Source organism: Topomyia yanbarensis, chromosome 2 (assembly GCF_030247195.1).
Source record: "Topomyia yanbarensis strain Yona2022 chromosome 2, ASM3024719v1, whole genome shotgun sequence".
Lineage (NCBI taxonomy): Eukaryota > Metazoa > Arthropoda > Insecta > Diptera > Culicidae > Topomyia > Topomyia yanbarensis.
This window is the reverse complement of record NC_080671.1, coordinates 197,598,974-197,671,062: the sequence shown is the minus strand read 5'-3', so window position 1 is coordinate 197,671,062 and position 72,089 is coordinate 197,598,974. Positions and strand designations below refer to the sequence as shown.

General features: G+C 38.9%; 2 protein-coding genes across 5 annotated transcripts; one reads left to right on the top strand and one right to left on the bottom strand.

Annotated features, from left to right (window-relative positions):
• Positions 1-24,295: 24,295 nt before the first annotated feature.
• Positions 24,296-54,884, top strand: LOC131682599 (Bardet-Biedl syndrome 2 protein homolog). 4 transcript variants are annotated; one of them, XM_058964207.1, is made up of 12 exons: positions 24,296-24,330; positions 24,615-24,777; positions 24,899-25,082; positions 25,143-25,262; positions 30,087-30,196; positions 30,252-30,657; positions 30,724-31,275; positions 35,219-35,331; positions 35,394-35,606; positions 35,757-35,920; positions 51,496-51,644; positions 54,230-54,884. In XM_058964207.1, the coding sequence occupies exons 2-12, from the start codon at positions 24,652-24,654 to the stop codon at positions 54,328-54,330; spliced, it is 2,238 nt and encodes a 745-aa protein (XP_058820190.1). In that variant the 5' UTR covers positions 24,296-24,330; positions 24,615-24,651; the 3' UTR covers positions 54,331-54,884. The 4 variants fall into 4 exon arrangements, with proteins under 4 accessions (XP_058820190.1, XP_058820192.1, XP_058820189.1 ...); XM_058964209.1 differs by lacking the exons at positions 24,296-24,330; positions 54,230-54,884 and adding an exon at positions 54,003-54,198 and having other exon boundaries at positions 24,485-24,777; XM_058964206.1 differs by lacking the exon at positions 24,296-24,330 and having other exon boundaries at positions 24,490-24,777.
• A 6,550-nt stretch (positions 54,885-61,434) lies between these two features.
• LOC131682598 (uncharacterized) lies at positions 61,435-62,511 on the bottom strand. Its single transcript, XM_058964205.1, has 2 exons — positions 61,591-62,511; positions 61,435-61,513 (listed from the first exon to the last, which is right to left on the bottom strand). Exon 1 carries the CDS (start codon positions 62,486-62,488, stop codon positions 61,688-61,690), a length of 801 nt encoding a protein of 266 aa, XP_058820188.1. The 5' UTR covers positions 62,489-62,511; the 3' UTR covers positions 61,435-61,513; positions 61,591-61,687.
• Between the last annotated feature and the right edge of the window lie 9,578 nt (positions 62,512-72,089).

The following is a 72,089-nucleotide window of genomic DNA, read 5'->3' as shown; positions in this document are numbered from 1 at the left end:
TATCTACAATATGGCATTGCTTCACGAGTCTTCGGTGCATACCCTTCTTGATAACCGTCTACCCAGAACATCATGACATACCTCACATGCAGATGATATAGAGAACATCATGACAGTATCAGAGTGCCAATAATTATCCGAAATATCGACCCTCCCCTCGCCCCTGCGATTACAGGCTGGAAACTACAACACTACAACAAAGTGTGCATATCCGCACAATGATCAATCAGCAAACGACGATGTCAATTACACAATATGTATCCCACTTCCTACCTTTTTCCTTTACTTACATAAGAGGGGAGCAAACCGCCCCTAAATACGGCTTTCCTTTCCCCCACTAACGTGTGACATGTAATTAAAAAAAATGAATTATCGGCCTCGTTAAGCTAAAGCATTTGGGCCTAAATAAACGTATTTAAGATTAAAAAAAGTCCTAAATTTGCAGTTTTGTCAAATATGGCCTGCAGAGTTTCGTTTTCCCCAACGACTGGAAGTAAGACAGGGTGACCATATCAGACGAGTAAAAAACCAGGACAGTCGAAAGGGTATTGCTTTCCCCCGTTACAGCTCAATCAACATTGCCTTTTCCGCATGTTTTCGACAGTTAAAAAGTTCTGGGGTCTGGCAGGCAGAGCTTCGACAGTAAAAAAAGTTCTTGGACGTCTGGAAGGAAGAGCTCTTCAAGAAAGTCTTTCATCGGAATTCGATCACCAAGAACATTTTCGGATTTACACAAAGGCAGTTCCTGCTACACCACCATCAACAAACGTTTCATGCTGACATGGTCTGTGCAGGACCGGCGAGGAGTTTTCAGTACTAACAACACGACGTTGACGTAGGTCGTCAAACGGTAAGATAACATAGTCTTCACTAAGGGGATTGGAATGGCATGGATGCGCCATGTTCCGTTTGCAGTTTCAATTCAGCTGTAGAAACTTATATCTGAGTTCGGATTCAGGACGGAGCATATCGTTTCTTTGTTTTTTTAATCTCTAGTTCTCACAAGTCTCCTATCTCATGCCTCCACGCGAGTCTAAGTCTATTAATGACATTTGGTCCTTAGGCCGGCGACGACTGGGTGCTATCAGCCTTCTGCCGATAGTAGCAGAATGAGAGGGTGCGAACAGATCTAATCAAGATCTAATCAAGGGAAACACGACATTGACGTAAATCAGAAACATCAGCGAACCCAAGTAGCTTCCCTGTGCTATGCCTGGTAATCTCCAATGAAAACCATTACCCCTCGATTCGAGAGCTGCAAAATCTACCGTTGTTACCAAAAATTTCCCGGTTAAATCGATTGTTATTGGCGGATAGCTTGGTGTAAATAATATCAGTTTGTGCCCGAGCTTGAAAAAATTGACATCCCTGCGTGAACTTGAAAGAAAACAAAATTCAATTCATGCTCGTCGCGATGAATGAAATATTTGGTTCGTTTCCCTCGTCATTCGTTCTCCCGACAAAGCGCATTTAGGTTTGAACATGTTCGGTTTCAGAAGCAAACTGAATTTTGTTTCCATTCTACCTATGAGAGGGATTATTGTGCAAAAGTGCACCAGATATAGATCATGCAGTTCAATTATGCACGAAAATGTAGAAGATGCCAGCATCTGACTTCAAACTGTCCACATAACAACAAATAAATGCTTTGGTTGGTGAAGGAATTTATATTTCCTCTGCACTCAAGCATTCCATTCTGCATGAAGTTTCAGTCAGTCGGGAAGTTAATGAAAGAGGGAGGCAATGAATCTGAATTTTGGTTTCGGTAAATACAAGCAGAAATACGTAAGGGCCATACATATACCACGTGGACAATGTAGGGGAGGGTAGGGGTCACGAGAAAGTCCACGCTTGTCCATGGGAAGGGGGGTAGCGGGAAATGTCCACGTGGACTTTTCATTATATTGTTGACCTTTAATTTTTTGTTTATAACAGACTCACAGTCGAACATCGATGGTAACTATCATCAAAAAAATCAGAGCAAATTGAACGAAACAAAATCCGAAAAAAAATTCTCCCCGAATCACTTGATTCAATCTTCTGTAACTTGGTCAAATCCCATTAATTTTGGATTTGAAAGCTTGTGGTTCATCACGAGCCAATTCAAGAATCCAAAGGTTACTTCAATTATGTGTTATTATGATGAATGTTTAAAACGTAAATATAAAACATCATAATGATCGTTTTGAGTTCGTTGCCGCATCATAGTTATCATTTAAATCTGGCGTTCGAAACAGTGATTCATCCAAGGCTTGTTTATTTATAGCACGGGATTCAACAGTCAGATCCGATTTTTGACCGGTCACAACAGATGGCCTGAAAATTGAGGATAATATTAAATTTAGTATGCCTGTAGATGACTTGTTCAAGGCCTTTGTTCCGATACGTCCGTATCGTCTGAACTGATTTCAGTATGCTATAACAGACATAGTTGTGATCAATATTTGGTAGATAAAAAATTAACAAAATGCCTGCAAAATATTCCGATTGCTGTCATGCTCACAATAGCCGGTGAATCGGTCCACCAATACAGTATTCTGAAAAAAAAAAAACAGATTATTCATTAAATATTTCAAGATATATTATTAAATTAATACTCACGCCTTAAAACGGCTCGAATAGCCTTAGGAATAAGCAAAGTGTTGTGCTCAAATTGCGCGTTTATTTTGTAAAACTTTTAAATGGTGATGTTGGACAAACTCCAGAGGAAAAATATTGTGGTTATCACTGGAAATTAACAAAAACTGCAAAAAAAAAACAAGATAGCGATAAGATTGCGAAACGGCCATTTTTAAGATTTAATCTTAAATTCCGCAATTTGTAGGGAAGACCGGAGCTAGTTGGCGGTGTTTTCAGTTTTCATTTTTTACCGCTTTGATTTTGGTAGATCTTGCAAAATAGAACACGTTACATGAAAGGGCAGACTGTCGGCAACATCTCTGAATTTTATGAAAATGATTGATACGTTGTCTTCATTTCTAAAGAAGAAAAGATGTGACGCGGAAAAGCCCGGGTCTGGGGTAAGTTGGCGGAATGCCAGAAAATAAGCAATCAAATGGAAGTTCGATTACATCAGTGGTCCTTATGAAATGTGAAGATTATCTTTTCAATAAAACTGTATATTCGACACTTTTCATTATATTGCAGTCTCAATACCCTGTTATTTTGACTTCGATGCGTACTTCATATTCAAAGGCAAATTTTCGAAAATATTCAGGCGATTGTCCGAAATAATTGTCCTCTGCATTCACGAGAGACACAAGAAAAAGTTTCTCTTGCTTTGGAGTTAATTCCAGAAATGAAAATATTTGATGACTATTTTTGCACTGTAAATAGTACCGCCAACTTGCCCCGTGTGCGTCACCACCAACTTACCCCAACAGCATATTTTATGAAAAAGGATTTAAAAAATTACTTTTGTGTATAGATAGGTGTAATATGTATACGGATACTGAAAGCTCTTTTCACGCACTATCGACAAACATAATCATTCGAGCAGTAGATTAAAATCCACCTTAAATAACACAAAATGTTTAAAATTTAAAAAATTTACAAAATATGCTCAAAAACACAATATCGCCCACAGCTTCTACTAAACTAAATGTTTTGCAACAAAAACACATTGGATAATGCGTTTCATATTACTTGAGGTTCACAACGAGAGACAGCGCTTTATGTCTATTAGAAACGCAGAAAAGGGGATTCCACCAACTTACCGCAACCACCAACTAGCCCCGGGCTCCCCTAACATTGAAAAAAAATTGATCGATATATGAACAGTTTTCGAACGACTATTGGTCTTGAACCAAGAAAAAAGCTTAAAATGATGCAAAGGAATCATGTGGGGAATAAAAAAGATCATGATGATGATGATTGTCCCACCTCATACTTCCACAAAGGTGTGAGCTGAACGAGTTATCTAGAAGATAATTAATATTTTAAATCATGACAAGACCAGTTAACAAAAAAAAAACGGACTGGTTCAATTTACAGACATAGCCTTTCCTTCAAAAGAACGTAACCAGATATATTTCGAATATTCCATCAACAACCAGGGTCCATCAAGAAAATTTCCATTCCGGGAATATACTTGATAGAATCGGGAATTGAACCCAATAGCTTCCATTTCTGATAATTCTCTGTAAGACTCCTCCCGCCTGACCAAGACATCGGTACTACCACCTGATAAGGTGAGAAGTGACGAGCCTAGTGGCAGTGCAGAGTCTAATCCAGTTATATCATCCACATCAGGCCCCTTTATTGAAAGTTGCGTACCACTAACCCAAGGCAGTCCAGGGATATTCCTTTCCGGGAATACCCTGGATTGATCAGGAATTGAACCCGATATCTTGTTTTATCAGAAGAAATCACCAAGCCCCCCACTCAACGAACCAACTCCGTTATTGCCGCTATGGCAGCAATAACCGAGATTAACTCTATTGTCGAGCAAAGCCAGCAAAGCAACTCCATCATCAAATCAGACCCTGATCACAACAAAAGTCTAAAAGCTTCAATTCAACCCGATGAGCTCTTAGTACTGGTCACCATGTTCGATTTCAAGTTAGTCTCTATCTGTTTATCGCGCGCGTGGCTCAGACTTCTGTAGACATCTCATTATTTTTAAAAACTATAATAAACAATTAACAAAAATCCATCATCATCATAGCGAATATAATAACTTAGTGTGACTAAATGCAAATAATAGAAGAGAAAAAAAAATACAATCTTCGTGGTATTACATAGTTATTCAAATAACTCCAAAATATAAAAATTCAAAAAATCTGTCTACAAAGCAGATTTTACGTGTGAAATACATAGTGTTTTGAACTCCGCTAATGTTGCCGCACGTTTAATATGTCTAGGCATCGAATTGAAAAAACTTATTCCTTTGTACAACAAGGAGTTCTGTGATCTACTAAATAAAAAGTTAGGTGTTCTTGCATCAGACGCGTTTCTAGTGTTGTACCTATGCACATCACTTCCTCTTTCAATTCGATCACACAAATATCGAGGTAGCATTCCATTAATAATTTTAAAAATGAACACCATTGTTAAGTAATAAATTCTTTGCTTCACAGAGAGCCATTGTAATGCGCTTAGCATGAAACTAGAGGAAGTGTATCTGTTACATTTTAAAATTAATCGCATGATTCTATTTTGCAATCGCTGTAACCTCAATATTTGTGTTTGATTGGCAAGAAACAAAATGGACGGGCAGAAGTCAATATGTGGTGAAACAATAGATTTATATAATAATATTTTACTACTAATTGTTAAATCATTTTTCAGACGACACAATATACCATACTTTTTAGCAATCTTTTTGATGACATTGTCGATGTGAGACTTAAACGTTAACTAATCATCAATGATTATTCCAAGATATTTTAATTCACTAACGCGATCAATAGTCTCACCATTTATTTCAACGTTAACGTCAGGCCTAGTATTAGCCGAAGAGATAATCATATATTTAGTTTTAGCAACATTTAACTTTAATTGTTTAAATTTTAACCAACGAGCAAGGGAATGCAAATCTTCGTTCAAATGCGCCACGGCTTCATCTATATCCTTAGCTGCAATGAACAGAACAGTGTCGTCAGCAAACAAATTTAAGTCACAAAATCGTAAAACTCGCCTAATGTCATTTATATACATAATAAATAAAATAGGACCCAAGACACTACCTTGCGGCACTCCAAGAGGATTGTCGAGAGGACTAGATACAAAATCGTTAAAACTAGTTTTCTGAGTTCTATCACATAGATAGTTTTCAAACCACTTATGTGCTATCCCTCCGATACCAAATCGCTCTAAAGTTTTCAAAAGTAAAGGTCTCGAAATTGTCTCAAAAGCGCGTTTCAGATCCAAAAATACAGCAAATATAGTCTCTTTAACCTCGATTTTCTCTTTCCATTTTGCTAACACTAGATTCAAAGCGGTTTCGCAAGAGTGTCCCTCTCGGTATCCCGATTGCTCCGGAATTAGCAAATTATTATTATTCAAATAACTCATCAGCTGGCCCTTAACAACAAGTTCTAAAATTTTCTCTAATGTGTGCAACATGTTAATGGGGCGGTACTCTTCGGCTTTATCCGTCCCAGTAACTTTGGGAATAGGAATCACAAGTGACTCCTTCCAAACTGTCGGCACGTGCCCAGTTTGTAGCGATTCATTTACAAGATCCAGCAGATCGTGTCCGATGACATGAAAGCAATCCTGTATCACTTTTGCATTGACATTATCGATACCAGCCGATTTTCCCAAAGAAAAACAAATATCTTTCAATTGTTCAAAAGTGATTGGGTGAAATCCGTCAAATCTACAGTTAGTATTAATCGGCTGTGTTATTTCCACAGGTTCACTGACCAGCTCAATACTTTGATTGATCAGTTGGACACTGTTAACGAAATAACTGTTCAATTTTTCAGCTATTATTTGTTCAGATTGTTCTTCTATCCCGTTAAAAGTTATGGACTGCGAGGAACTACGTTTAGGTTTAATTAAATTCTTTAGGATTTTCCATAACTCTTTGCTGTTGTTTTGATGTTGATCGATCTTCCTTTGAATATATTCACATTTGGTCTTCTTCAAGGCCCGTGAATAAATATTTCGCGCGTGTGTGTACCCATTCCAAAGACGTTCACTATTAGTTCTGCAAAATTTCTTGTACTTTTTATCCCTTTTACGTTTAAGGCGCAAAAGATCTAAAGAGTACCAGCTGTTCGAGTTATTTGAATTAACAAACTTTTGAGAAACTAAACTATTTGTACACTCTTTTAACACGTTAGTTAGAACAGCTGCCTTGTTATCCAAATTTCCATTCAATTCCGTAAAATCCATGCTTCTCGAAACCAGTTGAGACATAGCTTGTTTCGAATATCTTTTCCAGCACTTGATTTTAACTTTATCCTCTTCACGGTTAGGTTCATTCTCCAGTAAAATTGAAATTGTCTCATGGTCTGAAATTTTACAATCGGCCTCTACATACGAATGAACCCCATCAAAATTGGAATACACGTGATCTATCAATGTTCTACTGTGTCTGGAAATTCTTGTAAACTCACTAACCGTTTGCTTGAAATTGAAAAACTCAGCCAACTGCTTCAACTGATTCGAATTTTGATCGTTGAGCCAATCAATATTGAAATCGCCCGAAATTACATTAAGTTTGCTTAAATCAACGAAATTCTCCCACCAGTTTTCAAAAATTTCTAAAAACCGTCGATCGCTTGAACTAGGAGAATGGTATACTACTACAAAATTTCCCATCTGCATGCCTCTTTCAACTGATATACCCAAGAACCAATTATTATCAACTGCTTCGTTTAACCAAACGTTGAATTTAATCGATTCTTTGGCGTAAATAGCAACTCCACCGGTATGTCTGGAATGAGATAGGCAAAAAGCAACTTTATAACCCGGAATGCTATACTGATCAAATGCATCAGCATCAACAATATGTGTTTCTGATATTAAAACCAACAATGGACGTTTGTTTTCTACAAGATGTCGCATTGCGACAAAGTTTGTAGATAACCCAGCTATATTTAAATACAATGTTTCAGACAACCTCTCGTTTGTTAGTTGCTATTCACTTGACCAAACGTTGCTTTTTTTCAATTCTAGCAGTCTCCGATATACTGAACACTGCTTACTAAATGCCGCATGATTTACGTCCAAATTCATTTTACGTTCATTATTCTTTTTAATACAATTAACGCATTTAAAATCCGTTGACGAGCATTCAGATGTTCTATGTGCTCCATTACATCTGGAGCATGTTTCTTTATTCACGCATCCCGTGCTCTTTTGACCATATTCTCCACAGTTGAAGCAGCGCAGCACGTTAAAGGCCTCAAAAACAGAACACCTATCCCAACCAATGTTTACCGCACGGGCTGACATCAGGCTGCTATAAGTGTCCTTATCAACTTCAATTATAACATTGTATTTGTTATATTTGAAGCGTGGATTTTGGAAATTGGCAACAACTTTAACATATTCAAACGGAATACCCTCATTCTGACTCTTCAATAAGTCAATGAAGACTTCTTCAGGGTATCGATCACTCATCCCCATTATTTTTATCTTCGGTTTACCGGGTATCGGTATAACAGCATTATACTTTTCACCCAGATTGCTTACAATGTTTTCTTTCACCGACTCAATATTATCCCGAGTTGCACACTCCACAATAATCGAGCCATCTTTACCGTTTTTAAAGTTGCTAATTTTGTGCACCTTTGGATCTAATTTATTTTTTAATTCATTCCTCGTGTCGTCACTCGATTGCAACGGCTCGACTGGTTTAATCACAATGACCGGGCGAGCCTTACGTTTCGTTTGACTTCTAGTTCTAATTTTATTCGTCCCTGTAGCTCCCGACAAAACATTCGCATAAGTAATTCTACTATTTTTATCAAAAACCTCGTCATTATTTCCATCATCGTCTATTTCAATTAACATCGGTTCATCTTCTTTATTCGTCAAAATTTTTCGTTTTCTACTGGGATTCCCGTCCGATTCAGAATGAACCTTCGTATTACTAAAATTTCTCTTTCTGTTCATTCCAACTAATTCAATTTCACGCTTAACATTTTCATTAAAACAACTTTTAAAATCTTCCAACTTTTTGGCAACACTGTTTTCCAAGCCAGCCAATTTACTCTCGAGAGAGTTGTTGAAAGACCTGATCAGCAGTGATGCCACAAGTACAGATTTATCTAGAAAGGTACAGATTTTTGAAGCGTTTTTGGTACAGATTCTGTACGGTACAGATTACAGATTTTTGTAAAAAAGTACAGATTGGTACAGATTTTTTTTGATGACAGAAGAGTAAAATAATTTAACCTTGCGATGCATCCCATAATGTGCACAAAGAGCGAAACACAAAAAAAGAGCGGCACAAGAACACTGCGATGTGGAGATTACCCGCCCAAAGAGAAACTTGAAAACGAAAAAGAGAAAGAGCTGTGCACCAAGAGATGCAAAATTTCGCACATTGAGTCACCTTGAAGAGCCACTTTTTTGTGCCTCCCCTCACTGGCAAACAGGGAGGAAGGGGAGTCAAACTATTCAGATTCAGATAAAGATTGATCGGAAGAACGTTTTTACAATTTTTTTGGTTGTCTTCTCTGCTTCCGTGCGCATGGGACCATGATGCACACTAAAGAGCCTCTTTATTTCTACTCTTTGAGGCGTGCGGCCATGGAGTAGAATGCACACATGGGAGCAAAACACATAGGAGTGAAGAGGTTTACTGTGAAAGAGAAGAGTCAAAATTTCTGGTTTGATTTCCCCAAATGAAAAATATGTATAAGAAAAATGATTTTTTCTAAACAACCTTGTTATTCATACTATGTTGCGTTTCGGCTTCGCCTTATCAGAAACCTACACTAACACATTGTCGGAATAGATTAGCGCCGGCTTGACGCAAATCCCTTAAAACTAAAACACACTATGTGTTTCAATCAAACGACTGATCAAACGTGATGTCCCGTTCGAGCAGAAGTTCTGTTTATGCCGATGAGACACAAGTGAAGCCGAAACTTGTCTTGGCTTAGCAGGCCTATGCGAAAGCACTATGCTATATTTTGGTTTTTACCAAATTTTCCCCCTTGGGGTGAAATATAGCATAAACCTTGTTATTGTTTCGGTACAGAATCCGGTACAGATTTTTCTATAGCAGAGTACAGGTAGGAAAGATTTTTCAACTCCCGGTACAGAATTAATTGTGGCAACACTGCTGATCAGTTTTTCTATTCCGTTTTCTACTGCGATGTTTATCTGTGCATCGATGTTTTTTCGGGCATCAGTGAGAGATTCAGAAATGGAAGCGAATTGTTCCATTTTCTTATCCAACTCAATGATTATCGAACTGACATCCTGCACACCAGAAGACTGGGTTGATAAACATTTTGCACATTTGTAGCAAAGACTTGCATTATCAGCCACCCAATTTACCATGGCCTTTGTTAACCCGGAACATTTTTGATGGTATTTATCGCCGCAAAAAAGGCATAGTACAAGACCTTCGGCGAGACTCACCGTGCCCGTACACTTTGCACACAGGCCACTCATTATAGGCAAATTAAACAACAGCTGGAGAAGCGGGACAAAACAAAAAAAATATAACACTGCGTCACCTCGCTGCTGGGAAACGTACAAAGCCAGCCGATGCAGCGAAATGAAATCCGAAAATCACAGAACAATAATAGTCTGTATGACTACACACTATACTTATCTGAATGATATTCCGATTAGCGATTAGCGCCCACAAAGTTTTCAACGAAAAAATAATGAGGTATCAATAAATTACATGGGTACTAAATAAATATTAATAAATTCTTTCCAATATTCGATCAGCAGCTAGCGAAGAGGTGAATAAATCCATGAACTGTCCATTCATAATAGTTCGATTTCCGACCAACAGGGCCTCTATTTTGACGGATGTTTGTTCTAAACTTTGCGGTTGGAATTAACAGTATATATTTTCAATTCTTTCTCTATTTTGGTTCGATTCCGTCGCGTGCTAATCTTCGATGAAAAGCACAATATAGAATTCAAATAATTAGGTCGCGAAAGTCACTGAGAAAAAAAACGAATATAATAAATAAAATTATAGAATTCATATACCAAACACGTCAAAGCTACTGAGAAAAATTTATGGTTATGATTCATATGTATTTCAAAAAATAATGATTGTTAATGTGGTTTTTTGCCTTTCTTATATAAAGAAAGGCTATGCAATCACTGTAAAAAACGGCTTTTTAACCGAGGCCCAAGTCTCAAATGGAAGGCAAAATATGCAGCTGAGTATTGCGTCGCCGCCCCTCCTCCCCCCCCCCCCCCGCCTTGGCCATACACCTCCCTCCTTCATCACTCCCCTTCCCTTGGACCACCCTCATGCCCGCATATCCTTCATCCACCCCGTATACCGAAATAAGATGAAGGATTTCTGACGCATCCTCCACTCCCACTTTACTAACCCCCCATTCCCTCCACTTTCAAACCCATTCCACCAACATTTCAAAATATAATCACATGAAGTTAACATTGAACTCATGAGCATGAGCATGAGCATGACGACTGCACAATTCGTAGTTGCTATTCCATGATTGACCAGAACAAGCGAAATTGCACAGAGAATCAACGAATGGAGCCTGGGAGTAGCTACCCATTCTCAATGTGCACGTTTCGAGGGTTCTACACTTTTAAATGCCAATAATGGCGCCGGCCACGTCCTTACAGTCATCTGGGAAGGAAAGGAATGTTAATGTGACAAACGTTGTTTTGAAGACCGTGTATACCTCTGCATCTTCACGTTTGCCACGGGAAGGAGCTTTTGTTAGTGGGATGGGGTAAAGAGTTACACAAATCTGGATTCACCTTGATAAGTGATACGTTCTATGCAACTCTCAGACGTTTTATCATGTGATTATTGCTCTGGGCAGCCGGCCGCCGAGAATTTGTAATAGATTTATCGTTTATTGAATTAATTCGGACATTGTAAGAGCTTGTAAGATTTAACTTCAACTCCGGACAACCGGTTGTCGGGAGTGTTACTTATGTTTAATTGAATCAGACGGCAAGTAAACGTTGATGCCTTGTGTTTTCCGGTTTAATTTGGCATGCCTAGAACAATACAATATAACGAAAGTTCTTTACTGTCTCGCGGAATTTTTCGGAATAGATATGTTAATAATTATATAATTTGAGATTTCGTTATATAAGTAATATTTATCATTTATATACTTTAGTATTATTATATGCAAAGAAACGACTACTATGTATCGTTTTCCTTCTCCACGAACGATTGGATTAAATCTCGAGTCGTATTCAATCAATATTCACGCGCGATGTTATGCTAAACGGTGGTATATGAACTAAGTCTGAATGACAAATAAAACACTAATTTGATGTAAAGGAGTAGACGAAAGAGGAAAACGAAACTACCGTCTTTGTCGTCTCTTATATGGAAGAAGGAACAAGTTAGTTGTTGCATCTGCGGCCTGGTGTCACACGTCACTCACATATCTAAAAGAACTGTGTTCAAACCTATTATCTATTCAACCCTAAAAGATTAAACCCATCTATCCCACATCAACATACAACAACCGATCACTCAAACATGCATGCATCTGGGCAATAAGTGTCAAGCCAATGAAGAACCACATCATTCTAGAATTAGACATACATTCCGACGTCTTAGGTACCGACCAGCGTCATAAATCAAATAGTTAATGAATTATTCACACCTCTTCGATCCCAGGGCCGTCGAGAGCCGCGCCGGGCCCCGGGGTTCGAAGTACTGACGGGCCGTACCATATATGACTTCTTATTTCAACATCGATTAGAGGAACTATACAAATGCAACCGTTTCAATTAAACTATTTTTTATGAAAATTGTTTATTTGATACGATTCAATGCGTTAGCTTACCAGAGTCGTCAGTATTTTTAATAAGTAATAAATGAAAAAAATAAAAATAATAAAGGAATATTTGTTTGTGGCTGGCCATTAGAATGACTTGCGTCCGATTTGCCATTGCAATTGGAAACCTTTTTTGCGACATTGCCATACAGTCCATATCGCCATCGTTCATGCTCCCTTGACGCACGTTAATGCTACCATCGTTAATGCTGCTCAGAATCCGAGCTTAGAAAAATTGACATCCCTTCATGAGCTTGAAAGAGAAAAAAAATTCTATTTATGCCCGCCGCGATGAATCGAAGGTTTGTTTGTTTTCCTCGTCCGTCCGCTCTGAGATCATCAAGCAAAAGTGCACCAGATATAGATTATGCAGTTCAGTTATGCTCGAAAATGTAAAAGAACTTCTGCCTTCAAACTGTCCACATAATAACAAATGAATGCTTTGGTTTGTGAATGAATTTATATTTCCTCTGCACTCAACCATTCGATTCTGCATAAAATTTCAGTCAGTTTGTAAGTGAATGAATGAGGGAAGCATTGAAACTGAATATTGAATTCAGCAAGATAATCAGAAATAGGTAACTGAATGTAAAATTTCGCACCACTGATGCTGCCTTGTTTCTTATTGTTGGTACATGTTGATGATTTTGAGGCACTGGATGCAGCTATTGCAGTTGTCACTATGACCTGAACGAATTTTCTTTATTGGTTTCTGAACATGGTAAAATCGGTTTTGGAATCAGTTGTTACATTTGCGCCAACATTCAGAGAGAAAACATTCCGAATGCGATGAATGGGATCCAACAGCGAAGTCTGCTGTTAGAAAGACTGAGACAGAGAGTTGTGAGAGAAAGAGTTTCAACTTTTGGTGAATACTAATAGGTAGAATAAGTATCTAGTTCAATTCCCACATTTTTCTGCATCAAATGTGTACACTGGAACCTCTATTTACGGACCAAGCCAAGGGTTCGTAAATTGAATTAGTTCGTTTTTTGGGATTTAGATCATAAAAAATTCGCTTCACATTCTTATCAAAATTCGTTGGTTGAGCAACATTATCGATAACCCTAACAATATGGGTATTTCCGGAACGGGCTTGACAAGTACATGATGAAAATGGATATTTGGCACCTTTTTGAAATCCAGGATGGAGACTTCCGATTGAACAATAATCTCGATAACCCTAACAATTTGTGAATTTTTGAAACGGGCTTAATGAGTTGATGATAGAAATGGTACCTTGGAGCTATTTCAAACAATATCTGTATAAACTATGAGGGTATTTTTAAGCGGGTTTGCCGAGTAGATGAGCGATGCCCTTTTGAAGGCCAATATAGCGTCTTCTGGTTCAGAGAAGTTTTCTATAATCATATCATCCGCATCACAAATCAATATACCTATATCTATTCTATGATTAACTTTTTTCGAAAATGTCAATATTTTAGGTTATAGAGATGTCTTAACTGGAATTCGCCATCTTGGTTTTCAAAGTGGCTTCATTAATTGATTTTCGTCATCTACTCGTCAACCCCATTCCGAAAATATCCAACTTTTATTAGTAACATTAGCTAAGAATATGATAAATTGTAAACAACTTCATACTGTACACTTTGACAAACACTTGCGATAAATGAAACCAGAATGGTTCTATTGCACTGTTGAATGAATCTAATTGGGTTACGTTCACGTACTTCAGAAAACCATTGGAACGATTGGAACGTAGTTATTATTATTGAGAGGGAAAAACCCGCGGGAGTGGATTTTCAAAAGCTCCTTCTCCCGTAGGCACAAAACCTCTATCTTTTAGGTATCAACATTTAACAAACAAACCAAATGATACAATGACTAACACTAAACACTGCTTAAAATAAACACTTCTTAAACTCTATCTTACATAGGTAAAGTATTAACATTAACATAAAAAATTGGCTAACACTATCAGGTTTGGGAAAGGGTGCGCGAAAACAATTTTTTTAAAGAAGTGCGAGACAAATTGAAGTCAAAGACATTGTAACATTGATTGAACACTCTACACATGCTACTGACGGGTTCATTTTTGCCATACTTAGTACGAGACACTGGAAGACGGACAAAAGAGTAGGAACGAAGGTTTCGGAGGCGAATATCAATGTTGAGAAGACGGAGTAAATCAGGGCAGTCAATGCGAGACCATAACAGATCAGAGATAAAAGACGCTTTGGTCACATTGCGGCGCAAAGACAGTGTTTCAAGACCAATGAGGTTGCAACGATCTTCGTATCTGGGCAGATTGTAGGGATCGCTGCAAGGCAGGTGGCGCAGCGCAAAACGCACAAATTTACGCTCAATACTCTCGATGCGTTGAATGCTGTTCTTGTAGAAAGGAGCCCAAACAACGGCGGCGTATTCCAATGTGGAACGAACGAGCGAGCAGTACAACGTTTTTAAGCACTGTACGTTAGTGAAATGCTTAGTAACCCTAAAAATAACTCCTAGATTACGCGAAGCCTTAGACGAGATAAAAGCAATGTGGTCCTTAAATGTAAGCTTTGAATCCACAAGAACCACTAAATCTTTCACTGTAGTTTCTCTTTTTAATTTGTTTTGCAAGATAGTGTAGTCGAATGTTACGATGGAGCGTTTTCGTGCAAACGTAATCACAGAACACTTCGAGGCATTCAAAACCATCCTGTTAGTCATGCACCAATTAGCGAAAATGTCTAACTGAGATTGCAAAAACAAAGCATCAGAGTAACTTTTAACTATATGGAATAACTTATAATCATCGGCATAAGACACCTTGAAGCACTTAATCAATGAATCCAGATCGTTTATGTATAGAAGGAAAATATAAGGACCGATATGGCTGCCTTGAGGTACGCCGGACGTTACGTCGAAGGATGAGGATAAATGATTCCCGATTTTAACAGACATTTAACGGCCTGACAAGTAAGATCGAAACCATTGGTTGATTTTATTGAAGGCGGCCGACAGATCGGTGTATATTGCATCAGCCTGCAATCGATCCTGTAGCGAGCGAGCGATAAATGAGGTGTAGGCTACTAAATTAGTGCAAGTAGATCGCCTGGGAATGAAACCGTGTTGAGTTTCTGAGATGTATCTAGAACAACAATGTGTCAAAAACTCGAGAACGATGAGCTCCAATAATTTCGATAGTGCACATAAAGATGCGATTCCTCGGTAATTGGGAACTTCGCTTTTGGATCCTTTTTTATAAACCGGAAAAACGTAAGATGATTTCCAGATGGTAGGAAACACTCCGGAACTTAACGATATATTGAAAACGACGGACAGAGGTAGGCAAAGCAACGACGAGCATTTTTAATGATAGATGATGGGATTCCGTCAGGTCTAGGAGTGTTAGAACACTTGAGTTTTGTGCAAGCTTTTTGTACAATATCGGAAGATATCGTGAAATGAGGTCCAATACTAGTCCTACGGGGAATGTTGTCGGCTGCTGCGGAGACTTGTTGATTATTAAGAGTATCATTGGTAAAAACACTGCTGAATTGTTGGCGAAATAACTCACAGATGTCCGGCAATGAAGTCGCTTCTAAATCACCCAGCGACATAGAAGTGGGTAAACCTGATTCACGCCTCTGTTCATTAACGTAATTCCAAAACTTTTTTGAATTGTTACGAAGGTGGCTCTGAATACGATGAAGGTAGGAATTGAAGAGAGACTTATTAAGTCTCTTGTAACAATGATTTAAAAAGATTCTGATTCTTTAGCCTATCGGTTCGGTATTTCGAAAACTTTTTTAGAGCTGACCTTTTGGCCAGTTTAAACTTTTTTAGTGTACGATTCGACCATGGAGGATATTCACAGCCATGATTGAGTTTTTTAGGAGTAAACTGGTCGATAGCATAAATCAGTAGGTTCGAAACAATTTCAGCCGCTGCGTTTGCATCAGATTGTGACAAAATTTCATTCCAATTGATACGAGACAAGAAAAGGTGAATTCCTCGAAAATCTGTCTTGCGATAGGCATATGTCAGTTTCTCAGTGGTATCTTCGAATGTACAAGGTACACATTTTCGGAGAAAACAATGAAGAGCAGGGTGGTGTTGGCATAGTTTAACGAGAGGAGCTGGAGCACGACAAACGGCAAAGTGATCGGAGAGCTCCTGGCTTCCAAAGCAAAGATCCAAAATACAGTTGTTGTCATTAGTGACGTCACATAGTTGAACTAGCCCCGCGGTGCTGTAACCGTCGAGTAGCTGAGTGATACACGTGTTAGTTGATGAGTGTGATGAGTCTGGGTACAGAAATGATGTATTATTGCGAACCCAATTAATGCCGCTAAAGTTGAAGTAGTTGATTGTAATATATTTGCAGTGTCGACAGAAACAATAAACTTCATCAATTAAATTAAAAAAATTTAATTCAGTTAAAAATGCGGGCCCCCAAAACAGACCCGGGCCCCAGGGTAGTTGCCCCCCCTGACCCCCCCTCTCGTCGGGCCTGTTCGATCCACCTCAGCCACGGCTCAGCCCCACGCACGGGCACCAATATATTTCCAATTCACTCCACATGCGACAACTCACACATGTCCGACACGGCGTTGTGCTGGACAAGTGCGAACGGTCGTCCCCAAAGTGTATGAAAGAATACCAGTACACACGCACGGCACTAAAACACAACTGAAACGGATTGGATACGAACTTACACACGTTCCACCCTCCAAATCACATCAATCATGCATGTCGTACAATCGCTTATGGAAAAGTGATTCCGAAATCAATTCATAACGGACTCTTGCACGTGTAATAAAAGTGTCATTACTAAGTAATGACATTACTAGAATTGTATGGGAATTCTGTCCTAACTCGCTTTACACGTTCATTAAATGAGATTTCCGCTCAGCAATGACATTACTAGCGCCTCATGTAAGGACCGTTATACACACATAGTCCCGTTAACTTGACCCCGCAATGAGCCTTTCCATTCCCATTAAAAAAGAAAAGGCTCCGAACCCTATCGCGAGGAAAACAAAACATCCTGCACTGTAAAAACCTGCCATTATGAAAAAAAAACCAAACTACCCCGGCTCGAACTCGCACCTTTTGTTGCAAATGAGCTGACAAAAACCTTAATATCCAACTGTGAACGCATTAGTGCTCGCACATCGCTGCCAAAAATAATTCAAAGTGCAGTAGGCTATAATTGACGTCTAGGGCACCAACACAACTGCAATGTGTATAGACATATAAGTACATATGGACAATATAGACTTATTTCACAGCTTTTTCACTACTCACTGCGACAAGGATTAAACAGTGGCAGCTAGTTATGAAACCACTAAGACCTTAAAAACGGGTAGTCGAAACGGACACAAAAATACTATCTACTTTCCATCAATGCTTTCACGACCAAACCCAAGTGATACAAATTCATTGTACGGAGAAAACGTCAAAAACTGCTTGTAAGGAACTCCCACCAATACACAAACATTCACCGCTCACACAAACATATAGACAAACAATACCCTTAACAAAGAACCTCCAACTCAACCATCACACAATGTTGGGGAAAAACACTTCCACACTGCTGGAGAAAGAAATGCTTCTAGAAATGGGAGCCCCCCCCCACCAAGGCAAGCGAAGACACCAGCCGACCTAAAGGTGCAATCAAACTAAATGAAACCCAGCTGAAGTCACCCAATCACGAAAACATGAACGATAGCTAAAAATACGCCCATTCATCATTCCTCAGCACGGGACCACGGCGTGACATCCCACCCGCACAGGCGGCATCTTTCCGAACTGACCCTCATTTCCGAAGTGTTCGTAGAAACTTGATTTCCACTTTCATAACAAAAACCACTTCCGTGCACTCAAGACACCTGTCGAAAAAGATAAATATGATTCCACCACCACTGCATGGCTCACCCCGATGCAGAACCGACTTCCAAAAATGTGCGGCATCTCCCCCGAAATCACCCCATTCCATACTTTAAAATGGATATTTTCTTCGAATTTCGAAGGTTAGGAGGATTCTTATAGGGATTTCCCAAGTTCTCCGATGGTTTTTACGGTACCTATAAAAGGAATTTAACTATTAAATAAGCATAACCAATCAAAGCTTACAAATGCTTCTATAATGCTAATAATTACACACAATATTTCTAAGGAAGGTTCCTCAGTTGAATAGAACACTCCGATATCAATGAAATTCTGAGCACAGTTAAAGAAAATAGTCATTAGTAGTAATAGTAAGGAACGCGCTCACCGATCGATTGCTATGTGCCTATTTCTATGTCCTTTTACAGTAGTACATCTATTGACCGCGCGGATCCTCCAAGTCGCAACTTTCATGCACAGGTAGATGGCGGTAGTCATTTATATCTTCAAATAGGTGGAGTTAGCATTATTTTTTCTAGGACACCAATCATCGATTCACTGTAGCCACAGTTTATCATTACGGACGATGGGTGTGTGAACTGGTATAATTTCTCTGTTGCTACACATACACATACACTTCACTCTATAATTTTTTTTTTCCGGATGGCGTAGCCCCTAGAACAAACGTTTGGCCAAATTTGCGTTCAATTAACTTTTTCACCGTCACACTTCGCGAAACACCATTTATTAATACACTCTGCTGCTGCTAAAAAAGTTGTGCCACTGGAGCAACCAACGAAAGATGTCGAATTGACACGTAACCCCGTTGTCGGCTGCCACAAAACACTATATATTTTCAACTAGCTCGGTACAACACTCCATCGAAACTCCTTTCAATACCGGCCTCTTATATAATTGTGCAAAAAGTACCTATTGTTTGATAATTTTTTTGAAGACGTAAAATGACTTGGATATGTTCGCTAAAGTGCCACATGAAGATAACATTGAACTCATGCTGATTAAGCTAATTAAATATTATTCTTTTGCCTTTCTCATATGGAAAGATTATGCAATTGCTCCAAAAACCGACTTTCTAACCGAGGCCCGGAGGGCCGAGTCTCATATAACATTCGACTCAGTTCGCCGAGATCGCAAAATATCTGTGTGTATGTATGTGTGTATGAATGTGTGTATGTATGTATGTATGTATGTGTGTGTATGTGCGGATTTGTTAACAAAATGTCCACATCGGTTTTTCAGAGATGGCTGAACCGATTTTTACAAACTAAGATTCAAATGAAAGGTATAATATTCCCATAGGTTGCTATTGAATTTCATTTTCAACCGACATCTTGTTCCGGATTACGAGTTGAAGAGTATGGTTACAAAACAAAATTTGTTGATTTGTCCACATCGGTTTCTCGGAATTTTCTGAACCGATTTTGACAAACTTGATTTTAAATGAAAGGTCCATCAGCTGCTATTGAATTTTGTGTGTATCCGAGTTCTGGTTCCTGAATTACAGGATGATACATACGATCACGCAGCAAATCCTGATTCTAACGATATCTGCGATGAATGGTGAATTTTTTTCCAAAATGTAAACAGAACTGTTGAATTTGTAAATCTAGGTCACCAACAGTCATTCAAAGTCTCTTTGGCCACACTGGCCACCATCGACGGATCCGGAAGCATCCAAATTCAGAATAACGTTTATATTGGTTTCTCGAAAATGGCTAGACCGATTTGATCAACTTAGTCTCAAATGAAAGGTGTTGTGTCCCCGGAAACTGATATTAAATTCCATCTCCATCCGACTTCCGGCTCCGGAGTTACGGGTTGTGGAGTGCGATCACATAGAAAACTCCGATTCAAACCGATACAGCGATGAATGCAAAAGGTGCTCTTATATATACTTACCAAGTGCAATAAGAATGAAAGACATTTCCATAATGTTATATTGTACGAACCAGCTATTAAATCATAGTTTGGAGAAATGAGAAAGGCACAATTGCACCTCTAGGTGGATTAAAACAGGTTTTTCACAATGTTTTCACTTCATGGTTACAACTAGAAGATGTAAATTTAAATGGCATATTATCGCATTTCAAGTGAAATACACGTATTATTGAAACTACCCAAGCAACCAGAAGTTCGGATAATACTTAAAAAGCACACTTTAAAGTTCACATAATGTTCTACGCGAACTTTCAAGCTGCTTAAGCTTTATTGGAACTTGAAAACTGCTTAAACCGCTATTAGATCATATAACGTATTGCAAAATTACTTAAAACGAGAAGCTTATGCAGTTCCCTTATACGAACTTTTGGTTGCTTGGGTAATTGCTCCATACAGGCTTGATGTGTTAAATCACATGAATTAATCGTGTAGATGAGTTGAATTTTGCGTTCAAACGAATGGAAATATGTATGGAGGTGAATTTTATACACGAAATCGTTCGTTAAGAGGCAAAAAACAAAAATCTACTAAGATCGAACCAGAATATTACAACATTACGATTTGAAAAAAATAAAAATTACTAAACAACTATTTTGGATTCGAAGGATTCACTAATATTTCCAAGTACTGTGCGTATAACGCTATGCGACACCTGTGAACACACAGACAGCGTCGTAACAGTCAACTGCTACCGATAAAAATGTTAATTGAATCAATATGCATATTAAACATTGCGAAGAGATTAATTACGCTCAAAACATGGAAGCAAACTGCCGTCGTTACTCTGCGAGATGCAACGGAGAGAGAATTTGTAGCGAAATGATTGTGGTCCGGCACGATGTTCGTAACCGACAAGTAAGGAAGTGCACTACAGATTACAAAACTTCCCTCCATTTATGGAACTGGATGCAACATACAGGATAGTTTTTATGACTACAGACGCATTATATGGCTCCAAAAAGGAACAGACGTCCATCTTCTGCATTTAACTTGTATAAAAATCTCTAACGTTTTTTAATGTAGTTGGGATATATTCACCAGGTGCGCTACTGTCGTTATATTTTTTAGTTGCTGAGTTCGACTGAATTAACAGCGGTTATACCCCTACCCAGTCAAACCATTTCGAAACCGGTTCGGAATTCTGAGTGAATTCAGTATCAACCGATTCAATCGTTTTCTTTGAGCCAGAATCCATTCAGGATTTCGAACAGGTTCCGGAATGGATTGGACGGATAGTTGGGATATGTAAGTCTGGCGGCGCTAGTGTTTTATCGTACATTAATTCAAATGTTTACACACGTTTTATTAATATATTTATTCGATCATGGATGTCTGTTCTCTGTGGTAATTCTATTCAAAGACTTCTTTCAGATTTGTGGGGGCCGTACTTCATCGGTTATTTGCAAGAAATAAATTATCCAGCATGCTTGCAATACCAATATGATAGTCATTTGTCCCTACGGATTATGGCAACAACTATTTCTACATACGTAGAAATGTAAGGGCACACTTTGAATTAAAGTTGTTTTAACTTATCACATTCCGCTCTTCAGCTGCTGTGACCGCCATGTAGACGTTAAGTCCAAAACAGCAAACATTACTTATGATCGCACAAAACGACTGGAAACGGTTGTCGTCCCGGTAGAACAGAAATTCTGATTGTGAGAACTTATAACGGAATCGAAACTTTGATTTAGCAGTATCAAGCGTTTAAATTCTTCAAACTAAATGTCGGGAATCTTGTCTGGGTTAGTTGAAAAAATGAACGGAGCAAAGCATCAGTTTTACCTTTTTTACCCTTGGTGGCTACGTAATCGATGAATTTGGCTCATGCGGAATAGTGATTTTTTCTTGTTATAAGGACATCGTGAAGATCGAATGTGAAACCGTTAAAAATGACAAAATTAAAAACCAAATTTACACCTTGCTGATCCTGTTCAATACCGTGCACGGACACCAATATTCTTGCATATATTTCAAAGGCGTGCATTACCACATGTCCGGCACGGTGCCGTACCGGTCTAGTGTTACACATATTTCAAGAAAAAGTGACTAATTATTATGAGCCCAATGAGATCCAACAAGTACCGAATGAGTCGATTTGACAGTTTCCCATGATTATGAGTCTTCAGAGTGAATGAAACAAAATGAATAACAACCATTGAACACTGAATGAGGAAACTTTGCCCACATAAAGTTTGCTTCAGTAACAGTACGATAAGAAATTTCCCTTTAATAAAATCATCGAAATAAAAAATACAATTTCCTGGAAAACTTCGGTGAAAGTACTTTGTATCTATACAGATAATTTTGGGTTCTTCGGGGACGTAACTATATTGTACAAGGAATTGCCTCAAGACATGCAATTTACGCTCGTTATTTCACTTTTCGATTCAATGATCAAACTTACCTCGAGAGCAAAGATTGTAAATTCAAAAACAAAATAAATAACCCAACAGTTTGAATCTAAGGGTATCAGTACCTGCTTTAAAAATACAAACAATTACAATATAATTGATATCATGAAAGTTATGCGAAAATCGTTTGAAAATGTGATCAATGTTGCCCCATTTTATGATAAGTCGAGTCGAACTACGGAACTCCGAACTAGGTACCTATAGGGCACAGTGAGGCAGGATGCCATATTCGTCTAACGAACTTTCTTGGGCACTGGGTTTGTATCATGCAAGTTTGGCGTTTTCGACAGAATACGTTTGATAAACAGAACTTTGAGAGCTTTGGTTCCGATTTAGATAAGTAAAAACTGACCTCTATCTCTATCTTTTGACAGAGGAATCCCAACGAAAAAAAAATCACATGCAAAAGTGTTTATAAGTATCACATGGGCAATATCATCGCTAATGTCCATGTGATCGGTGAAAGTATATTAATTGTTTGTATTGATCGGCGAATGGCCCTCTGGAGTAGTTGGGTGTTTCGGCTATTTTTCACTTTCCATGAATTCTTTTGTAAATTTGCCCATTTTTTCTTGGTACTGGTTTAAATACTCTAGTTGAAAATTGACATCTACTCGATTTATCTTTTAATCTAATTTTTAATGAATGTTGAAAGTGAAAATGGCTGTTAATTGATCGGTAGATGGACCTGGCACGGTATTGCACTTATGACAATGTTGTGTACCTCAATTAATGTGAAATACTTTCGAAAAGTATTCAAGTTGCAAAACTTTTTTGGAGAAGTTGTGGGCGATACTGTGTTTTCGAGCATGATAAGTAAATCTTCTGAATTTAGAACATTTGGTGTTATTTAAGGCGAATTTGATTCTTTTTCACAAATGATTATCACTTATCAATAGTGCTTGTATCCGTATTGATATTACATATAACCACACACAAAAGTTGTTTTTTAATGCTTTTTAATAGAACATGCGGATGAGTAAGTTGGTGGTGGCACACGCGGGGCAAGTTGGCGATGCTATTCACAATGCAAAAATAGCCATCAATTATTTCTATTTCTGAAATTCACTCCAAAGCAATAGAACTTATTCTTGTGTATCTCGCCAAAGCAGGGGACGTTTACTTTTGACAATCGCCCGAAGAATTTTAAAAATTTGCTTTTGAATATGGAGTACGCGTCGAAGTTAAATGGGTATTGAGACGGAAATATAATGGCAAGTGTCAATTAATATACAGTTTCATTGAAAAGACTTTCAGCACGTTCCGTAAGGACTCCTGAAGTAATTGAATTTCTATTTGATTGTCCGTTTACTGGCGTACCGCCAACGTACCGTATACCTACCACTAAATTAACCCGGTGTAAGTTTATGTCTAGAAAAATGAAGACAATGCATAAAACCCTTTGATACAATTCAGAGATGTTGCCAACAATCTGTCTTTTAATGCAAACTTTTCTATTTTGTACGTGATATCTAAATCAAAGCGGTAAAAATGATTTTTTTTTAAATATCACCAACTAGCCCCGGTTTCCACTTCAACTGTAGAAAAAAATATTAGTCACTTGTCAGTTCGATGAGTAAATCTTGCTCATAAAAACAGATTTATCATACACATTCTCTGATTCAGTATATAATTCTCTAGAACCACACTCTTAAGCTCACTTTAGAATATAGCCGGTATGTAACTGTAAACAACATCTGCTTAAAGGAATGTCAATGGTTGTTTAATAGGAGAACAAAATGTAAATAAGACACGTTGCAGCACACGGCCGGTAACATTGGCGACTCGAATTATTCCAGTTGAATTGAAACGTGCTTCAACCGGAATACGCATGAGCCGTTACTCAAAATCTGTTTCTATGGCACGGAGTAACTTGCAAACACATATCTTCAGTGGTTTGATTATTTGTATTGATTCCTTAACTATCAAACTTAGCTAAATTACGATGCCTGACCTATAGATTCCTCTGATTTGGCACAATTTCAACGTCTCCTAAGATGGACATCAACATAAAGCCGGTTTTTTCTTTTTCGCTCAACTACAAAGTGTTTGAGAAGCTAGTGACTTGCGGCAAGTACGATGGAATACATTCATGTTTGACTGTAGTGACCAATGCAGATAAGGTAAGCTATTCGCATACAGGGGTCAACCACTGCGCGGAATATATGCTTGACTTCGATAGCCTACTCATTATGGGTCCAATAGGTTCCATTCGATATATTGCTATACCTTTTATCTTTTAAGATATTGATACACACACCGCATAAACGCTATGGGCTGCAAAACTCGAAGCTCTCGGTGTCAGAAATCAAGAACGATATCGCAATGTTGAACATGAACTTTCCAATTCGAGCAATTGTTGCTGGAAAATTGCAAGGAGACGATGAGCGTGATGTGCTGGTGATCGGAAGTGCGTCACATTTCCTCGGTGAACAGATTGGTTAGGTAGGCAAAAGATCATTTTTTATAAATGAATATTTTTTTGCAGTTTATCACGTTGATGAGAACTACAACTTATTCCAACGAGACTTTCACGAAGGTGTGCGTTCAATTTCGATTGGATCCTTCGCTAATCTACCTGGAAACACTTTGATTGTAGGAGGAAACGGTATGGCATATATTTAGCGCTTTAGTTTCATGTGTAAGCTGAGCAAATCTGTCAAAAATCAGCAACGAAGGGCAATCGCTCAGTACCTGGGACGGGACATGCGGGTAGAGAAAAAACAAATGTCAAATTGATCCAGCTCTCAAATGTCACATTGAACCAGTAGTGAGGGTCAGAATGAGATGGCATGGTTCCGGAGGGCCGGGTCTCATATACCAATTGACTCAGCTCGACAAATTTGGACAGCGTCTGTATGTGTGTGTCTGTATGTTTGTACACTAGACTGCCCAGAAAAATAATGAATTTTTGAAAACTCAATCGGCCCACCCCTGAGTCGATTCCTAGTCCCATCAGGAGTACTTGCTTCAAATTTGAAGCAAATCGGACAAGTCTAGCTACCGGACCAACGTGCTTGAAGTTTGTATGGGATTTTTCGACAATTTACATGGAGAAAACCCTCTTGCTCACATTTTCGCCACTAGGTGGCACTGTATACATCAGATTATCACCAAAAGTGAAACTTAAGAAGATAATTCTATTGTCTACAACTTTGTTGAAGACTGCAAAGCGATCCGACTCAAATAGGAAAAGTTATTAAACTTTTAACGAAGTGATGTCTGAGTCTGTTTTGCATGGGGCCTAGCAGTGCATGATAGTGTATTAGTACTAGGTTTTAACAAACTAAACATTTTTGTGGATTAATGCTTAGATTTAGCTGAATAGTATGTTCAGAAGAATTGCAGTACATAATAAGAGTTATGTTTTGGTTAGAAAATTTTAGTTCAATCTGTGACCGCATAGATGGCGCCAACACTAACTTTTCAACGGAGAGAGATAGAATATCGAGATGTTTGGAAGAATTACTGCAATATTCTTGTTCTACAACTTTGTAGAAGACACCTAGTTTCTATCTCTCTTCGTTGAAAAGTTAGTGTTGGCGCCATCTATGCGGTCAGATGTGGAACTACAATTTTCTAACCAAAACATAACTCGTATTATGTACTACAATTCTTCTGAACATACTATTCAGCTAAATCTAACCATTATTCCATAAAAATGTTTAGTTTGTTAGAACCTAGTACTGATACACTATCATGCACTGCTAGGCCCCATGCAAAACAGACTCAGACATCACTTCGTTAAAAGTTTAATAACTTTTCCTATTCGAGTCGGATCGCTTTGCAGTCTTCAACAAGGTTGTAGACAATAGAATTATCTTCTTAAGTTTCACTTTTGGTGATAATCTGATGTATACAGTGCCACCTAGTGGCGAAAATGTGAGCAAGAGGGTTTTCTCCATGTAAATTGTCGAAAAATCCCATACAAACTTCAAGCACGTTGGTCCGGTAGCTAGACTTGTTCGATTTGGCTCAAATTTGGAGCAGACACTCCTGGTGGGACTAGGAATCGACTCAAGGGTGGGCCGATGGGGGTCATTTTTTTTCTGTCACTCTATTGTACACTAATGTCATGAAATTACCTCAGTAATGGCTGAACCGATCTCAACGAAACTAGTTTCAAATGAAAGGCCTAACAAGACCCTTAGACGCTATTATTTTTGTTTATGGATATGTTGTTTACTTTCTGAGATATGCGTGATTTTGTCAAAACACAAATCAAGTTACCAAGTTTTGCGCATATAATTAGAAAGTCTCTGCAAATAAATTTCTAACAAGCCAAATATTGTCAAAATCCGTTCACGAACGGCGGATATATTAAACAATTTCAATTCCTAAATTACCAATTTCCAATAACTAAAAATGAGGCCGTTGCATAAAGCGTATTGGTTTACTGGTGTTTTAGGAGCAAAACTAAACCGATTTTAAATATCGGGGTATCAAAACATTTACGTGATTCAATGAATTCGACTCTGAAAACATATTGTAAAGTTACTCAATAATGAATCAACTATTTTGCAAAAGCTAATATGTAAGTTTACTATACAGATAAAGAGCAAACGTTTTTCAAAGATAAGGTGTTAACCCTTGCATTAGGTATTGCGGTCACCGTGAGTTTGATGTTTGATGTATATGAATACACGGATCATCATATAATCCTCCTAGTAGTGAGGTAATACATTTTTCATATACTTCATATTCATATTATACTTATGCCATCACCGAGAGCAACTGTTTTTTGAATCCATGACTTCTAGTAGAAAATTAAAACACACATGATACTTCCTTGGGTAGAGATCCTATGTTCACCTTGTTTCTATCATCACCCTATTCATCCGAATTCGTTGGTTAGAGCAGCATCTGCCATCTTTGTTCAACGCATTGGCTCAAATAGTAGTGCAATAATTGGGGTATTCGATTCGAGTTGCGCTCGAACAAAAGAGTTTTACCAGTCTCAGTCTAAAAAAAAACAATTTTCTCCTTAGTGGAGAAAAAATAGTTTTTTACCCAAAATTTTTCTCCACCTAGGAAAAATACAGCATGCGTTTTGCATTTGTTACACATGATTTTTCAAGATCTCAAGAATGTTCATAGCTCAAAAGCAGTTTATATGTTCAGAGACACATGAAAACGAGACAACATATTTTTAGTTTCCTGTTTGTATTAAACCCTAGTGAGTTGGCCATTTGACGGTAATAAACATTTTTCAGAAATCTGTGACCAAAAAGAAATCTTTGAAATCTAAAACAAGTTGAACGTTTCAGTATCCTGATAATAAATTAAAGTCCATCAATAATGTAGAAACACCAGATCATCTTAAACGACACCGTCAAGAAAAAAGAACAGTAACGAAAAGGTGAAAACAGAAAAGATAGGAAACACTAAAAGAGCCTTGTATATTAATTAGCCATTTTTCAAATACTAGGATTTTCACAAACACAGCAGAACTTTCAGAAACCATGGTTCTCAAATTCGTCTAATTTGTTTTATTTGTTTGTTTGATTTAAATCATTTTTGTCTTCATTCCATATACTCATTTTTCAGTTTGTTAATTTCATGGATTTTATTATTTTTGTTTATTTTATGCGTTTAGATCATTTCATTTTAATTATTTATTTCATTCAGTATTCTTTTTATTCATTTTGTTTATTTTAGTTATTTTTGCATTTTCATTGTTTGGATGCATTCTGATCGATTTATTTACTTCATGCATTTAACTTATTTTATTCACTGTTTTCATTTTGTGAATTTTACCCATTTTTACCAGGTCATGAATTTTAATCAGTTTCTTCACGTTAATATGTTTACTAATTTTTTCATTTATTCATTATTCATTTGACACAATTCATTTATTTTTTAATTTTATAAACTTCTTTAACCTTTTCATGCCCAACTTTTTTCTTGTAGGGTTTCAAAACTATTTTTCCTGGACAACGGTGGGGTCAAGAAACACGAAAAGCGTTTTTTCATCAAGATAGGTGCTTTACTCGCAGAAGGAAGCTGCGCATTTCCAAAAATCTTTAAAATAGTCCACTTGCGTGGAAAACGTAACCAAAGACAATCTAAATTTATAAGTGTTATCAGTTTTCAATAATATTGCAACATAACGAAGATATATGAAAAAATCATTTTCCGTCGCCGCTTAGTCGACTTTAAATTAGCTATAGCTTCAATGCTTGAGTGAACCAGGCAAACGAGAGGATCACAGGTTTTTTGCAATTCCAGCGAACGGTTAATCAATACCTCGTCCGGCGTATCCTTAGCGGCTTTGCGCCGCTTCGGATCCTTAGTCTCGGGTATGCGGCCAAGCCGCATTGCAGCTCCGCTGTTTAAGCTCACTTGTTAAAGCACTATGTCTTTGTTGTGCACAACATATTTTTCGGTTTATCAAACTTTGGTAAAAGAAATTACATTTTCGCTCTCGAATTCTGTTTATTCAGGTTAAAATATTTGGCAAGAAACCGCATTGAAAAGAGCCTCTATCACTAAAGTCTTTAAACTATAGACAATTCCCGTTTTACGTGTTTCTTGACCCCAACCGTTTTAAGGAAAATAGCTTTGGAACTCTATATATGCCAGAAAAAAAGTTGGGCATGAAAGGGTTAATTCATTTAATTCGTTTGATTCATTTAGTTCATTTAATCCAGTTGATTCATTTTTTTTGTTTAAATAATGTAATGCATGTTATTAATTTCATTCATTTTATTATTTGCTTCAATTCATACGTTTTATTCTGTTTCTTCATTTTATTATAATATTTATTCAATTCATCCAATTTTGCAACTTTTTTCACTATTCTATTTTTTCATTTATTAAGCTTAATTGATTAATTTTTGTTTTATAAATTTGATTTGTCGTATGTGGCTAATTTTGTCAAAGCGACTTAGGTTAGCGATTATTGATCTAGACTGGCAAATCAAAGTAATGTTGCACCCATTTTAATAAGCTTTGCATCATTTTGATATCAGATATGATATAGTTTATATGGAAATTTTCTGTGTGGCCGCACTCTTCAACCTATAACTCCGGAACAGGAAGTTCAATCAATAAAAAATTCAATAGCAGCCGATTGGAAGGTTGTACCTTTCATTTGAAATTAAGTTTATGCAAATCGGTCCAGCCACCTCCGAGAAGCAGAGGTTACATTTTTTTTCCACATACACATATACACACATACGTACACACACAGACAATTTCCAATCTCGACGAATTGAGTCCGGGCCGGGATTATATTGGCTATTTTCATAGTTCATAGTTCATTGCATAACTTTTCTATATGAGAAAGGCAAAACACGTAATCATAAATGCTAGTACGTATTAGGGCACGGGTTTTAGGGCACGCACGCAAAACTACGAAGGTGGACGACTATCACTGGGACTCACTGTACACAGTATTAGAATTCTACTTACATAACTTTTTTTTGTTCAGCTGTCGTTAAAGGTTTCAATCCGGAAGGTAATGAAATATTTTGGTTGATTACTGCCGGAGGAGTGAATTCCTTACTGTTGATGGACGTTGACAAAGATGGGCAAAATGAGGTTCGGTTGATCGTTTTGAATCTACAGCATCCAAGCACTAACTCAATAAAATTAGCTTATCGTAGGCACGGATGACGGTTGCATAAAAATCTACAAGAAGGATGCATTGCAGCACGAGTTTACCGAGGGCAACGAGATCCAACATCTCATGGTAATCAATCAGAACCAGTTCATGTATAGCGTTAAGAATGGTACCATCGGAGTTTTCGATGAAAGTGTTCGTATGTGGAGAATCAAATCGAAGACCAGAGTCACAGCGATGGCCATGTATGATATACTTGGTTGCGAGAATAAGCAAATCATAGTCGGGTGGAAGAGTGGCAAAATCGACGTTCGTGATGCCCGAAATGGCGATGTGTTGTTCAAAATGAAATTGAACGATTTTGTGTGTGGGATCGCTAGCAACGATTATCGTGGAATCGGTGTTCTTGATTTAGTAATCGTTACAGCAGATGGTGAAAGTAGGATTTCTTTGCCGTAAATGGAGTACATGATCTCACTTTGGTTATTATTTATTTCTATTTCAGTTCGTGGTTATAGCACACCGACCGTAAATCTTTTGAACCTACACAATTTGGCTGACGATGAAATGAACTGTCTTTTGTCGCAGAAGCAAAAGCTACTACTGGAGTTGAAACATTATGAGAATAATATTAAATTCAACAAAGAAGTATTAAGCAGCGGCGATTCTCAATTTGTGCAAAGCGTTCCCGATAACATCGGTGTTATTCCATCCAATACTCGACTTCAAATTGGAATTTCAACTAGTTATGATAGTACCGACATGAATATAGACATTACTGTGTCTACTAACAACGCTACCACAATACGAGCAGTGTTGATTTTTGCTGATCAATTGTTTAAGGAAGAAACGTTGATTGCTCACTTAACGAAAGATGTATCAAGAATATTGATTCCACTCAAAACCGTTAAAGACAATGCACAGGACATTCATATAAAGGCATTCGTTGGTTATCCGACGTCTGTACAGTTTCATGTTTTTGAACTCACCCGTCAGCTGCCAAAGTTCGCGATGTACACCATTCCGCAAAGTTTAACCGGTTCACCGAAAAGTATTTGTAAGTATTTTGTCGTTTATTCATACATAAGAGACTGTATATTAATTATGCTACGCAGAGACGTCGAGTGACGCGAGGAGGCGTAAGGCTGGTGTTACTGACGGTCCCTTCTAAACCTATTTGAAGTAAAGTGCCTATTTTCACCATACTAAGCAAGGTGCCTCACTAATTCGTTAATTTCTCGCTCATCAATCAATGGAATGCCTAAAAATTGACTTTAACAGCTTTGCTTGGTTGCTAAGAACCAATACAATAACACAAATGCGCTGAAAACAGTAAAATTCTGTTGTTTGAGCGCAACGAAAACTCGAATCGAGTGTCCCTATTGTTGCGCTACCATTTGACTCAATACGTTGAACAAAAATGGCAGACACTGCTCTAACCAGCGGCTTCAAATGGGTAGAGTGATAATAGAAACATGGCGCAAATGGGCTCATCACCCTATTTGATTCATGATTAAAAGAATTGTATGCATCAAATGGTTCAAATCGAACTATGTTGGATCTGTTGCTGTTTCTTTTGATCAAATAGTATATACCTAGGGCTTCTACAGACATAAACTGTTTTAAGGAATAAAAACCTGTGACTGTGGAACATTAACACAGCAGTGGTCGATTTCAACGGCTCCAACCTTTGGCGAGGTTGAGAATCTGCTGATGCTGATAGGTAAAGTGTGACCATTGTTGTACCCATAAAGTTGTCTAAGAGGGAAATCACAACACAGTTCGTACAAAGAATCGTAGACACGACAACGAACAGGAAAACGTTAAATACAAGATTTTTATCTCTATCGAAGATAGTGCAATAGAAGTTTAACTACATGACCTTTTGAATACACTAAGGTACGTTTCTTTGGATAAATTTGATTGTGATCTCGTGGCTATCTATGCGAACAGGGAGGTCATGGTAGGGTTGACACTATACTTCATGGGAAGCATTGTTCAGAGCCGGATCGGCGTAAAATCGGGAATGATCCACCAGAACCTAGTACCACCAACTAAATGGTGACTAGTTTTGAACGTATCCGGAGACCTGCCAGGGTTTTGTCGGGACGGAGGCAGCCGTACTGTCAGTCCACTCGCCATTTGAAGTAGGTGTCATCCTTCCTTACTCAAGGAGTAGAACAGCATGCCTGTCAGCTCAGTCACCGTCCGATTCGTGATCGGCGTCCTGCCCTGTGACGTTCACCATGGCCAGTATGCCATAATCAGGATGGTACTGGCGTCGATCCTAATGTGCCGATCGGGCTGCGGTGCTTTTATTGCTGAGATATTAGATTACTGAAATCGTATGATCTTAGCAGAAGCAGCAGAGACTCGCTTCATCTGAGCTGCTTTCGGAATTATAGCTTTTTTTTAGAGGTTTAGCAGAGCCCAATTCAAATCTCACCATATTCTAGCAAGACTTCCGAACTCGCTGTAGGTCCGGAAAAGGGGGGTGGGGGTCGTGAAGCCACTGGACTCCAGTCCTTACTGTCCCTGCTGCCCCCTGTATGTGTGTGTGTGCGCATGTGTCAAATAATGCTAATAATTTTATTCAGAGATGGCATTAACATCGCCATAGGCTGCTATTGAATTTCATTTGAATCGGATTTCTGGTTTCAGAGTTAAGGAGCGGTCACACAGGAAGTTTCCATATAAACTAGTACCACAATGATATCAAAATGATGCAAAACTTTTTAAAATTAAAATTAATGTTGGTGCCAAATGGCTTCAAAATTCATGAAACGTCGAGATTTGATGCAAACTCGAAAATTTTTTGTTTGATTGACGAAAATTGATCTTTTTGGACTGGGTTGATTTAGCACATTTTTACCTTTCTCATATAAAACTGACAAATCGGCAATCTTTACCCGGCCAATTTTCTTTTGACTAAGATGGGTTATTTAGATTTTAACAGTGGTGTAGAAAGGGGTGTGAGGTGTGAGTTTACCCCTTCCCCCCCTTCTCACACCTATCACCGAATCCTTCCTTTGCTCCCCCTTCTACGATCATCAAAGCCCCCACAGAGTCTCACTTACACAAACACAACTACACTTGGCACTTACCCCCTGGCTTGTGTGGAGAGGGTGGTAAAGGATTCTCTCCCCACAACCCTTCGCACCCCATCACATTTTTCACCCTAGCGACTAAGTTCCGAACTATGTCCATGCAATCACATAAAGGACTAGTAGTATAGAATCATCTTTTCTGAAGACACTATACTCCTATAACGTTTTTCCGATTAGTGTGCTTCGTGCCCTTCGTCATGTGCAATTTCCAGGATCGTGTTTTGGTCATCTTTTTTTATTATAAGTCGACAGCTAGGCTCGTTTTTAGCTCGATGTAGGCCTGTTTGTAACATTTAGGAAGAAAAGGTAAAAAAAACTTGAAACCGCTGCTCACTATTTTTGTCGTCTAGGGGTGTCGGTTTTTGATTTCGAGGCTTTCTGGTAGTTGATAAATATTTCCGAGCATTTTTCCGTTTGTATGGTAACGATTAAACTATATGCAACAGCAATGTGGGTGTCAAAATTCTTGGTATTGCTTCAGAAGATTGCATATCATTCCGGAACTGTAATTTCGGAGCCCGTTTCCGTGAGGTTAGGAGTCAAATCGTCATATGGTTCCGTAGCGATAAGAAACAGGCTTCTGAGACAATTTCAAGAATTTAGATATCTGTATTGCTGAAATTAACAAGCCGGATTTTAATACTGGAACATACCTCTGTAAATCCGGATTTCCAAAAACCAGATGAATGCACCAGATGATATTGTTACAGTGCCTAATTGTGGATGAATTTTTATAATTTCTCCAAGCATCATTTGTAACAGATTCCACTTATTTGCATCTCTACATGAATATTGAAATAGAATCTATGATAGTAAGCGGTGTAAATCGTTAAAAGTAATCAATCTAGTTACAAAATGTTGGCCTTTTGTTTCAATACGGTTCATAACCGATAATGAGCCTAAAGGACAATTGTTAGGCTAGTGTTTTGATTCAGCTGACACAGAGAATCAGACCAGTGCGCGTGGCTTATCTGCTGTACAACCGTACCAACAGCATATATAGATTCGTGGAACTTACCTACAATTTTTCTTTCAATAAGTATTCCACTTCACGAATCTTGTATTGTCCAAAAATCAACTGCTATTGTGACATCAATTCTCTTTGTCTAGTTATTCAAAGCAAAATTTTGCATCACGCTTTTAGATGGAGTAATCATTCAACGTCGTTTACAAAAAAAGCGCTGTCATCTTCGATAAAACTTTCATTGTGATCCGATGTTCGTAAAATTGTTTTAGACGATTAGTCATAGGAAAGTGCTATCGAATAAAGACACGCGCACTGACAGGAGATTGGATTTTTTGTTTTCTGCAACCAATCAACTGGTTATTGATCTTTGGTTTATCCTAGTTTTGATAGATAGGATGAAGATCGAAAAAAATGTATCTCAAGTTATAGTGGCCCAATCTTCATGAATAAAAATTGTTTAATATTCTATGCACGGTTTAAATAATTTCCTGATGCTTGATTCAATCATTGAAATAATTGAAATTATATATAGTTAACACTTTACTGTTTCATTCCTGTCATATATTTAAAACTTATACGTCGGGCACTGAACTGAGCTGGTTACGTCATTTAAACCGAGATCCCTAAATATAACTTTACTAAAACAAATAGTCAATGGAAATTAATGTATCACAGAATACTAATTAAAAGTCAATTTACACGTATCGGAACGATATTAAAAGTGGTTATCGTACTTGTAAACAAGTTTAATAATTAACACACAATCGATAACAGGCCGCTAGCCCGCTAGTGTAATTTCAAGTAGTATTGTTCCCACTTTGATGACCAACTGTCTAAATCTATTTTGAAATATTGTCACGTTTCTTTGCCTGCGCTACGGCTATTCATTTGTGTTTGTCTTTTTCTTTTTAATCATCTCTGAATAGCCTATATCAATAGTCTATCGGTGGAGAAAACTCCTGGACACAGCTACGTTCAGTTTCGCATTTCGGAGCGTCTAAAGCGAATTTGCATATGGATCAATCAAGTGAGTGAAAACGTTCGAAAAAAACCGTACACTACAGTTTAAGCTCCGTTAATATGTTTTCCTCTCTGACACAGAACTTCCTGCTCCCATCGGACATCGAGTATATGACATCATCGGACTCCGACGCGACCGAGCTAAAGTTGAACCTGATCAGTTTGCGCACCGGCAAAAACGTGTGCCTACATTTCATCAATGATGGTAAAACTCGTTTCTACACCGAAGACATTGGACTGGCCGGTGACCTCATTCAGTCTTTGGTGCAGTTTCTGAATATCGAAAACATGGATGTAAGTAAATGGCAAAAAAGCAACACAATATTTATACAAGGACTTTTCCACTTATGTCAAATCGGTCCCATGTGAAATGGATATTCCAAAAAACATGGGACGCATTTGCGATTGTAGAGTTTTCATATTGTTTACTTTTTTCTTTCACAGTCTTCGGCTTGCTTTCCGGTGGTTTACGAAGAAATCAGGGAGTTGTTCAGTAAACTGCAAGGTTTACAAGAAACAGAAAAACAGATAAATTCTGAAATTATCGACAATATAAATCAGGTTAAGAGTCATCTCATACGAGCGGAGGATGCACGCTACTATAATGGGTAGGTTTGTGCTCACTGCTCAGCAATTCACTTTTTGCTTTGCTTCTATACGCATTTTTATTATTTCATATTCATATAACAATTCAGATTGTATGCCTTGAACTGCGTTTGTGCAAATTGAATATCTAACTGGCTCATGAGCTACTATGCGTTTATATTAGGGGAGCCCGGGGCTAGTTGGCGGTTGGGGTAAGTTGGCGGAATCCCTTTTTCTCTGTTTCTATTAGACATATAGCGCTGCCTCTTTTAGTGTAGCTCAAGTTATGTGAAACCCATTATCCATTGTGTTTTTGTTGCAAAACGATTTGTTTGGTGGAAGTTGTGGGTGATATTGTGTTTTTGAGCATACCAAGTAAATTTTCTAAATTTTAAATACTTTGCGTTATTTTGGGTGATTTTCAATCTATTTCCCGAATGATTATATTTTTCGATAGCGCATGAAAAGAGCTTTCAGTATACATATAGATATTACATCTATCCACAAACAAAAGTTATTTTTAAATAGTTTTTGATAAAATGTGCGGTTGGGGTTAGTTGGCGGTGCTGCGCGCGGGCCAAGTTAGCGGTACTATTTACAGTGCAAAAAAAGTCATCAAAAAATTTTATTTCTGGAATTCACTCTAAAGTAAGAAAAACTTTTTCTTACTTTAGAGTGACTTACCGACAATGCAGGAGACATTTATTCCGGCCAATCGCATAAAGAATTTCGAAATTTTGATTTTTGAATAAGGAAGTACGCGTCAAAGTCAAAATACCGGGGTTTTGAAACTGAAATATAATATCAAATGTCGGTTAATATATAGTTTTCTTGAAAAGACATTCAGCACGTTCCAAAAGAACCCTTGAAGTAATTGAATCTCCATTTGATTGCTTGGTTTTTGGGGTATCCACACATACCGCCAACTTACCCCGGGGCCGGGTAAGTTGGCAGGTTTTCCGCGTCACATATTTTTGTCTCTAAAAATGGAGACAATGTATCAAACACTTCATAAAAAATCAGAGATATTGCCAAAGGTCTGCTCTTTCATGCCGCGTGTTGTATTTTTCAAGATCTACCTACAACAAAGCGGTAAAAATTTTAAACTGTAAACACCGCCAACTACCCACGGTCTCCCCTACATGGTACTAGGCTCGAGGAGAAGGGGGAGGGGGGGGGCTCAGCGAAGATAACTGTACCGGGGCTTGGATCCATCTTGGAGGCCCGCACTTTTACCTGAAAATAATGGAACTGAATGGAGGTTGGAAGAAAAATTCTGTATTTATACAAGAAAAAATAACAAAAGCATTTTTGATCAAACTTCAACAATCATGAATATACTTAGTTTTCTTGAAATTGTTTGTGTTTTTACAAAACTAGTTCACCCCAAAAAATATATAGCACTGCATTCGAAATTTTAGTAGGAACATCATTGTTTCTCCTATATTACGAACCCAATCATGCAGTGGCGTAGCCAGAAATTTGGTTTGGAGGGGGTTTTGATGAAAATCGCAAATTTTTTGAAAAAATGCTAAAATTTAATATGAGTTTGATAAATTATTGAAAACTTAAAAACATAAGTAGTCTAACAGATGTCATTTCAGTCTACAAACAAGAAGGATCAACATGGAACAGTTTTCAAACCTCTAGAGATTATTTTCTTGTATAATATGTCAATGAAGTCAAAAATTGCGATCTTTTAAAGTGGGATAAATGATCTAAAAAATTTTTTACGTTCAAGATCACCTAATATAATAATCCTTGACTTTGAAGGTTTGACAACTTCGGGAAGTTATGAACATAAAACAGCGCCTGCTTTGATATAGAAATTTTAGTGATTAACTCTCATAGAGGTAATTATGGTGAATTAATTTTTCAAAAATATTAAGAGACATGGTGCCTTCAGCAAAGTTTTTGATAATGTCATTTCAAACAATTTTGTTGAAAATATGAAGGCTACATGAATTCAACATATAGGGATTTAAATGGACTGGGCCTGCTATATTTCTTCTTAGTGAAGAAAAATTTAGGTGAAAACTATTTTTTTCTGCGCTACGGATAAAATTGTTTGAAACAATCATTGCGAGTTGAGAACACAAAACCTATAACTAAATTATGGATGGATGGAGCTGAAGCTTGCGTTTCGACTTCATCTCATCAGAATCCGACACTAACTTGGTGGGCGGACTAAGCTTGCGCCGAATTGATGCTAGCTCCTGAAAATGGAAACACTCTTTGTGTTTTTGAGTCCTTTTAATATCTGGGAATTATTCGTTTTAAATCCAGTTCCCTTATTTTTTTGTAAGCTTCAAAGGCAGCTTGAACGCAATGTGAATTTATTATTTAATTACCGCAGAAGAGATTTATCAAATACAGTAATTTCAGAATAGCTTGTTGTAAAGGTTTTCTACTACTATATTTCGATACTCTGAATATGTGGGATATTTATGTCTTTGACAAAGTTGTTTGAAATAGCACTTTCGAAAACTTTGCTGGAGACATTAAGTCTCGACCCAAATTTGGTTGAAGAGTAATTCTTGTCTATAATTACTTCTAGGAGGATTAACCGTCAAAATTATTCTATCAGCAGATGAACAGTTTTACGTTTTGAAATTCTTCAATGTTACTTAACATCGAAATTTGGCAGTTTCGAATGAATGTGATCGTGACCGTTAAAAATTTATCGAGCATTAGTTTTACTTTTCTTCAATAGTCAACCTCACAACTTGCAGTACTAGTACGTAGCACACATTGCATCCTGCTAAGAGGCTATTCATATAGTTGATAATACAACAAAAATCCAATTCTCATAAAACCGATCCTGACCTGCTAGAGACAAAATTACATCAGCTGTCAACTAGTTTCTGAAATGTTATTCTTGTTGTTAACCATATTGAATTGTTGTCTAAACTCTACACAATCTAAAAAAATACATTTTCAGCAAATGTTGAAATGTATGTAAGTTTTCGGTAAACAAGCTTATGTTTTATATGCAATCAACCTATTCAAATTTAGATTCCCATTCGAAAAATTGTCTCTAATCCATATTTCCAAAAATGAGCTCATAATAATTCAGACAGTTATTTTATTTTACATTGAAGTAATTTGACAACTATGGGATTTTAGCTAAGAGATAAGTTACAAGATCCCCTTCCCACAATTTTCCAAAAGTTCTCATGACGCTTTAAACACAGTTCTCAATGTAGTGATCAGAGAATATTTTTCCAAAAATATATTGTGGAATATTAAATTAAATTCGTCAGCATCAATTTTTTTTTTCAATCCTATTAATTTTGGTTTGGGGGGGGGGGGGGGTTTAACCCCCAAAACCCCCCCTGGCTACGCCACTGCAATCATGCATACATCACGTACACTTTCCTGAACGTGTTTGGTTTTTTATGACCACATTTCATTATTTGAAGATATACTGATTTGGCTTAAGTATATCGACTAAAACAGCCGATTTCGCGAAGTTAGTCACGATTTTCCTGCCTTTTTTATGAGTTCAATTGTTCAATTGTATATTGCGATTGTACGGTTACTATCGGATTTGCATACAAATTAACCCATATTCATGATTTGAGGAGCTGAATCACGGTTTTAGTAATACCTCTGTACGTTATCGTGATATTTCAATGCTCTCGACTTTTGACGTGGATTAACGTTACTTATACCCAAGTTTTTAGCAGCTTTATAACGAATTCCATTTTTTTTACGGCGCCGGTGGTTGAGTGGTAAGCGTGACCACCACTCATTCCAGTTGGCCTGGGTTCAATTCCAGCCGAGGTCGTTGAGATTTTTCTGAGGTGAAAAAATCTGTGGTCTCGTCTTCCTTCGGAAGGGAAGTAAAGCCGTTGGTCCCCGGTCCATGAAATTGGTGGATCGATATCTAGTCCAGGTAGTTGGAATCACCTCTCTGACGTCGGTAAAGAAGAAGTAGATCCAACTTCTATACTTTTACTAACAAAAAAAAAGATATCCTTCTCCCGTGATACTTGTGAAGTGCGCAGTAGTATATACGGCCTCTAGCAAAAGCAAGTATCGGACTAACCATTCCTTCCCATTCCTTACGCGATCTACGTTCGGGCCTGGCCGGCGCCGGTATTGATCAAAAACACTTTAGAATTACCAGGAGTTGCACATTGAAAGATGTTTCGCTACTTCCAAGCATAATTATCTACTGATTCCCTGTGCAACTTCAGCTAGTCCCGATCGATAACGGAGTAGCAGCCAGGGGTGGTCGCACAATCTCAAGTTTTATAACGATAACCTATCGGATTTTGACATAGAGTAACGTGGATTAGAAAAGTGCAATCGCTCGGCGCAGATTTCATTTTCTTTCCGGACATCACATAGAACCATAACAATTGAATAACAATGTTCAGGGTAGTACACGTAAAATTATCAAGTCCAAAGGCTGTTTTACTCGAACTATGGACAACATCATGGAAGTGAAAGAGATGAGCGATACATTCTAAATGCGTGAAGTGATTCACGGTCAAGTAATAGTTTATGAAGCAAAAATATATCCATCAGTAATATTCTGAGTTCAGCGAAATTTTTCAGTTGCACACTACATGAAGTTATCCATGAAATTGGAGACTTATTTTATAGTTTTGTAAAGTATTTCTCATGCACGAATGGAGAATTGTAAATGGAAGGAATAAAATCATGAGGCATCCATGGATCAATAAATAATATTTTATATTTTGTGAAGAAAACATCGTCACTAATTCACAATCATGAAAACCAAAAGTTTTCTCAAATCACAATTTTATGATTTTATTACAGCAGTTAAAAAATTTGTAATTGTTCGTTAAATTTTAACGTGTAGTTAAAGACTAAAATTTTAAACTGAAGTAGTTTAAAGTACACTCAGATTTTTTTACGCGGGGGATTCAGGCCGCGTCAATAAAAACCGCGTAAATTTCAAAATCCGCGTAAATGAAAACCGCGTAAATTTCAAAATCCGCATAAATGAAAACCGCGTAAATTTCAAAATCCGCGTAAATGAAGACCGTGTAAATTTAAGAATCCGCGTTAAGGGGGTCCTCTACTCGCGAGGCCTAAAATTGAGCACTTTTTTGGGAATAAATTGTAAAGCATCTACTCAATGGATTTTGAATCTTTTTTTTTTATTTTGAAGGTACATGTTTTGACTTTTCAATTTTACATTTGAAGACGAAAAGAAAAATCTCTTGCGACCTTGAAAATTTAATGATGTTGAAACAGCATGAGTCCCGTTTAAGTAAAGTTTTGGCAAATTGGGTAATCTGTAATCAAAAAACTCATATTTTTTTATAATCATAGTCACGTGGGCTATGTTTAGACCGGAGGGATAAAATAAACTTTCGTTATGCTTTCCATCTATTCGCGTAAATTTGTTGCTAAGAAAGTTTTCGTCTTTGCGCAACGAAAGCACAGATTTTTATCATGCAGGTTACGCATGCAACCGCTAATAAAATCTGTGAAAGAAATCTGTGACATTACAGAAAAATCTGTGAATATGGTAACCTTGCTAACAAATTAGATATAACCTACATTCGCCTCAAGCATTGAACCCAAGCGCACAAAGCAAAATGAGTTAACGCGGATGATGATGGGTAGAGTGGAAAGAGACATCTAGTACCACGACACTATGTTAACCGTGTTTGGAAATGGAGCTCGAATCTACAAGCGATTTTGTATGCGAATAATTATGTTCGAGATTGTACTTAAAAGTGTACTGGAAACGAGCACAACACAAAAGAAAGCATAGTGTTGAATGGACAAGCACAGTCGCGTGTTCGACTCTACAACCGGTGTAACGGGCTTCTAACTCAGCTACACTGGCTGTGAAAACACACAGCGCAGTGATCTGCTCCGCTGCCATTCAACAGGCAACTAAGCTTGTCCGATAAAATCCGTGCTTTAAATAGTCGATGATGACGTCATTCATAGAAGCGTAGCGCTCCAGGTACACAATTCTGTCGTGCCGGACTTGGTCTTCTGTGTGCGAATGCGCGATATTTTGACTAGGTTGTATATTATTTAAATTTTTAATGCCATGATATCAAAAATCTTTTGGAATCTATTCTTAGTAGTATTACGGGGCGATATGTGCAAAAAAATTGTAAATTTATCGGCTGAATTATATGCGTTTAAAATTGGACCACTTTTCGTTATATACCATTTTTGTAGAACTTGCAAAGTGTACCCCCATATCGAAAACAAAGACGTAGTCCTACGTCAAAAATATTTCTGACCAGTAATACTTTGGTAACACGTAACGTTACTGTAACAGCAGTAACTGTGCGCAAATTATACTTGCGAGCCATTGTTTCGAAAAACTATAAAAAATAAACAGTGCAACAAAAATCAGAATTAAAAAATAAATTAAATTAATTGAACAAATTATTAAAAACGATTTTATAATACTAATTTTTACTTACGTAGTAAAAACCCAATATTTAAACTGGTATTGTCACGAGTCACATTTTTACGAACAACACAAAACCTGACGAAACGCCAACGGCAACCGTACACTGGGGTACAAATGTACCCCACGCCAACTTTGACACACCTGCTTCCATGAAGGCTATAAGCAAACTGGCTATACCACCTTTTCCTACTCTTACTAGGAACTCTAAATTGAATTATGGTTAGAGTTTCAGGTCGATAAATGTCAAATTCTCTTCTTCACACGGCTCCAAAGAAGGCGTGAGGTACATTTGTATCCCAGTGCAACGTTCTAGGGTTAATTTCAAGCAATTGTTAAATTCCTTGTACGATGGAATCAGATAAAAGTGAACATAAGCCTAAGTTCTATTCTCACCTTTAATAAACGATCCACCTTATGAACAGAGAACTAAACCCGACAATAATCAAATTTAACCGCCACGATGTTACTTCGAAGTAGGATAATTTTTAATTTTGATTTTGATATATACGATTTTCACATCAGAAAAGGGAGTCACGGTTCTTTGCACAGGTATAATATTACAGCAACCAAAACAGATAGACTTGTTTGCAATTATAGCAATCGTATCAGACCGAGCTAGAACGAACAGGAAAAATAATTTTAAAGATTGAATTATATACTGAATTAAGTAGAAGCTTGGAAAATCTTATTAGGTGGGAAAAGCCATGAAATGTTGCATTAACGGAGATAATTGATGAATACATCAAAAATCAGTTGTCCTAAGTGACTTCCTAGAGTGAGTCGTATAGGCATAATGAAATCGAAACTACTAGTGAAATATTCGTGCTATATACAAACATTTGGTAAATTAACGAAACATTTCGTTTGTTACCGTTGACACAGGAACAATGTCTCAGATCCACATTTATTGCATTGATATTTTTGTTAGTTTAATTAAATAATTTATAATTTTGTTATCTTTCATTATTTTTTTGTATAATAATTTTTCATCATTAAGGCTCATCATATTTATTATTAGTTTTAAGAAAATTTTTGTATACTAACATAAAAGTATTAATTAAAAATCTAGGATTTAACAAACGTTATAAACTCATCCACCCCTGAAAACATATCTACTAACATCTCCATCCGGCGAAGAATAGGTAAATTTTGAACGGGCGAAATTAATCGCACCGCAGAACCACTGTTTCCGAATTCGGCGAAGGAGGAAGAGGGAAAGAGAGAGAGATGGAAGGAGAGGTGAGAAGGAGAGGAGAAGTGATTGAAACTAGGAGTCGTTGGAAGCCACTGAAAGAAGACGGACGTCAAAAAAAAATAAGTCCCTCGAATTTGGGCAGAAAATTAAAAAAAAGACGAAAAGGTGTCGCGGTTAGTGAGACCGGTGAAGACGTTCGACAAAAGAACGGGACGAAGGACTGTGGTGACGAGTTAGTGTGTCGGCGGTACGTCTCCGTTTCTTCGAGACCAGATAGCAGATTCGAAGGAGGTTATCAGGACGACGCAACACCACCACGAGGACCCGGTGACATTCGTACGTCGCATCTCGGACAGGGAAAAGTCTCCGTTCCTTCGAAGCCAGAATCAGCTCCGTAGACAGCGTGGTTCGAAGGAGGTTATCAGGACTATCCAGTCCCACCACGTGTACCCAACCCTTGGACACCAAAAAGGCGCTGGTGGCCGGTGAGACTTACGCTATCGCCGAGTCACACGCTTTCGCTAAGTGCGGGAACGACCGTTTTGGACGTTTGGGTCTATACCTGGACAGATGAGTTCCCCCGGCGTCTGCGAGCACCGTGGATAGAGCAACCGTTACAATTTCCCCGAGCGGCCATCGTCACATCACCTACCGAGTTGACGGTGTGCTTCATTCAAGCTTAGGATAGCTCTATCCACATCTACGAATCCACTCCCAGTGTGCAGCAACAAAATGTTCCAGCTCCTCACCCTCTCTCCACCATCGAAGCAGCAAGGGCCCCAACAGTTCCTGACGACAGTATACGCCATGTAAGAAAGCTAAATATATAAGTTAAAATGTATCTCTTTTGCTTTGTATACCTTTCTTTTTCATTGAGCCTTATGTCTGTCTTAAATGTCGATCTGTTTCGTTCGTTAAAAGTGCTATCAGGTAAGTCAAGGTTGTGAGTCCTTCCTTGAGTAGTGTGAAAGCCGACCCTGGGTGAAATAAAACCCGATTGAGCTAGTCGTTTGTTACATTTGGCGATCCACGTTAAAAAAAAAATATTCTCAGACTCCGTGTCTGAGAACATTTTTTCCACCTGCTCCGGGAGACTCACGATAGCGCCTGAAGTGTATCGTGAACTTTGTGATGTTTCCTTTCAAACCGTTCAATGTTCTGTGGTAAAGCAAAGTTTGTGTGATCAACATTTGTAGGAAGTGTTCAATATTGTTACCGTTTGAAACGCACCCATAGACACCAAACTGAAATCAATAGTCCGTACGAAAGCCAGTTCACTCTAGCCAAAAATATCAAGAAACGTTTGTAGAACATAACCAGGGCGTTGGTGTCAAAATGGCAGAGCTTCCATCTCTGACCTTTGAGTTGCGTGAGTGTGATTTAAGTAAACACTTCTATGACATTAGGGTAGACCATCTGAACGAAGACGAATTAGACTTCGAACTTGAGATCAGGGAGGTACCTATCCTTCAGAATGATACGATGTCTAGGAAACGTCGATCGTTGAGGGAAAGACTGAAGCAAGAAAAAGAAGAAGATACTCAAAATATGAAAATTCTGAAACGTGATCTTAGTGAAGAGATGAGAGTATGTGAGTCCAAATTGTGGGATATTGAAGACACCATAAAGCAGTGTCCTAAAGATTTGCCGCCTAGATGTCAGTCATCCTTACTGCATCTAGGAAATCGAATATTGTTACTGAAAAATTATGTAGAAGAAGATGCAATACGTGATTTAGATAGAACTCAGGATAAGATTTTGCTATATTTGAATAGACATTTCTACGGAAAACGACAATTCCAAGGACCTGATATGGGAGGGTTGGGAGATTTGTTCAATTTAACTCCAACGGTACCTCCACCGACCACAGAAACCCCATTACCAGCAGTAACGACAGCTTTGGTTCCCCAGCAGATACCAGATACTCAGCAAAACAACGTTTCTCAAGATGACTTAGATATCCTTGGTTCACTAAGCAGATTAGGATTACTTAGCTCCGACAGGGTTGATTCTAAAAACATAAGAGATGCCGTCATCTCACTGGAACACGAAATCTACCTACTACGAAGATTTAAAGAGACCCATATTCAAACCAATCAGCTCGGGAATCCTCGTACTCCATACACACCATATGATAAAGAGTTGTTGAGTAACCCTGTTTTGCCACAATCTACCAACACTGGTACGATTCCGAAAGGTTCGACAGCGGTTGCATCAGCACCGTCGATTCTCTTGTCGACACCGATAATTGGTGCCACAACGTCCCTTACCACAGCAAATAATTACCCTCGTATAACCACTACCGTGAGCTCTAATCCTCAAAATCTCTTCACCCAGGTTACAACCCTGCGTCACCCAACTCCCGTAATCAATGCACCAATTTATACCTCTGGAACGACAGTTCCAGGGACGCTCCCTTACCCAGGACCTTGGTACGAGAGAACTCTCAACACAAGGTACCTAGCACAAGTCTCGAACTGGTCAAGTTATCAAACACCTAATGAATACCTTAACAACCTACGTCCTACGCCTAGCTTGGCAGGAATTCACCCTCCGCGCGAAATACCGCGCTTTTCGGACCACGAGCAGTATCAAGCAACGGTTCCATCTGATATGCTGTTTGAACCCAGCCAGAGAGGTAATTTCAACCATAAATCCTTGCCAGTATCGAAATGGAAAATCGATAAATACGCTGGTACTGACCAGGGCCTTAAATTGAATGAATTTCTGGTCCTTATTTCACAGTTAGCTTTATCTGAACACACCTCAGAGGCTGAACTGTTCGATTCTGCACTACATCTTTTCACAGGACCAGCCCTCAACTGGTACATGTCGATGCGGTCTGCAGGTCGGTTGGGAAACTGGGGACATCTTGTTTATGAGCTTCGTAAGACATTTGTACACCCAGAGTTAGATTCGCTCGTCCGCACCAGGATCTATCAGCGAAGGCAACAGCGCAACGAAACTTTTCAGGACTTCTACTATGACATGGAGAGCATGTTCCGTTCCATGATCTCACCCATGAGTGACGCAGAAAAGCTGGATGTTCTAAAGAGGAACATGAGAATGGACTATAAAAAAGCTCTTCTCTGGAAGCCTATAGCAAATTTACCGGAATTATTAGAAGCAGGTCATGTCATTGACGCTTCTAATTTCTCCCTATATTCCAAGCTTTTTGGTTCCGAAAAGAGCACAAATGCCATATCGGAAAATAAACACAATCGGGCCGATAATAGAAATTGTAACGACAACAAGCCACCATACAAACCCTCGAACCAAGGAAATGGTTCCAACAAACAGAAAGATGGTAATTTCAATAAAAAGGAATTCCGCCAACAGGATTCCAAGGCGCCCACTGAGCAAACACAAAATAAGTCTAGGCCTGGCATGTCCAGTGATCCTAAGGAAGGTCCTTCAAAACCAACCAGAACTTTAGAAACCCTGATCGAATCCCATCGTCCACCAAGAAGTTATGAATGCCTTTATTGCCGACAAACTAACCACACTGTAGAACAGTGTAGGAATTTTAAAGGTTTTATGTGCCTTGTGTGTGGGTTTAAGGGATTTGAAACCCAAAATTGTCCGTATTGTCGAAAAAACGGACTGCAGACGATCGAAATTCGCCGACCGTCAGCCCCCTCTGCGTAAATAAGGACTCTGCGGGAAGTTTTTCTTCCGACTTCTGGGAACCGGTCTCAGAAGATTTGTATGCAGTTGATTCTCCCCAGGCTCTAACGATCTCTTTGTCCAAACTAAATGACAACCGGCCTTACGCCGACATAAAAATTTATGGGATCCGCTCAAAGGGACTGTTAGACTCTGGCAGTCAACTTACCCTGATCAACGAGAAAGTTTTTCTCAAGTTTAATAACAAACAATTGAAACCACCGTCTCGACCGATTTCGGTTCGTACAGCCAGTGGAACTGAACTCGAAATCCTCGGGCAATTATACATCCCCTTCAATTTCCAGGGGAAGATTAAAATCATACCCACATTGGTAGTCAAAGAACTTTCCGTGGATTGTATCCTAGGAATGGACTTTTGGGACAAATACCAAATTTGGCCCACCATGCTAAACTGCGCACTAACGTACGAAGAAGAGATACCCCGTGTACCACGCGAAGAGAGCGTGTTGACGGAAGGAGAAAAAACGCAATTAAAAGCAGTTAAATGCCTGTTCAAAGTAGCGGATCCGCTCAATTTGTCAATAACCCCGTTGACAGAGCATCGAATCGAAATTACGGAGGCATGGAAAGGTAAACCTCCAGCACGCCAGTATCCATATACTCTATCTCCGAAGGTGCGACAGAAAGTAGGAGAAGAGTTAGACAGGATGCTTAGAGTGGGAATAATCGAACGAGCTCACTCGGACTGGTCGTCAAATGTGGTGCCAGTCATCAAAGTTTGAGGTGCGGCATTGGCTGAATTCTAGATACCACTCGCAGGCAAATCCTGTCGAGCGCGTAAATAGAACAGTCAATGCAGCGATAAGGTCCTATGTCAAAGGCGATCAGAAACTTTGGGACACAAGGCTTTCAGAAATCGAGACGATTTTGAATTCGTCAATTCATACTGCTACAACTCTTACACCCTATTTCACTACTCATGGGTACGAAATGTTCTGGGCAGGATCAGATCACCGACCCTATTCACATCAGGATATGACACCCGACGAACGAGTCGCTCAACAGAAAAAGCTATTTGGCCAAATACGCGACTTGGTTCAGCAAAAGCTGGAAGTAGCGCACAAAGAAGGGCAAAAGCGATACAACCTTCGTCATAGAACCTACAGCAAATCGTTCGACGTCGGGCAGTTAGTTTATAGACGAAACATGAAACTGTCCAGTGCGATAGAAAACTATAACGCAAAATATGGTCCACAATATCTGCCAGCGCACGTAAAAGCGAAGAAAGGTTCCTCGTCATACGAGCTAACAGATTTGGATGGCAAATCTTTGGGAATTTGGCCCGCCGCTCATCTTAAACCAGGATAATCTGGATTCTCATTTCTGTATATCGTCCAATCCTATCGTGAACCCCACTACAGAATTTCGGAATTAGGAAGATTACGCCAGCGCATTTTATTGGCTCCTTTCTGACTGATTCACAAAATGCTGCTATTCCTGGTAGATAATTGGTAAACTCTGTTTATCATAAACCTAAAAAGAGAAAAAAAAGAAAAAAAAAGTAGGTTAGAGTTGCTCGTTGCAACGACTATGTGTAGGAAAAATACTTATCTGTGCGATATGCAGACGTCCTTCTGATCGTAGAGTGTGAGCCTCGAAACTCTGCCGGGTATTTTTCGAAAGGGTAACGGCTTCTGGCAATCCGCGGTGTCCACTAGAAATCTCCGTTGGCCCATTTTTTTTGCGACTTTCGATTGCACACGACAGAATCAATTTGACGTTTCCTTTTCGCCCGATAGCCTGTTGTGTGTTCGAATAAAAATGGATAACGAGTATTTTGACTCACATCTCTTATTCGCACAGTCGCCTGAATTAGGGTGGTTCCAAATGACACTTTAAATTTAATTTCCAAAAAAAGGAAATTTAAATATTGAAGGTTATTTTCCTCCCTAATTCGCAGTTTATTATGAGATACTTAATTCTTTCAGTTGAAAAGACATTAAGTAGTTAACAAAATAAATACAGCTGGTTGATGTAAACAAATACTATAGCTAAGGCAGACACTTGCCTCACTAAACCACCCAGAGAAGAAAGGATTTCCTGGTGGTAAAACTAAATTAGATAAAGATAGTTCCATAGAATAGTATGAATGAGTATGCGAGCAAATAGTGTGTGAATGGAAGTGTAGGGTACCCGATTGGTTGAGATAGAGTGTATGCGTGTAGGTTATAATAATAAATAAAGAAAAGTTGGAGTTAGATTAAGATGTAGTGAATAGTTAGAGTAAATGAGAAGAAAACTTATGTTTCTCAAACTCTTAACAAAGGAGAAGACAGATATGGCTTACGGGCGGGGAGCAAAGGGATAGCTTGTCAATTATGGTGTGCGTTTCCAACGGAAGATAATTAGTATAGACGATCCAAACTATTGCCCCACATGAATTGTTCAGTTGGTCAGGATCCTGCATCGTTAACGGTGTATTCACGAAAAATTGCTGAGTAACCTTTACAAGGGTTCTTGCAATTTTTCTCCTGGCGGAGGGATGATTGTTACCGTTGACACAGGAACAATGTCTCAGATCCACATTTATTGCATTGATATTTTTGTTAGTTTAATTAAATAATTTATAATTTTGTTATCTTTCATTATTTTTTTTGTATAATAATTTTTCATCATTAAGGCTCATCATATTTATTATTAGTTTTAAGAAAATTTTTGTATACTAACATAAAAGTATTAATTAAAAATCTAGGATTTAAGAAACGTTATAAACTCATCCACCCCTGAAAACATATCTACTAACATCTCCATCCGGCGAAGAATAGGTAAATTTTGAACGGGCGAAATTAATCGCACCGCAGAACCACTGTTTCCGAATTCGGCGAAGGAGGAAGAGGGAAAGAGAGAGAGATGGAAGGAGAGGTGAGAAGGAGAGGAGAAGTGATTGAAACTAGGAGTCGTTGGAAGCCACTGAAAGAAGACGGACGTCAAAAAAAATAAGTCCCTCGAATTTGGGCAGAAAATTAAAAAAAAGACGAAAAGGTGTCGCGGTTAGTGAGACCGGTGAAGACGTTCGACAAAAGAACGGGACGAAGGACTGTGGTGACGAGTTAGTGTGTCGGCGGTACGTCTCCGTTTCTTCGAGACCAGATAGCAGATTCGAAGGAGGTTATCAGGACGACGCAACACCACCACGAGGACCCGGTGACATTCGTACGTCGCATCTCGGACAGGGAAAAGTCTCCGTTCCTTCGAAGCCAGAATCAGCTCCGTAGACAGCGTGGTTCGAAGGAGGTTATCAGGACTATCCAGTCCCACCACGTGTACCCAACCCTTGGACACCAAAAAGGCGCTGGTGGCCGGTGAGACTTACGCTATCGCCGAGTCACACGCTTTCGCTAAGTGCGGGAACGACCGTTTTGGACGTTTGGGTCTATACCTGGACAGATGAGTTCCCCCGGCGTCTGCGAGCACCGTGGATAGAGCAACCGTTACAATTTCCCCGAGCGGCCATCGTCACATCACCTACCGAGTTGACGGTGTGCTTCATTCAAGCTTAGGATAGCTCTATCCACATCTACGAATCCACTCCCAGTGTGCAGCAACAAAATGTTCCAGCTCCTCACCCTCTCTCCACCATCGAAGCAGCAAGGGCCCCAACAGTTCCTGACGACAGTATACGCCATGTAAGAAAGCTAAATATATAAGTTAAAATGTATCTCTTTTGCTTTGTATACCTTTCTTTTTCATTGAGCCTTATGTCTGTCTTAAATGTCGATCTGTTTCGTTCGTTAAAAGTGCTATCAGGTAAGTCAAGGTTGTGAGTCCTTCCTTGAGTAGTGTGAAAGCCGACCCTGGGTGAAATAAAACCCGATTGAGCTAGTCGTTTGTTACACGTTTCAATCACGAAAGATAGTTCTACGACGAATTTTGTGCAATGTACATAAAATATTAAAAATTATGAAAATCCGCGTTCATCAAGTCGCCATGTTTTTAGTTCATGAAATGAAAGCATCTAATATACAATGCGCGAAAATGCTTGCAAAGTTTTCTGTACGAAGCCTATTCGTAGCAGATTAATTAATATATTTTCTCAGTATGGAGACTATGCTGTTGATAATTTTCTGTGTCCTCTTGAAATATCTTGGGTGGGGGAGGAGCATCCTAACTTAATAGGGAAATAATAAGTCGCATTAGGATGCCGAGCAAAGATATTGGAAATTTAATCGAACTTAGCTCATGAATATATAAGAGCACCAAACAATCATATTTTATAAACACATTAGTTTTTTTTTAAATTTTGTTGTCCTAATAACACTACAGACATGTTTGTTTTTTTCATTTCATACTTTTAGGGATGACGTTATCAAGTATCACAACGAGATGATGAACACTAACGAAGATTTGGTAAAGAGCTACAAGATACGACTGGTCAACACAGGCGAGGTCCAACTGGCATTAAAACGTATTCACAGCATTCTATACAGTGCATCAAAGCTGAGAGGTCAGTATATATATAGCACACTATCATCATAGAGCTCACGCTTTCCATTTTGACAAAGTTGATTTTGGTAGCATGATGTTTATTGGCACCTCCGAAACAGCACTTTTATAGTCATGCATTATTCACATAGGCATTGGATATGCAAACAATGTTCATCATTGTCGAAACTTGTCGGACCATACTGCACCCCAGTCAGTCGACACTGCGTTGAAGTAGTGCTTGAAATATCTAAGTAGTCAATAAAGAGACACTTCTTTCAATATCGAGTACATATTACAGTCCTTGGTCATATTATTGTACTTAATCTAAAAAAATAGAACCATCACCCATCATTCTTCATTAGATCCACCACGTCCAAACATTGATGGGCGCAGTATAAAATACGAAATTGTAATATGAGCTAAGAAATTAATGAAGTTTCAAGAAAATAATGAAGTTTCAAAATTGTTCAGAGATAGATATTTGTTGATGCTTTATGATTTCTTGATGAAGCTGTGAATTTTTTTTCGAATTAAGGCAAAAATACAATTTTCAAAATGATTAATGATGTGATTCTTCGCCAACCAAATGTTAAAAAAAACACTTTTCTTTGTTTGTTTTTATTGAAACTTTGTATGTTTTTACTAAATCTGTCAAGTATGACCTAAGTTTAGATAAAATCGCGGAAAAGTATATTTTTTGTCTTCTTACGTGTTATTGGCAAGGACTGTAGATAATTTCAATTGTTGACATAATCTTGACCTTAACAAAAAAAAATATTTTGAACTGCATGACCTTAAAATGAAGAAGTTTGGGGTATTATGCAAGACGTTACATTGCAAATAGATATGGTAAATTATGACCCATTATTCGCGCATGTTTGTAAAGGGCATTTTCATAATTTTTTTCAAAGGGATTTCAATGCACAAAAAACCGCTGGCAATCAGTTATTGTTGTTTGCTTATTCTGGTGGAATACGGCCGGTCATATATTAAATATATGCGGGTAGTTTTAAATCTGAATGTGGATTAAGTTGACGAATAATCTTGTAGATATACCCCAGATTTTTCCACAAAATTTATAACTATAAGAAGACCTGTTTTTATCAGCCCCTTTGGTGTAGTTTTGGTTGACAAAATAAAGGGCAATGACAAAACATATTCATTTAACTCCTTTAATAAACCAAAGGTGTTAAAATGTGCATCATTAGTACGTAGAAATAGCCTCATAACCCTGGCTGGCTAACGAAGTCGAGTCGAAAAGCTGACAAAATTGAGGGCTTATAAAAACGGGTTTTCACTGTACAGCAAAAATGTTTCAAGACACCCCAAAAAGTTATTACCACAAGCTTGTAGTGCTAAGTTTTCTCTAAAATTCATCTATAGAAATATACCCTCATTTAGGTTGTTTCAAAGCAATAAAGTTTTCAAAATTTTCAAAGTAAATTATGAATGCTTTTCAATGTGTCGATTACAAATTGAAAAGGTATATCTTATTTCAACCCCTCTTTAAGCCCTATCTGAAAAATTAAACAGAATGAGATTTCATTAAGTTGAAACAAAGTTAGAACAAATTTAAAATTTCGACTTATTTCTTCGGACTAATTTTCAATGCTCGTTTTACCCCACTCCCCCTCAAAGTAAGATTCCAATATTTGACCGAAATCCATCCCACATATGTACAAATAAAAAGGGAAATTTTCATCAAAATCAGAAAACATCAATACGGCCAGTGACACAATTTTGGAAAACTATACTCTATAAGGAGTCACCATTGGGGCCTGTTGGTGTAAATATATACAAATATCACAAATTACAAATATCACAAACTGGCTCTTAAACAACACTCTCAGAATTTTATTGCAAAATACTGAGAATTGAACGAGTGACAATAAATCTCTCGAGAAGTTTCGTCAAAAGCCTGTTTTGCGGTGTACATCATAACTCAAAATCTACTGGACCAATCGTTTTGAAATTTTGCACAGATATTGACAGAAGAGAAAGTAAACAACGTGAGACTCTGATTTGCAATTAGGCTTTTTTCATATGTTTGGCTGAAGAAGTCCAATTTTTGCTAAAAAATAGATTAATATGCTATTGTAAGAATAGTAATACTAAAAAATTCGCAGAAAACGTCATGTAGTTACCTGGGAAATGATGCGAGGAAGAACAGTGTAAAATTTTAGAACTATTGGTACATGAGATTTTGATTTATGGTGTACACCGCATTTTCTCGAGGTGCTCTCTGAAGATTTAGTGACACTCACCCAATTTTCAATACAAATAATTGTAGGGGAATGGACTGAGACCAACACTATACCGCAAAAAAATGTTTAATAGAAATATTTTTTTCACTGAAAATACCTTACCCTCTCCCCAGGTATGTGATTTGTGGATCGGAAGGTGTTGTGTATATACTGTCCTACAGCAATGATTTGAAAATCATGCTTTACGGGATGTTCATCTTACCTGGTGTATCCGCCTTAGATACACTCCCCCACATCAATAAAACTATATGATTCAATTTATAGTTAATAGCTAAGTATATCTCACGGTCAAATTTATTAATCCCATTTTATTGTTATTCATCCACTTGTTAATTCGCAGTTGGAACGTTCGCCGCGTCTGTCATTAGCAAGTTCAAAGATGCATTGAAGACTAATAACATCGAGGCCGTACTGAAAATCATTGAACTGGGCGAAATGTAAGCGGCAAACAACACGGCGCGACACGAACTCATGTATACTGGTTTCTGAATCACGCGCAAGGGGGCGTGTAGGAACTATGTACGGGAAACTGGATATATATAGCTAAAGTATGAAGTAATATTGGGTTAAGTGCCTGTTTATGTAAATATATTTTAATTTCGGGGAAATAACAAAAATCAAATCAATAGTTTAATTTTCGTTTCCAACTTCGGCTGTGAATCCGACAACATTGATTAATTGTCACTAGTTTCAATGATTAAAATGATTTAAAAGAGTAAAGAGAAGTCAACTTTTTTGAACGGTACGAAAGATAGTAAAAAGACAATTTGTTATCGAAACACTTCCAATCGGAAAGTATCTCAGAATCTGTTTGGGTTGGACTAAAACATATTCAATTCACTTAGCAGTGAGATGAGGTATTTATTATATTACTACTTGTTCATTCATTGTTTTTCCCAAATTTATGCGAAGTGCGCACACAGCTAGATACGGGAAGAACGCAATAAAATTAATAAAGTGAATTAAAAGAATTGATAGAATGAAATTAATAAATAAGAAATAAAATATGTGCAAAATTTCGTATTTTATGATGACTATAAAATTGTTCCCCTTGGCTTGAATATAAAAATGATTTCAGATTGTGGTTAGTTTTATGAAATTGGCATCGTCATGCTAACGCAAAAGTGCATTACCAAATAAACGAAATGAATGCAAAAATATAAAATGAATAAAACTAACGAAACAAATAAAACAATAAAACGAATACAATGGACAAGTCGGATAAACTAAATAAAGTGAAACAATTGAACAAATAAAATAAATAAAGTAAATAAAATAAATGAAATAAGCAAAATAAATAAAATACATGAAATAAATATAATAAATAAAATAAATAAAATACATAAAATAAATAAAATACATAAAACCCATCATATAAATAAAATAAATAAAATAAAGGAATGGATAATCATTATTACTTACCCTCTTAAATGTCTGTTGTTAACTTTTATGCCTACACGGTGAAAAATCCTCACGTTGATGGAAAGTGATTTGCAGATGATTTCGCACTACTTGCCCAACATTTCAATGCGATGTGTCAATCCGTTGGAATAGATCATTTCAGAGCACTACGAAATCAACAGTAAATCACTTCCATTTGAAATGTGTTGCACATTGCTTCTAATAGATCTTGCATTTAACTATATACGTATTCCTTACGGTATATCCCATTATGGATTACCTGCGAACAAATAATTACATAACTTAACCACAAGTAAAACATACAATACTCACGTTCTACATTACTTGGGAAATGCAAGTTTTCCATTTTTGCTCCTATTTCCGAGCATACGTTTGTAGTCGATTGAAGACTTTAGTGTGTTGACATTTTTGACACTTGTTATTAATAATGGAACCACTCAAATTCAATAGATTAGTTCAGTGGTGCGAATTCAACGGATATTCATTTCAATTTAAAGATAATTTCTGTTAAATAGCTTTCTAAGACCAGGTCATTCTGATACGAGTTATAAATCCTTAGAAAATCAATTCCAAATCACTTCAATTGTTAGTGAGACATGATAAACTGATTCAAGTGCAACATCATTTGAATTAGACGTGACAATTTTTTACCGTGCACAATAAAAGCTATTTTAAAACAGTTTACAGCTAATTGGCTCCTCCTTGCAGCGTATCCTTCCTTGTATCCTTCGATGCTTTATTCGTTCATTTGATCACTGTTTACAATGGAATGACAAGCATTATCCCGAGAAACGGTTCTCTCAAAATTTTAATAAGTGGATTGAGATTTGCTTAATTTTTAACCTACATTTTGCGAATGTAGGTTAACGTCCGATAATGAGCTTAATTTTCTCAATTTTTAATATTATACGGAGGAGTGCCTTTGGGGATCGAAAAGGGCGATTTCTTGTAAAGAATGAACCACCTATCGATACCAGGAATTGAAGTTGTCGTTCGTCAAATAACAACCAAAGGCAAAGCCCTTTCGTGGATTTTATCTATATTCCTCTTAGAACCGCGGATGGGTACTCCTGGCTCTATGATATCATAGAATCCGTACTGTGACTTGTTTTAGGAGAATTTAACGCTCATGATCCGGCGTGGGGCTCATGATGGTAATATATCTACCGTAATCCACGATCTTCACCATAACTTTAATTTGATAACTTTGAACACGGGTTCAAAATGACACGAATACCCCCCACACTAACGGATCCTAGCACATTAAATTTATCCCTCTGCTCAACTTCGCTAGAATTAAATCGTTGGTTGAAAAAAATCCGTGATCCTAACGGTAGCGACCATATGCTGATAGTAGTCTCAATCAGCAACGGCTAAAATCCATCGGAATCAATCAATAGTTCATATGTCCTCAATCGAAACGTTGTTAGGAAGAGCTAAGTTGTCGCGATATCCGAAATTATCAATTCGACACAAGTACGTTCTACTGAGAAAGAGTACACATTTTTTGATCGAATTGAATCTCGATACCGCGTTTCATGCTTCGACGAAATGATTACCCGCTTCGAACACTGAAAGGCATTGCTCCAATTTGTTCCAGTTCGTTGTGGGACACAGAGTACTCAGAAGTATATACGAAGAGGACCGCCCCATATAACGCCTTCCAGCACGACAGTCAGTGACATTAGACCCGCGAAAGAAAAATATGATGAACTACTAACGAGGTCGTGAAATATTCATACCGTTGGATATTCGATTTCGCCAACAAGGTTTGTCCGGATTCCGCCCGGTACATAAGACCTACGGTGCAGCGTCCCCTCACGATACAACAAATCAAATACTGTTTTCATACCGGCTTGAACCTTCGTTCGAACCGGTCACAAATCTTGATAGCTCCTGATTTACCTAGAGTTTTTCAACAGCAACAGTCTTTCTCAAAGCTACCTATATTTTCGCTCGATCAGTTTTTCTCAAGACTACCTACTTTTTCTACTCAATCAGTCTTTTTCAAGACTAAAACATTTTTCAAGAACAATTCAGCCTAAAGAAATATTTAATTCTTCCAACATGCCTGGGTCCTCCCAGAAAGGCCGTGTGCCAAAAATTGAAGCTAAACGGAAAAGGGTATCTTCTCCACCCGAAAATTCAATTGACTGCAGCAACTCATTCGATGTTTTATCCGAATGGGAAGCTGATGAAATTTCTAAATTTCCTCGCATTGCGCATAATGCCAATAAGAAGAAAACGCAATGACCTCTGCCTATAACAGTGATGATCTCCGACTTCAAAGCCTTTCGAACTGAGCTTTCGACGTTCCTTCCGGACGTAAAAGTCTCTTTTCAGATTGGCCGAAGAGGAGAATGTCGAGTTACAGCGGAGGAATTGATTGGTCACAAACGACTACTCCAGTATCTTACGGAAAAGTTATATAAATTTTATTCATATGATTTCAAGACAGATAGACCATTCAAGGCTGTCTTGAATGGGCTACCACATGGTCAAAGTTTGGATGAAATATCCAACGAATTGAAAAATTTACTTGACTTTTCTCCTTCACAAGTTATTCTTGAATTTGGATTCCAAATGTATGATCTGTGGTGATAAATCGCACACGAAAGATACTTGTCCGGCGAAAAAAAACCACAAAAAGTTTCAAATGCGCTAATTGTAGCGAAAATCATAAATCGAATTTCTGGGGTTGTCCTGTTCGAGAAAAAAATATAAATTCTCGTTCTAGACAAAAAAACAACAAATAAAACCTATTTTAATCCACCTAGCGGTGCAATTGTGCCTTTCTCAATCATGAATCACGAGAATGTGTGCGTTGTTTATATTCATTAAAAGCTTTTAAATGCATATATTACATTTTATTATTATACATCACATGACAACTATATTTGTATTTGTATTTGTATTTGTATAAAAAAAAGTCCAACTGACAATTTGTCTTAATGAACTATACTAAACTAAGATAAACTAAACATAATTAAAATAGTGACAATACACGACGACGAAACTGCGAAGAGTTCATGACGAAGTCAAAAATTTCAGCAAACTCGTTGAAGCGACGACTCATTGCTAAAATTGGACTATTGGTAGCGTAGTTAGTGCTGCGCATTTCAGAATGCAGCAGGGCTCGAGGGCGAAGAGAACGGGTAGGCGCGTAGAGGTTGATTTGCGCTAGTAGCTCCGGATCATCATATTCAGCCAGCAGAATCTTTGACACGAAGGTAGCTTGCGCTGCATGTCTCCGGCGTGTTAAAGTATTAAGTCCTAAAAGACGACAACGGTCCTCGTACGGTGGCAGGTTTAATGGATCGTTCCACGGCAATTCACGTAACGCATATCGTATGAATTTACGCTGGACTGCTTCGATCCTAAGGCTCCACGTAGCTTGATACGGGCACCAAACGACGTTTGCAAATTCCAACTGCGGGCGCACCAATGAGCAATAAAGAGCCTTGAAGCATAGAGGATCTCGAAATTCGTTGGATATTTTGAAAATAAATCCCAGCAAACGATTGGCTCTGTCGATGGTCGCTGAGACGTGATGAGTATACGTTAGCTTATCATCAAGAATGACTCCTAGATCCTTCACGTGGTCAACGCGTTGTAGTAGAGTTCCTGCGATGTTATAGTTGAAGGTAACCATATTTCTCGTTCGATAATAGCTGATGACAAAACATTTTGCAACGCTAAGGACCATCATGTTTCTTACACACCAGCTATAAAAGGTGTCAATAAGATGCTGTAGCTCACGGCAATCGGCTTCATTCCGTATAACAAGAAAAAATTTTAAGTCGTCGGCAAAAAACAGCTTTCCTCCACGGCTTAGAACGAAAACCGCATCGTTCACGAACAGTGAAAAAAGTAGTGGACCTAGCGTACTACCTTGAGGAACTCCGGAAGTGTTGAAAAAGGATTCTGAAACAATATCGCCAATTTGAACAACGATTTCACGGTGCACAAGGTAGGATCGAAGCCAATGGCAGAATCTAGTAGAACACCCTAGCTTATCAAGCTTTGTTATCAGTATCTCATGATTAACTCTATCAAAAGCTGCCTTTAGATCAGTGTAAATAGTATCCACCTGCAATTTCTTAGACATTTGTTCCGTGCAAAATGACGTAAAGCAGACGAGATTCGTCTCGACTGAACGTCCTGGGAAAAATCCGTGCTGAGATGTACTAATGTAGTGTCGACAAGCAGAAAATAACGCCTCGTTGATAATTGATTCAAAAACTTTAGATTCGACTCCTAGCGAAGAGATTCCGCGATAGTTCGCTATGTTGCGTTTGTCACCTTTCTTGAATACCGGGAACATAACTGAGCATTTCCAATCCTCAGGAAACGTTTGCTGCTGAAGCGATAGGTTAAAAATATATGCAAGTGGTGTTACAAGTAAGTCCGAACATTTTTTCAATACAGTTGAAGGTATAGCACTGAGGCCGGGTGTATAAGATGACTTGGTTTCCCGAATTGCAGATATAACCATTTGTTCAGAGACAGTAAACACATCCAAATCAACAGCACAAGCAGGAACGTCGCGAGAGGCATTTTCGAGTTCGTTTGCAGTTGGCGAGTCAGTTGAAAAAACACTCGAGAAGAATCTGGCAAACAGCGTACATTTCGCCACAGTTGTCGTAGCTTCTTCGCCGTCGTAAAGCATCCTTGATGGAAGTCCAGTTTCTTTACGCTTCGTGTTGACAAATGACCAAAAGCCCTTCGGGTTTCGGCGTAGATTATTCTGGATGCGGTTTACATAGCGTTTGTACAGAAGCTTGTTGTAACAACGATACTCATTACTGGCTAAAGTGAACATGCGCTTAGAAAGAGGACACCGTCGATTTGTGTACGCACGTAGGGTTTTTGCTCGAGTACGTTTTAGCTTTCGAAGAGTGCTGTTTGACCAGGGTGGCTTGCTAGGAGGCTGACATTTAGGCACTGAGGTCTCAACACAGTTCAGTAGTAGTCGCTTGTAGATGGCAACTGCAGCATTAACACTCACTTGGGCATGCAGTACACTCCAATCAATTTGCGACAGAGAACTGCGCAGCTTTACAAAATCAGTTTTGCGAAAGTTGAGACGGTCGACAGAAAGAGTTTCTACATACTGAACTGATCGAATAGTGCCAATGGAGATTTCAAGCGCGGGATGAAAGTTGTCAAGTGGAACAATCACGCTGGATGCTTCATTGACGGAACATACAGGTATAATAGTTTCACTAACAAAGACGAGATCCAGAAAGCGTGACTGGTGGTTAGGAATCATGCTTACTTGACTTAGCCCGTTGAAAGCAAATCCGTCCAGTAGCAAACGACTGGCGATGTTGGTTGTCGAAGCAATCGGGTCCGGGTAAGCGTATCCGTGTCGTGACGGCACCCAAATGAGTCCTGGCTGATTGAAATCACCAAGGACAATCATCACGCCATCCGCGCCAGCTTGTGAAGAAGCGTTATTCACAGCATCCATGTGAAGTTGCATGATATTGCAGTCGAGTCGCTTTTCAGGAGGAATATAGACAGCACCAATATAAAAGTTACTCGATGGAGTTGTAATTCTAACCCAAACAGCCTCAACACTGGTTAAACTACCGACATCAATCTCACATGAGGCAAATGCGGTGGAAACAGCAATCAAAACTCCTCCTCCACGTCCGCGAATACTGTTGCCACTATTTCGGTCCGCACGGTATACGGTGTAAGCATCGCCGAAAAGCTGCACTGATGTTATACGCGCATCGAGCCATGTTTCGGTGAAGACGCAAACATCGTAGTCACCGTCCACAGCAGCTAAATACACGTCATCAATTTTCGTCTTAAGCCCTCTCGCGTTCTGATAGTAAATCCGCAAACCATCAGTGTCATGTGAGAGGTGTCGTGCTGCATTCCAAGTTTCAGGACTGTGGGCTCGATGATCACTATCACCGCAAATAGCGCGGGGAGAGCAGGATGTACTGTTGTCAGGAAGGGGAACAAGCTGCGATACGGAGGGAATGACTGCGTCATAACTGTTGCGTCCAGCGGCTGACTGCAATGGGAGGCATACATGAAGGTGCGCAGTATCACGTGTAGCTTCGGAAGGACATATATTATTTAAATGTTTACCTGAGCGGACAGATACGATGCGATCGAAATTATCATTTTGACATTGAAGGTTCGCTGGAGCGGTAGAGTCGATTGAGTAGTGTTCATCAGCAGACTGTAAGTGAAATTTACATTGAGGGTGTGCAGCATCTTGAAGTGCTTCGGAAGGACATATACCCTTCTTGGCTTTACCTGACACAGAAGAAGTTGCCGATTCGCCAGGTAGTTCGATGTCGCTCACCGAGGAACATGAAATTAGACAGACGAGTTTATCCGGGATAGCTTGGCGCTACTGTCCACCACCAGATGGATTCTTCTTCGCAGCGATCCTGATGATAGGCCGTTGAATTTTTGAATTGGTCACAAATTCACGAAAGTAGATGTTCTCCGGCCAAGAGTCTTTGGACAGAGCCTTATCCCTGCATGATTTGCTAACGCCAACTTTGAAGGTGATGAAGCTCAGCGATGAGAGATCCTTATCCTTAGGAACTAGGCGAACTATTTTTGGTTGCATATCCTTTCCCAGACAATCTTTCACAAGTCTAGAAACTTCATCGTCCGTCGTGCTGGGATCAAATGCAGACAAGTAGACCCATAACAGCTCCTCAGGTGGTGATACTGTTTTTATCGTTTCAAACGCAGCTTTTGCTCCACGAATATTAGTGATTTTTGCTTTGAGCGGATCATCTTCACGCTTGCGCTTAGGAGTGTTTGGAACGGGATTATATGCAGCAATCCCTGTCCAAGGTGTATTTACCGTTGGAGATAGCGGTTTTGTGTCGACTTTAACCGAGAGAGCTTTAACGACATCTTTTAAATCAGCTATGTCATCCTTTAATGATTTCAGAGAATTGTCGTCGGGCATTGCATTGTCGCAACAACGCGAAGCCATTCTGCGGAAATTATCGTTACAAAACAAATCAGCACATCCGTTACACATCCAGAATATATTCCGTGAGTGGATTCCCAGAACATCACGAACGTCATAATCCAACTTGACACATATCATGTGAAACGAATTTCCGCAATACCCACGACAGGTGATTCGCTCAGAATCATTTATGACTTTCGAGCAGTTGGTACAAGCCATGCTTTTGAGCAAAGAAAATAACGCCTACCGAGTATGCAATAAACGCAGCAAAAATGAAGCGAACTTGCATGTAACTATCAGCTATCCACCAGAAGATGTCGCTTTTGTCAACAAATTGAGCGTAACGTTGTGCAAAGTGATAACGTCAAGTAGAAAAAAAAACACGAAACTATCACTTTCACTAAAAACAACACTTGCAGCTATCAGATATGATGCTGGTTAAGTTCATAAAACTTCAAAGTTCTTGCACAACCGATTAACACGAAAAATAAATAGTACAAAAATAAAAACGATCACGATTGTTCAACAAGTATAAATTAAAAAGAAAACTACTAGCTTTGTTGACGACCGGGGTGTAGCAAACAGTGATGCCAAAACAATACAGGAAAATAAATCATTATTCGAGTTCTAAAATTTTGAAAAAGAAAAAACAGCCACGGTAATATTGAACTGAAAAACCTATTTTAATCCACCTAGCGGTGCAATTGTGCCTTTCTCAATCATGAATCACGAGAATGTGTGCGTTGTTTATATTCATTAAAAGCTTTTAAATGCATATATTACATTTTATTATTATACATCACATGACAACTATATTTGTATTTGTATTTGTATTTGTATAAAAAAAAGTCCAACTGACAATTTGTCTTAATGAACTATACTAAACTAAGATAAACTAAACATAATTAAAATAGTGACAATACACGACGACGAAACTGCGAAGAGTTCATGACGAAGTCAAAAATTTCAGCAAACTCGTTGAAGCGACGACTCATTGCTAAAATTGGACTATTGGTAGCGTAGTTAGTGCTGCGCATTTCAGAATGCAGCAGGGCTCGAGGGCGAAGAGAACGGGTAGGCGCGTAGAGGTTGATTTGCGCTAGTAGCTCCGGATCATCATATTCAGCCAGCAGAATCTTTGACACGAAGGTAGCTTGCGCTGCATGTCTCCGGCGTGTTAAAGTATTAAGTCCTAAAAGACGACAACGGTCCTCGTACGGTGGCAGGTTTAATGGATCGTTCCACGGCAATTCACGTAACGCATATCGTATGAATTTACGCTGGACTGCTTCGATCCTAAGGCTCCACGTAGCTTGATACGGGCACCAAACGACGTTTGCAAATTCCAACTGCGGGCGCACCAATGAGCAATAAAGAGCCTTGAAGCATAGAGGATCTCGAAATTCGTTGGATATTTTGAAAATAAATCCCAGCAAACGATTGGCTCTGTCGATGGTCGCTGAGACGTGATGAGTATACGTTAGCTTATCATCAAGAATGACTCCTAGATCCTTCACGTGGTCAACGCGTTGTAGTAGAGTTCCTGCGATGTTATAGTTGAAGGTAACCATATTTCTCGTTCGATAATAGCTGATGACAAAACATTTTGCAACGCTAAGGACCATCATGTTTCTTACACACCAGCTATAAAAGGTGTCAATAAGATGCTGTAGCTCACGGCAATCGGCTTCATTCCGTATAACAAGAAAAATTTTTAAGTCGTCGGCAAAAAACAGCTTTCCTCCACGGCTTAGAACGAAAACCGCATCGTTCACGAACAGTGAAAAAAGTAGTGGACCTAGCGTACTACCTTGAGGAACTCCGGAAGTGTTGAAAAAGGATTCTGAAACAATATCGCCAATTTGAACAACGATTTCACGGTGCACAAGGTAGGATCGAAGCCAATGGCAGAATCTAGTAGAACACCCTAGCTTATCAAGCTTTGTTATCAGTATCTCATGATTAACTCTATCAAAAGCTGCCTTTAGATCAGTGTAAATAGTATCCACCTGCAATTTCTTAGACATTTGTTCCGTGCAAAATGACGTAAAGCAGACGAGATTCGTCTCGACTGAACGTCCTGGGAAAAATCCGTGCTGAGATGTACTAATGTAGTGTCGACAAGCAGAAAATAACGCCTCGTTGATAATTGATTCAAAAACTTTAGATTCGACTCCTAGCGAAGAGATTCCGCGATAGTTCGCTATGTTGCGTTTGTCACCTTTCTTGAATACCGGGAACATAACTGAGCATTTCCAATCCTCAGGAAACGTTTGCTGCTGAAGCGATAGGTTAAAAATATATGCAAGTGGTGTTACAAGTAAGTCCGAACATTTTTTCAATACAGTTGAAGGTATAGCACTGAGGCCGGGTGTATAAGATGACTTGGTTTCCCGAATTGCAGATATAACCATTTGTTCAGAGACAGTAAACACATCCAAATCAACAGCACAAGCAGGAACGTCGCGAGAGGCATTTTCGAGTTCGTTTGCAGTTGGCGAGTCAGTTGAAAAAACACTCGAGAAGAATCTGGCAAACAGCGTACATTTCGCCACAGTTGTCGTAGCTTCTTCGCCGTCGTAAAGCATCCTTGATGGAAGTCCAGTTTCTTTACGCTTCGTGTTGACAAATGACCAAAAGCCCTTCGGGTTTCGGCGTAGATTATTCTGGATGCGGTTTACATAGCGTTTGTACAGAAGCTTGTTGTAACAACGATACTCATTACTGGCTAAAGTGAACATGCGCTTAGAAAGAGGACACCGTCGATTTGTGTACGCACGTAGGGTTTTTGCTCGAGTACGTTTTAGCTTTCGAAGAGTGCTGTTTGACCAGGGTGGCTTGCTAGGAGGCTGACATTTAGGCACTGAGGTCTCAACACAGTTCAGTAGTAGTCGCTTGTAGATGGCAACTGCAGCATTAACACTCACTTGGGCATGCAGTACACTCCAATCAATTTGCGACAGAGAACTGCGCAGCTTTACAAAATCAGTTTTGCGAAAGTTGAGACGGTCGACAGAAAGAGTTTCTACATACTGAACTGATCGAATAGTGCCAATGGAGATTTCAAGCGCGGGATGAAAGTTGTCAAGTGGAACAATCACGCTGGATGCTTCATTGACGGAACATACAGGTATAATAGTTTCACTAACAAAGACGAGATCCAGAAAGCGTGACTGGTGGTTAGGAATCATGCTTACTTGACTTAGCCCGTTGAAAGCAAATCCGTCCAGTAGCAAACGACTGGCGATGTTGGTTGTCGAAGCAATCGGGTCCGGGTAAGCGTATCCGTGTCGTGACGGCACCCAAATGAGTCCTGGCTGATTGAAATCACCAAGGACAATCATCACGCCATCCGCGCCAGCTTGTGAAGAAGCGTTATTCACAGCATCCATGTGAAGTTGCATGATATTGCAGTCGAGTCGCTTTTCAGGAGGAATATAGACAGCACCAATATAAAAGTTACTCGATGGAGTTGTAATTCTAACCCAAACAGCCTCAACACTGGTTAAACTACCGACATCAATCTCACATGAGGCAAATGCGGTGGAAACAGCAATCAAAACTCCTCCTCCACGTCCGCGAATACTGTTGCCACTATTTCGGTCCGCACGGTATACGGTGTAAGCATCGCCGAAAAGCTGCACTGATGTTATACGCGCATCGAGCCATGTTTCGGTGAAGACGCAAACATCGTAGTCACCGTCCACAGCAGCTAAATACACGTCATCAATTTTCGTCTTAAGCCCTCTCGCGTTCTGATAGTAAATCCGCAAACCATCAGTGTCATGTGAGAGGTGTCGTGCTGCATTCCAAGTTTCAGGACTGTGGGCTCGATGATCACTATCACCGCAAATAGCGCGGGGAGAGCAGGATGTACTGTTGTCAGGAAGGGGAACAAGCTGCGATACGGAGGGAATGACTGCGTCATAACTGTTGCGTCCAGCGGCTGACTGCAATGGGAGGCATACTTGAAGGTGCGCAGTATCACGTGTAGCTTCGGAAGGACATATATTATTTAAATGTTTACCTGAGCGGACAGATACGATGCGATCGAAATTATCATTTTGACATTGAAGGTTCGCTGGAGCGGTAGAGTCGATTGAGTAGTGTTCATCAGCAGACTGTAAGTGAAATTTACATTGAGGGTGTGCAGCATCTTGAAGTGCTTCGGAAGGACATATACCCTTCTTGGCTTTACCTGACACAGAAGAAGTTGCCGATTCGCCAGGTAGTTCGATGTCGCTCACCGAGGAACATGAAATTAGACAGACGAGTTTATCCGGGATAGCTTGGCGCTACTGTCCACCACCAGATGGATTCTTCTTCGCAGCGATCCTGATGATAGGCCGTTGAATTTTTGAATTGGTCACAAATTCACGAAAGTAGATGTTCTCCGGCCAAGAGTCTTTGGACAGAGCCTTATCCCTGCATGATTTGCTAACGCCAACTTTGAAGGTGATGAAGCTCAGCGATGAGAGATCCTTATCCTTAGGAACTAGGCGAACTATTTTTGGTTGCATATCCTTTCCCAGACAATCTTTCACAAGTCTAGAAACTTCATCGTCCGTCGTGCTGGGATCAAATGCAGACAAGTAGACCCATAACAGCTCCTCAGGTGGTGATACTGTTTTTATCGTTTCAAACGCAGCTTTTGCTCCACGAATATTAGTGATTTTTGCTTTGAGCGGATCATCTTCACGCTTGCGCTTAGGAGTGTTTGGAACGGGATTATATGCAGCAATCCCTGTCCAAGGGGTATTTACCGTTGGAGATAGCGGTTTTGTGTCGACTTTAACCGAGAGAGCTTTAACGACATCTTTTAAATCAGCTATGTCATCCTTTAATGATTTCAGAGAATTGTCGTCGGGCATTGCATTGTCGCAACAACGCGAAGCCATTCTGCGGAAATTATCGTTACAAAACAAATCAGCACATCCGTTACACATCCAGAATATATTCCGTGAGTGGATTCCCAGAACATCACGAACGTCATAATCCAACTTGACACATATCATGTGAAACGAATTTCCGCAATACCCACGACAGGTGATTCGCTCAGAATCATTTATGACTTTCGAGCAGTTGGTACAAGCCATGCTTTTGAGCAAAGAAAATAACGCCTACCGAGTATGCAATAAACGCAGCAAAAATGAAGCGAACTTGCATGTAACTATCAGCTATCCACCAGAAGATGTCGCTTTTGTCAACAAATTGAGCGTAACGTTGTGCAAAGTGATAACGTCAAGTAGAAAAAAAAACACGAAACTATCACTTTCACTAAAAACAACACTTGCAGCTATCAGATATGATGCTGGTTAAGTTCATAAAACTTCAAAGTTCTTGCACAACCGATTAACACGAAAAATAAATAGTACAAAAATAAAAACGATCACGATTGTTCAACAAGTATAAATTAAAAAGAAAACTACTAGCTTTGTTGACGACCGGGGTGTAGCAAACAGTGATGCCAAAACAATACAGGAAAATAAATCATTATTCGAGTTCTAAAATTTTGAAAAAGAAAAAACAGCCACGGTAATATTGAACTGAAAAAAGGTGCAAAATCGGCAAAGTCCCAAAAAGTCGATTCTTATAAAAAAATTTTTTCGAGATAACATAAAATCTCGACGTTTCATGCATTTTAAAGATGTTTGGCATCAAAAATACGAATTCGATTTCTGAAATTTCATGGGGTCCCCCCTTTGAGAAAAAATTTGAGTTCCGGCTTATATGGGAATTTCATATGTGACCGGACGATTTAGTCTATATTTCCGGACCCATATAAGCGATCCGTACGAAATTTTATAGACATCTGTGGGGATATTATAGCTATCATTTGGGACCAAGTTTGTGAAAATCGGCCTAACCATTTCCGGGAAACTGATGCGAGTTCGTAAATTTTGAAAGATGGCCGCTTTTCCCGGGTACTTCCGGAACCGTCAATGGTGGTCAATGTAGTCAACGAAAGTTTGGTTGGCCGTCGGTGACCTAGAACAGCAAATTTAAGTTGTTTGAGAGACATTATAGCGAAATTTTTACCTTTTTTGCTTTCATCGGAGTATCGGTTTGAATCACAATTTGCTATGTGATCGCACGCCACAACCTGTAACTCCGGAACCGGAAGTCGGATCGGAATGAAATTAAATATCCATTTACGGGGACGCAATACCTTTCATTTGAGGCCAAGTTTAGTCGAATCGGTCTAGCCATCTCCGAGAAACCGATGTGACTGTTATTCTGAATTTAGATACTTCCGCCGGGGCTTCCGGAACCGAGGATGGTGGCCAATGTGGCCAAATAGACTTTGAATGGATGTTAGTGACCTAATACTACAAATCGAAGCAGTTGTGGTCATATTTTGGAAAATTTTTCACCTTTATACATTCATTGCAGAATTTATTAAAATCGACATTTTCTGCGTGTTCGTACTTATCACCCTGTAATTCCGGAACCGGAAGTCGGATCCATTAGAAATTCAATAGCAGCCTATGGGAACGTTGCACCTTTCATTTGAGACTAAGTTTGTCAAAATCGGTTCAGCCATCTCTGAGAAAAATGAGTGACATTTTTGGTCACATACACACACACATACACACACACATACATACATACACACATACATACACACACACAGACATTTGCCGAACTCGACGAACTGAATCGAATGGTATATGTCACTCGGCCCTCCGGGCCTCCGTTAAAAAGTCGGTTTTCAGAGCAATTGCAATACCTTTCTATTGAGAAAGGCAAAAAGGTGCGAAATCGGCAAAGTCCCAAAAAGTCGATTTTTATAAAAAAAAAATTTTTTCGAGATAACATAAAATCTCGACGTTTCATGCATTTTAAAGATGTTTGGCATCAAAAATACGAATTCGATTTCTGAAATTTCATGGGGTCCCCCCTTTGAGAAAAAATTTGAGTTCCGGCTTATATGGGAATTTCATATGTGACCGGACGGTTTAGTCTATATTTCCGGAACCATATAAGCGATCCATACGAAATTTTATAGACATCTATGGGGATATTATAGCTATCATTTGGGACTAAGTTTGTGAAAATTGGCCGAACCATTTCCGGGAAACTGATGTGAGTTCGTAAATTTTGAAAGATGGCCGCTTTTCCCGGGCACTTCCGGAACCGTCTATGGTGGTTAATGTAGTCAACGAAAGTTTGGTTGGCCGTCGGTGACCTAGAACAGCAAATTTAAGTTGTTTGAGAGACATTTTAGCGAAATTTTTACCTTTTTTGCTTTCATCGGAGTATCGGTTTGAATCACAATTTGCTATGTGATCGCACGCCACAACCTGTAACTCCGGAACCGGAAGTCGGTTGGGGATAAAATTTAATAGCCACTTACGGGGACGCAATACCTTTCATTTGAGGTCAAGTTTAGTCGAATCGGTCTAGCCATCTCCGAGAAACCGATGTGACTGTTACTCTGAATTTGGATACTTCCGCCGGGGCTTCCGGAACCGATGATGGTGGCCAATGTGACCAAAGAGACTTTGAATGGCTGTTAATGACCTAGTACTACAAATCGAAGCAGTTGTGGTCACATTTTGGAAAAATTTTCACCATTATACATTCATTGCAGAATTTCTTAAAATCGACGTTTTCTGCGTGATCGTACTCATCACCCTGTAATTCCGGAACCGGAAGTCGGATCCATTAGAAATTCAATAGCAGCCTATGGGAACGTTGCACCTTTCATTTGGGACTAAGTTTGTAAAATTCGGTTCATCCATCTCTGAGAAAAGTGAGTGAGATTGTGTTCGCGTACACACACACAGACGCACATACACACACACATACATACACACACACATACATACACACACACAGACATTTGCCGAACTCGACGAACTGAATCGAATGGTATATGTCACTCGGCCCTCCGGGCCTCCGTTAAAAAGTCGGTTTTCAGAGCAATTGCAATACCTTTCTATTGAGAAAGGCAAAAAGGTGCAAAATCGGCAAAGTCCCAAAAAGTCGATTCTTATAAAAAAAAATTTTCGAGATAACATAAAATCTCGACGTTTCATGCATTTTAAAGATGTTTGGCATCAAAAATACGAATTCGATTTCTGAAATTTCATGGGGTCCCCCCTTTGAGAAAAAATTTGAGTTCCGGCTTATATGGGAATTTCATATGTGACCGGACGATTTAGTCTATATTTCCGGACCCATATAAGCGATCCGTACGAAATTTTATAGACATCTGTGGGGATATTATAGCTATCATTTGGGACCAAGTTTGTGAAAATCGGCCTAACCATTTCCGGGAAACTGATGCGAGTTCGTAAATTTTGAAAGATGGCCGCTTTTCCCGGGTACTTCCGGAACCGTCAATGGTGGTCAATGTAGTCAACGAAAGTTTGGTTGGCCGTCGGTGACCTAGAACAGCAAATTTAAGTTGTTTGAGAGACATTATAGCGAAATTTTTACCTTTTTTGCTTTCATCGGAGTATCGGTTTGAATCACAATTTGCTATGTGATCGCACGCCACAACCTGTAACTCCGGAACCGGAAGTCGGATCGGAATGAAATTAAATATCCATTTACGGGGACGCAATACCTTTCATTTGAGGCCAAGTTTAGTCGAATCGGTCTAGCCATCTCCGAGAAACCGATGTGACTGTTATTCTGAATTTAGATACTTCCGCCGGGGCTTCCGGAACCGAGGATGGTGGCCAATGTGGCCAAATAGACTTTGAATGGATGTTAGTGACCTAATACTACAAATCGAAGCAGTTGTGGTCATATTTTGGAAAATTTTTCACCTTTATACATTCATTGCAGAATTTATTAAAATCGACATTTTCTGCGTGTTCGTACTTATCACCCTGTAATTCCGGAACCGGAAGTCGGATCCATTAGAAATTCAATAGCAGCCTATGGGAACGTTGCACCTTTCATTTGAGACTAAGTTTGTCAAAATCGGTTCAGCCATCTCTGAGAAAAATGAGTGACATTTTTGGTCACATACACACACACATACACACACACATACATACATACACACATACATACACACACACAGACATTTGCCGAACTCGACGAACTGAATCGAATGGTATATGTCACTCGGCCCTCCGGGCCTCCGTTAAAAAGTCGGTTTTCAGAGCAATTGCAATACCTTTCTATTGAGAAAGGCAAAAAGGTGCGAAATCGGCAAAGTCCCAAAAAGTCGATTTTTATAAAAAATTTTTTTTTCGAGATAACATAAAATCTCGACGTTTCATGCATTTTAAAGATGTTTGGCATCAAAAATACGAATTCGATTTCTGAAATTTCATGGGGTCCCCCCTTTGAGAAAAAATTTGAGTTCCGGCTTATATGGGAATTTCATATGTGACCGGACGGTTTAGTCTATATTTCCGGAACCATATAAGCGATCCATACGAAATTTTATAGACATCTATGGGGATATTATAGCTATCATTTGGGACTAAGTTTGTGAAAATTGGCCGAACCATTTCCGGGAAACTGATGTGAGTTCGTAAATTTTGAAAGATGGCCGCTTTTCCCGGGCACTTCCGGAACCGTCTATGGTGGTTAATGTAGTCAACGAAAGTTTGGTTGGCCGTCGGTGACCTAGAACAGCAAATTTAAGTTGTTTGAGAGACATTTTAGCGAAATTTTTACCTTTTTTGCTTTCATCGGAGTATCGGTTTGAATCACAATTTGCTATGTGATCGCACGCCACAACCTGTAACTCCGGAACCGGAAGTCGGTTGGGGATAAAATTTAATAGCCACTTACGGGGACGCAATACCTTTCATTTGAGGTCAAGTTTAGTCGAATCGGTCTAGCCATCTCC

Coding starts and splice junctions, on each gene's coding strand:
- LOC131682598 (XM_058964205.1), bottom strand. CDS start 62,488: ATGGCTTGTACCAACTGCTCGAAAGTCATAAATGATTCTGAGCGAATC.
- LOC131682599 (XM_058964207.1), top strand. CDS start 24,652: ATGGACATCAACATAAAGCCGGTTTTTTCTTTTTCGCTCAACTACAAA. Junction 35,332..35,393: donor TCAATCAAGTGAGTGAAAAC/GTTCGAAAAAAA, acceptor TCTCTGACACAG/AACTTCCTGCTCCCATCGGA. Junction 35,607..35,756: donor TGAATATCGAAAACATGGAT/GTAAGTAAATGG, acceptor TTTCTTTCACAG/TCTTCGGCTTGCTTTCCGGT.